The sequence below is a fragment of the Haematobia irritans genome, chromosome 4, assembly GCF_050003625.1.
Source record: "Haematobia irritans isolate KBUSLIRL chromosome 4, ASM5000362v1, whole genome shotgun sequence".
NCBI lineage: Eukaryota > Metazoa > Arthropoda > Insecta > Diptera > Muscidae > Haematobia > Haematobia irritans.
The window spans coordinates 107003792-107064739 of record NC_134400.1 but is presented as its reverse complement, the minus strand read 5'-3'; the positions used below and the strand labels follow the sequence as shown (position 1 = coordinate 107064739).

Genomic DNA, 60948 nt, shown 5'->3' with positions numbered 1-60948 from the left:
CAATTATCCTTTAATTCGTTTGCACTGCTTTGACTTTTAGTGAACTTTTTCCATCAGATAGAAACTTAGTGCTACAAATGAAAACTATTTACTCGTTTTCACTAGGGAAATTAAACTTAGTACCGACATTTAGAGCTGAGACATTTCACACATTCCCTTATCGTCCGCAATTACGATTGCAGGATTATACTGCCGTCCGACAATCTGATTTCCATAACGTTTGTACTCTGTCAGGTACTCTCTCCTAATTTCGATCCGTCCCTATAATAATTATTTGAAGTCATATACCATGCCTATAACACTCTCTGCACTTCTACAGAGCCTGTTGGGATCCTTCCCGTGGAATAGTGTAAATTTTTGTACAGATGGATTATTCTATACCATATATAAAGACAATCCTTGCATACTGCCAGGATATTGTTAAGTATGCGAGCGCTTCTTATGCAAAAAACTTTATTATTATTATTTATATTTATTGTAAAAATAACCAAGCCTTTAGGCCAATATAAAATGTCGGTTTTTGCGATTTACATATATTGACAAATTACATTTAATGTAAATAATTATATTCATAAAACATAAAAAATGTGTTTTGTTTCATTAAAAATCAATAAACCCTGATGCCTGACTTGGGTCAACCCGATCGCATACAATTGAGGTAGCCTGAAGAGTTATGAATATAATTATATATAATTAGTCAAGGAATTCTGATTATTAGAAACGAAATTACCTTCAACTCATAAACACAAAAGTTTGGACTAGAGGCATCACATGTAGTGTTCAGGGGACAATTACCAGTAACATCAGATGGTGTAGTGGCTCCATAGCAAAATGAAAATGTTGTCCGTGATGTACAAGCAAAAACTTGATTGGAATTACATATATCACAACTGGATGTATCTCCACAACTAGCTGGCAAAGTATTCCGTTGAAAACATATTGTCGGTAAATTGGTACAAACAAGGCCCTCGGGACATGTAAACAATTGGCTTGTATTTGGTATGCTCTCTATTGTTTAAGAAGACATTAGTTTCAATATTTAATGTAGAAAAACATATATCTTACCTCCAAAACACATGTAGTAAGAAGTTTGATTCACACAGGCCACATGGTTCTCCTGACATTCATTGCATACTGCTCCCGCAAATTTTAGTAAGCATATTTCTGTAATACTAATGACGACTATCTGAGGCAAAATGTTTATGATGGGATTATTTTAAAGATAATAGGGCGTTATTATTTACCAATAGTCCAAATTTAAATTTTAAGGCCATTGTGTAGTTGTCACCCTAATTATTATTAGTGTTATTTCAATCGCTATCATTGATGAACTAACCAAGTTGGCAGACAAATTATTAGTGATTTTTATCTTTTTTTAACATATATTTTAGGTTGTATGGCCACCAGGGCACTGTAAACTGCCCAACCCATAAAGATTGTATATCTAATTCATTTTATCTTTGATTGATAATTGATATCATTGATTAGAAAAACATACCAATTACTATAGGTACGCCAGCGTGTCGGACCCTTATGAAATGTGGAGTACTAGAACACTACACTCAAAAGAAGAAGTAAGTAATAATAGCAAGACATTTATGTTATGGTAATAAATGCCTTTAGAAAAAAAAAAAAAACTGAAAAACAAAAGCAACAAAACAATGTTTACGTCTTTAATTATAATATTAATTACCCTAATTAACATTTTAATTAAATAAAACAAACATGTATATTTTTATTTAAAAGAGTAATTGATAAATTTACTCGAAAATAATTAGTTTATATATCCAATTATATTCATTGGTTCATTATATGTGTACTCCAAGGAAACAACTACAACTATTTATTTATTTATTTCAAAAATTACGTAATACAAAGCCTTTAAGGCCAATTCCAGTACGTGCAATTCTCACCAGAAACGATCTAGAAAATATAGTTCTTCTGATCCGAGGTATAAATATCTGTATGTTCCGTGTCGATCGTGAGAACGTTAATTCAAGTCGTAGAGGTAAAGGTCTGGATTCCCTAATCACATTGTAGAATAGACAGATGCTCCGATAGTCAACAAATCTCCTAATTGAGCAGCAAAGAAAACGTTCAACATAGCATACATAGATACAGAAGGTTCTGACACAACACGAGTCTTGGGAATTGGTAAAACCGTGCACATTTCCAAGTGATAGGAAAAAACGAAGTAGTTAAAATGCAGTTAATTACGTCCAGGATAAAATTCGAAATATAAGGGAAAATTTGCTTAATAAATCGAATCGGAATACCATCTACTTCAATAGACTTTGAAGTAACTTTATTCATGGCTTCAATAACCTCTGATTCATTCACGCAACGAAATGAAAAATATGCATCAGCATCTGGGAAAGCATCAAGATCAAGATCACTGCCGTCGGAAACAGACCCATCCGCAAAATATGAATTTACAATATCAACATCTAAATCCATGTTCATGCAATCATCTCAAACAAATCCAAAACCCCGGAGAACATCCCACAACCCTGAAGAGGCCATGACACGAAACAAATTCGAATAATACCTTCTTTTCGCCTTACGAATTACATTCTTCGCCTTATTGCGATATTTGCAATAAGTCTTCCAATTGTCCTGCGAACGGTCGGACTGGAAATCAGAAAAAGATAAATCACTAAGCGATCTGGCAAGTTTTATTTCTCTGGATTCAATCCAGTTATCAGATTTGTGAATTCTCATAGAAATAGTAGGTACATAAGAAAACAAATCGACTAGAGAGAAGATAAATTAAGGCACTTAGTATCAACATCAGTTGCACAAAGGATAAAATCAAAAAAATATGACAGTGCTAAATCATATCCACTTTTTAATTGAATCTATTGAAAAAGGAGATGAACTTCAATTGAATAATTGAGTTTCAATTAAAAAAAATTATCTGTGTGTAGGCGATAGCTTGCAAATCATACACCTGCCTTTGCACAATCTAACTCGCTCCAAAATTATTTTGGTTATGCCCTGAGAGATGATATAAAGGGTGATTCTTTTGAGGTTAGGATTTTCATGCATTAGTATTTGACAGATCACGTGGGATTTCAGACATGGTGTCAAAGAGAAAGATGCTCAGTATGCTTTGACATTTCATCATGAATAGACTTACGATCTGCCACAACGTCGAATTTTCAGTGAATGGGCCCTAGAAAAGTTGGCAGAAAATCCGCTTTTTTATCGACAAATTTTGTTCAGCGATGAGGCTCATTTCTGGTTGAATGGCTACGTAAATAAGCAAAATTGCCGCATTTGGAGTGAAGAGCAACCAGAAGCCGTTCAAGAACTGCCCATGCATCCCGAAAAATGCACTGTTTGGTGTGGTTTGTACGCTGGTGGAATCATTGGACCGTATTTTTTCAAAGATGCTGTTGGACGCAACGTTACGGTGAATGGCGATCGCTATCGTTCGATGCTAACAAACTTTTTGTTGCCAAAAATGGAAGAACTGAACTTGGTTGACATGTGGTTTCAACAAGATGGCGCTACATGCCACACAGCTCGCGATTCTATGGCCATTTTGAGGGAAAACTTCGGAGAACAATTCATCTCAAGAAATGGACCGGTAAGTTGGCCACCAAGATCATGCGATTTGACGCCTTTAGACTATTTTTTGTGGGGCTACGTCAAGTCTAAAGTCTACAGAAATAAGCCAGCAACTATTCCAGCTTTGGAAGACAACATTTCCGAAGAAATTCGGGCTATTCCGGCCGAAATGCTCGAAAAAGTTGCCCAAAATTGGACTTTCCGAATGGACCACCTAAGACGCAGCCGCGGTCAACATTTAAATGAAATTATCTTCAAAAAGTAAATGTCATGGACCAATCTAACGTTTCAAATAAAGAACCGATGAAATTTTGCAAATTTTATGCGTTTTTTTTTTAAAAAAAAAAGTTATCAAGCTCTTAACAAATCACCCTTTACTTCTGCTCTGGTTCAATCATGCTGGTCGGAAGCTACGGGAAAATAGACGTAAACCATTCAAAGCATTTTTTGTATTTTGTTCACATAACCATATTTATTCATTTTTGTAATACATCAACTTATATATGTAAATGCGACATATAATGTCCATACAAGTCTAAAAGAATCTATTTTTGTTAAAGAAATAAATTATTTTTTAAATGACTATATTTAAACCACAAACACACCATTTGAGAGAACTTTTAAATATGAAATTGCTTGACTTAGTTGAATATAATATGGATTGTCCTATTATAATATAAATTTATGAATGAGAAAAATGTGGAAAGCATAGTTGAGTGGGAAGGATAGCTATAGAAAGAAATATTTTTACAAAGACATCTCTTATGTTCAATAGCCTTACAAGATAAATGGGAATATGGCACGTCTTTGTTTGGGATAATCTTTGAATTCCTTCCTGTAATTGCGATGTTTGCCCAAGGCCCATACAGTCATTTGGAAAGCTCCTGCAAAAGCGAAGAGTAATGCTGGCAAACATGATGTCATTATGGAGAACGATACCCAAGCTGCAATTTCGTAAGTATAGTTGGGACAGGAAACCAAGCTGTAAATAAATGTATGAGAACATTTATTAGTTTTGTTTTTAATATAAATCTATTCAGTATAGACAACTTACTGGAATAAATTGGTCAAAGGATTGCCATCGGGAATTGGAATTTTGCGAACCTTAGTACCGGGTGGACGCAAATTACGCAAAGCAATATGTACGGAAAAGTTACCCAATTCACAGAACTGAAAGTACAAAAGGAAATTAATATAGATTGAACCATTTCTTAATATACATAGGGGTTTAATGAAGATAAATTTGATAACACAGTCTGTACTCGTATTTGGCAGTTACATTAGGGATAAGAGGAACATTTAAAATATGTTTCGACAAAAACCTTCGTAAAAGTTTCCATTTACGACATTAAAAGTTTAAATCTGTCTAAATCGACTTGCCTTCACAAATTTGTACGAACATATCATTTTTCCTTTGTCAAAGTCAAATCACCGATTTTAGTGCATTTGGATGAATCCTCAAAATCCGGGATTTATCGATATAAGGCACATGTAACTTTAAACTCCGATCCGCATTTATAAAATTCAGGACAATTCATTATTAAAACTGCAGATTAATTAAACTATATAGAGAGTCGGCAGCCTAGTAAAATTTCTTTATACCTCATTCACATTAGGCTCGAAATCAACTAAAAGTGGATTTGAAATCCCATTTTTAAAAGGCAAATGACAGTTGAAATCTAGTTAAAGTGGATTTTGGAAATTTAATGTGAATGAAGTATTAGAGTAAGTGCATCGAATGTGCTATATGAAGGTAATGTAGTATGGTACCTTTATTCGTTACCTTTCAACATACCAACTACAGAAACAAGCAAAATATATTTTGCTGTTGTCATTGAAGTAAGGGATGATCAGTTTAAAAATATAAGTTTTTGTGAAGAAGGTACCCTACGGGAAATTTGTGCATATCACAGGACTGGCATTTTATGAATTCCAATACAACTTGATAATAAAATCTTACGAGGATTGTATTTTATATTTTGGTATTTGGTTGCAATCTGCCAACTGACAACTTCATCGTAAAAAGCTTCACATTTTTTGATACTCAGACGTTTTTGTATATATTTTGACATACGAGCGAATTTTGTATTGTTTACAGTAACTTAAACATTTAAGATTAATCTAGCCAAAAAATAGAATTAAATCATGAATATTTTCGTGTCATTATTTTTTACAACTTTCGACGTGAAGTAACATAACAACAGTGCGTCAATGAACATGATTCAATTTTTGAGGATTAAGCTCCGTCAAGGAGCAATGTTTATCGATGGTATGGTGAATTCAACCGCTGAAGGCGGATCATGAAGGTCAACACAATTACATGTTGTTGGGTTGTTATCGCAGTAAGCATCCAAATCACTATCTTGTGGATAGGCAACCACCACCCAGGAATGTAAGGATTGATATTCACCTTCTAGAGCGCGTTACAAAAGAGAGTCTCTAGATCACAGAGCATACCATAAAGGTCTGAACGTGATTCATGAGGATACTGCGAGAAGCAACAAGGTTAATCCTCTTCTAGGAGGTCGACCACTGCCTATAGCACCGAAGGAAAGAGACTTACCGCGGAAGATAGGGTAGTTTTGGCCCTACTCAGGCAAGTAGAGCCACTTCAGGAATTGAGAGATCTATGAGTGATTAATAGCAGTCGCATCTGAAAACAAGGAGCACATGACATGCGTCACCTATTCTTGACCAGCTAAACCTATACGACTGACCACCATATCACTCTGGACATATCTTATCCTAGTTGCAGAATTCCTTGATCTGAATACAAAAATTAATGAAATCACAAAAACCTTACGTTATATCAACTCACCATTCACCACTGTGGTATCACAATGGACTGAATAGTCTAAGTGAGCCTGCTACATCGGGCTGCCACATAGCCTAACCTAACTTACATCAACTCAAAATTTAACCGCGATTGAGAATATATAAAAAAAAAGAATTAACCCATGTCATTCTCTCACCGCTTGGGGAAAGGTAAACAAAATAGAAAATTTGTAAATCTCTACAATGTAAAAGTGTACTATTAAAAAAAAAAGTGTCAGCAAATTTTTAAACTCCCTAAATGATGATGCACTAATCGCTAAATGTAAATATTTACAAAACAAAATAAATATTTTCTACTTACCGCAAACATGGCTAATGCAACCCAGACCTGACACATGCATGGAGATGTAAAGAACGGATGATTAACATGATATGAAACATAAGCAGTAAATCCCCAATAGTAAGAGCAATTTTTGAAAAGGTTACGCAAGGGCATGGTGGAGTGAGAGAAACGATGGACAAAAATCGTTTCCAATAATCGTTTCACATAATGGACAGTGTAACATGCAGCAGCAATACTGAAAGAAAAAAAAACAACAAAAATTAGGTGAGACACAGATACACAGACATATTCCAATTAATATGTTAAAATTAAAACTACGAAATAATGTTATCACACTCTCCAAGAGGGTTAATTATGCAAAAATTATACGAATTCAAGTTCGAAGCACCAACAAAACTTGAATGTAAAGCCCGTTGTAGCGCATATTCGAATGCAAACAAAACCAAAAACACAGACAGTTGCTAGCGCTAGCTGGGGTCAATTTAGGTTAAGCATTTCTTCATTTCAGCGTTTGTCGATCACCTAGCTAGCTATCGAATATTTGTGTGTATGGGTATGAAGGTATTGTTGCGCTTTCAACCAAGGCAAGCTTAGTTTTTTTTCTCTTTCTAAATGTTATAAGTGCATGCTGAAGGGAAAGTTTTCAACTCTACAACTACTAACCAATCTAATCTTCATAATTATTGTTATCAAAACTGATAGTGCTTTTCCATATATAGAATGAATCTTCACTTACTGTGTGGTCAGCGAAATAGGCACGGACGCATCTTTACCATAGACCAATTCTGGCCGAGTGTAGAAAAGTAAGTAAACCACCAAAGGACCTGCGTATTCAGCCAAAAATACAGTCTTCCATCCGATTTGTGGTCCCAAATCTTTAACGTACACTCGATCACCCGTTCTCAGTTTTAATCCTTGTAAAGTGTCTGTATCTTTCAAAGCTTTGCCTTTGGGTTCCAAACGTAAAGATTGTCTATCGGCAGAGGGAACTTGTTTGTTAAATTTGTTGCTTATGAGATGTCTGAGATAAGCAATGTCTGTTTCGGGTGCTGCAGAAATTTTTCCACAGGTTTTGGAAGTTTTGATATTGACAATTTCAAGCTGTACAAAAGAAAATTCGATGAAAAAGGTTTCTTCCAAATTATGAATTTTATATTACCTCCATTCTAGATTAATTAGTTATTCAAAATTGAATAGCACTGGGAACGAATGACAAGATACAACACCTTACTTCCCAATTTGTACTCTGTCACTTCGTGATGGTGGTTGGTTGTTGAATGATGGCACTCGGATTTCTCGCTCAATAACCTACCTGTCAATATGAAAACGCAATTTTAATACAAAGGTGTGACCGAATCGCAACAGTATTCGGTCCAACGCTTTTTGATGCAAAACCGAACATTTTCTAATGGGCATTCACATTTGGTTGGTTTTCTTCCGGTTTACTTCTATGCGCCGTTCAGTTTATCCAGACTGGGCAATTGATCGCCGACAGTGTCGAACATATCCCATATATTGTGCACATTATACGTTAAGTCCGAAGGCATAATCGATACTGCTGCATGTTTATGGGATCGATAAGGCATTACCGTCATCGCCGACAAGTCGTGTCGATCCGACACACTGTAAGATTCTTTACAAACACCGACATTCCGTCCGGAATAACTGATAGTCTGTAAAGCGCATTACAGATTATTAGTTATTCCGGACGACAGTGCTCGTGTCGAACATATCCCATATATTGTGCACATTATAAGTCCGAAGGCATAATCGATACTCAGGGTACACTTAAAAGGTAGAATCAGTAGCCAGCTGATTGCAATTTTTTTATTTTGACAGAACATTCCTGTCAGTTGTGTTTTTGTGTTTTTGTTGTTGTAATTTCTATTGAATTCATTTGTGTAACAAAGATTGGATAAAATAAAAGAAAATATATTCATACAAGCAACGAATTCTGGTTTGTTTTATTTTGTGTGAAAGAGAGAAAGATTTAAAAAGAAAAAAATGTGGAAATGTCGTATTTGTGGCAAAAGAGACGATGGGGCAAGTGGATCGTTTTTTAAAGTGCCCATTGACGAGCAAAGGCGGTCTAGCTGGAGCCAAGCCTGTTCCATTTCTCTGAATTCGTCGCAATTTATATGCGAGGAACATTTTTTAGCAGGAGACATAATAAGAAGTGGTGGTAAATATAGCTCATTGCTCCCAAGAGCTCTACCATTAATATTATCAAAACATAGCAAAATCACGTCTCCAAATAAATGGTAAGATCAGTGTATGTGTTGTAAGATCTTTTAGCTTCTTTTGCCGTTTACTTTAATACATCTTTTGTCATTGAGCTTAATATGGAATCGGGCAGCACTCAGTGATAAGAGAGAAGTTCACCACTGTGGTATTACAATGGACTGAATAGTCTAAGTGAGCCTGATACATCGGGCTGCCACATAATCTAACCTAACCTAACCCAACCTAACCTAATATATCCTTCTCAGGATTAATCTCCACCATCCCTGCCAACATTTTTTGAATTTGGGGACTCTTTTGAGAATCCCCACTACGTCGAAAACAATCATATACGACATCAAAAACTCGTCGGAAAAGCGCCGTCACTATTGAGAAGTTGTACCACGCCAAGTTACTACAAAAATGTTTCGCATGAGTGCAATTATTAGGTGCCTTTATAGATCAATTTAGAACGACGCCAATAAGGGACCCTCCAAACAATCAGAAAAAGTGCATTTTAAGATAGTTGTAAAAGAATCATTGTGGTCGAGTAAAACACGTTTGTTTAGATATTTATTAATTTGATTAAACATTTACAAATTCTTAAAAATATAACATTTATACCACTATCACATTACATTTAACATAATTTTTGGCATTAATGATGATGTTGAGTTACAAGTAGCGAGTTACATGTTGCTGCGTCTATCAACCAGTGTTTTTATTCCATGGAGGCAGCGTGTCTGTAAAATATCTGAAAAACAATCACTTTATTCCATTTGGAAAATCACCAAATTGTTCACCAATATACCTTTCACATTTTTAAGCGTATAATCTATGTTTTCAGAACTTTATTTTCGTTTTTATTTAATTAAAATATAACAAGCTGGTTGCGCTTGGCGTTTCACAAAAAAATGGCTTTTTTTGACAGTAGGGATGGCAAATTACTTGCATGTACTTTTTGATGTACCTTTTCATGATGGTTGAAGTGACATTTACGAGTCTGTGGTAACGATGAGGTTGAAATGGAACTTTGAAATGCTGGCAGGGATGAGATATCGCAACAAGAATCGAAGAATGATGAAATGGAGATTTCATTTTGTCTTGGTGACGATTTAAAACAAAGTGAATCAGACTACAGGTAAGACATAATTTGGTGGTTTACGGTATCACTGTATTTGAAAAACAAGGTTAACAAGATTCGATATAAACGAAGTTTCAAATATTTAAAGTATTAACATAAATAGGTGCAAAACGATGGTTGATGTTCAAACGCAGACGAATTGGAGTTTCGGAAATAAAGAAACGCAGACTGAGTATGCTAATATTTAGTTTTTAAGTTCAATCATTTTAATTCCTATTATATATTTAGATCTATTGAATTTTTTTCTAAAATGTATAAAAAACAATTAGAAAGCCAGAAACTAATTAAAAAACTATCTATTGAAAATTCTGATTTGCGAATCCAATTAAAAGAGACAAGCACAGTTATGGAGACTGTACGAAAAATTTTCTCTGAAGGCCAGATAAGGAGGATAATATCACCATCGACTATACATTGGGATTGGGACGACATTGCTAATGCACTATGCCTGCACGCAGCAGGCCCAAGGGCATACAATCATTTGTATAGCAAAGGATTTCCTCTGCCTAGTGTATCTACCCTTCAGAGATGGTGTCGAAAGATTCCGATAACCGAGGGTATAATGGCGCCTGCCATAGATTTCATGAAGCATGCCACAGGAATGTCGGACATCGATAAAATATGTGTAATAGATTTCGATGAAATGAAAATAATGCAAACATATGAGCACGATGCCATGGAAGACCTCGTTAGAAAACCCTCAAACTACGTACAAGTAGTTATGGTTCGCGGTCTCATAGGGAAGTCGTGGAAGCAACCTATATTTTTTGACTTTGACTGCAAAATGACTAAGGAACTTTTATTCTCAATAATAAGTACCCTTGGTGAATCCGGTTACCCCGTCGTTGGAATCGTATCTGATATGGGCGGAGCTAATAGAGGTCTTTGGGCCAGTTTGGGCATATCTGAAGGTACTTTTTTCTTTTGCTATACTTAATCTGTAGAAACCCGTATGCAACATAAATAAAACATAATATTTTAACTAAACCAATATATTATTAAACCCCTTTTTGGATAAATCATGGTTTTCAAATCCTATTAACGCCAATGAAAAAGTTTTTGTGTTTGCCGATGTTCCTCACCTTTTGAAGCTTATACGGAATCACTTTGTAGATACCGGTTTGGTCATCAACGGAAATATTCTTGGTACAAGAACAATTGACAATTTATTGGAGGTGACGTCAACAAGCGATTTATCTATAACACACAAAATAACGAACGAGCACATTACCCTTGTCGGACCAGGTAATGATTATTGTAACGACATTTCAACAAAATTAACTCTCAACTGAATTTTTATAGCACGACAGAAAGTTAAATTAGCTTCACAACTTTTTTCGAATACCACTGCAAATGCCATCCGACGCTGTCATTCCTTAGGCTTCAGTGTATATCAAGCGGAAGAAACTGCTGACTTTATACAACTCGTTAACGACTGGTTTGACGTGATGAATTCATCCATTACAACATTCAATTACCCCGGAAAGGTACGTTTTAAATATTAAAGATTAAAAACATATTTTGTAATATTAATCCTACGTACTAAGTTCGAGTTTAGCCGCTAAAATGAAAAATAAATATATAAACCAGAAACAAAATACATATTTTTTGCTAATATTGTTATAACTTGAGAGGTAATGATCCCAAGCAATATTTGAAAAAGTCTTTTCTCCCTTAAAATGGTTATTGAAGAAAAATAAACGTTAAAATGACCGTTTTAGCGCGGTGAAGAGATCTTAATACCGGATTGTATCCAAAAAATGTTATCCTACATTGACAAATTAAATATAATATCTTTATATTTAATTAAATAATCAAATTAAATATAATATTCAATATAATATCTTTACTTTTTTCAATGTGGGTCATACACTTTAATTTAAAGGAACCATTTGGGCTTAAACTTGATGTCCAAATGGAAACACTTAATCGTGTAAGCGCTTTGATGTCAAAGCCTATTATTCCCAACAAAAAATCTATTGAACATTTTCAAAAAGGAATTTTAATTTCGAACGCATCATTGATAATGCTGTATAATTACCTGCAGCAGAAATTTGAAATAAAATACATCCTCACCAATAGACTAAATCAGGATATACTGGAGCATCTTTTTGGAGCTTTACGGAGCAAAGTGGCCTCAATGACCATCCTTCTCCCAAACAATTCAAATACAGATTGCGGAAATATCTCTTAGGTATCGTATATAAAGAAATATATAAAGGGTGATTTGTTAAGAGCTTGATAACTTTTTTTAAAAAAAAACGCATAAAATTTGCAAAATCTCATCGGTTCTTTATTTGAAACGTTAGATTGGTCCATGACATTTACTTTTTGAAGATAATTTCATTTAAATGTTGACCGCGGCTGCGTCTTAGGTGGTCCATTCGGAAAGTCCAATTTTGGGCAACTTTTTCGAGCATTTCGGCCGGAATAGCCCGAATTTCTTCGGAAATGTTGTCTTCCAAAGCTGGAATAGTTGCTGGCTTATTTCTGTAGACTTTAGACTTGACGTAGCCCCACAAAAAATAGTCTAAAGGCGTCAAATCGCATGATCTTGGTGGCCAACTTACCGGTCCATTTCTTGAGATGAATTGTTCTCCTTAGTTTTCCCTCAAAATGGCCATAGAATCGCGAGCTGTGTGGCATGTAGCGCCATCTTGTTGAAACCACATGTCAACCAAGTTCAGTTCTTCCATTTTTGGCAACAAAAAGTTTGTTAGCATCGAACGATAGCGATCGCCATTCACCGTAACGTTGCGTCCAACAGCATCTTTGAAAAAATACGGTCCAATGATTCCACCAGCGTACAAACCACACCAAACAGTGCATTTTTCGGGATGCATGGGCAGTTCTTGAACGGCTTCTGGTTGCTCTTCACTCCAAATGCGGCAATTTTGCTTATTTACGTAGCCATTCAACCAGAAATGAGCCTCATCGCTGAACAAAATTTGTCGATAAAAAGCGGATTTTCTGCCAACTTTTCTAGGGCCCATTCACTGAAAATTCGACGTTGTGGCTCGTTAGTAAGTCTATTCATGATGAAATGTCAAAGCATACTGAGCATCTTTCTCTTTGACACCATGTCTGAAATCCCACGTGATCTGTCAAATACTAATGCATGAAAATCCTAACCTCAAAAGAATCACCCTTTATATATTTTTTTTAAATTTTTATTGTCAGCGAGAAATACAGAGCACTTGAGCGCAACAGGAAATGTTGAACCGGACAATACCGAATGGTTAAAGTCAGTTCATCAGACTCTAAGTGTACACTGATCGATACTGCTGCATGTTTATGGGATCGATAACACATTTACCGATTTCATCGCCGACAAGTCGTATCGATCCGACACACTGTAAAGCGGACCTTAGACGGTCGGATAAACACTCCGACAGAGGTTCGTCTATTTGTTGTGAGTTCGTTCAAGTTCTGCCCTTACACTGCACGAACAAATGTGATGACAACATAAAAAAATAAGAAGCATAAATAAATAATAAAGTTGTACGAAGATTTATGGGTGAAACCATTTTTTACTGAAAAAATGGAAGAAAATAATAAAAAAAATCCTTGTATATGTGTCAAAACAAAGATTCCTGAAGTAATCCACATTTAATATATTAATATATTACAAATTACTTGATGAATTTCAAAATACTTGCCGCCTGGTTTCCCATTGATTGGAAGTGGAATTTTTCCACGTTTTTGCCACAATACTGGTTTAGATTTATATATTTCTTTAATTTTTAACCAGAATTGGTGATCCATCATTAATTTCATTGCAGAAATGCCTGTTTTTAATGTAAAAATAAATTTGTCTTTGATAATGTTTGCGAACATCCCCTTACACTCAATGATTTGTACCACCCAACCAGAAAAAATCAAAGTTGTTTTGATTTTATGCCAACACATTCCCGCGACAGCCGAACACGACCTTATACTATCGGATTTGTCGCCGCAACGTGTTGTGTCGCAGGGTTTATCCGACCGTATAAGGTGCCCTTAAGATTCTTTACAAACACCGACATTCCGTCCGAAATAACCAATAAAGTCACGAGCAAACGTGTGTACACCCCATGATATTTAGAATGTCAAACTAAAATGACAGGTTACTTAAGTTGACATTTTGTGTATGTGTAGTGTTGTTGTATTGTAACACAGCAGTATCGATTATGCCTTCGGACTTAAAGGTAGGTACTATGTTCGGTTTCCGAAGCGAAATCCCATACAAAACCAAAAATGCGAAAAACTACCGAAATATTTTTTCATTTGTGGTACTTTGTTTTTTTTCGAGTTGAAAAACTGACATAAAGTGCATAGTCCCTAATTAGGTCGGCTTTAAATCCTTCCATATGTTGAGATTAGTTAGTTTCAAAACATGGCGCCATTTGTAATGTGAATTAAGAAATAATTGATTTATTCAAATGATTTGTGTTAAATTAGAATACAAAAGTGGTCCGCGTTGTTATTTAAAAATGCAATTAGATTGACGAAATAAAAATAACGGAGTGCTATATGTATATAACATATATAACAGCATCTGGTTCTGTAGCCGTTTCTGCCACAGTAGCATCTGCCCTCACATCCCTGACACCCACAATTGCAGCCACTACATCAGCTACAGTGAACAACTCCAACATAGCACCCTCAACACCTGCCACGACCACAGTGGCTGTGACCGCAAATATTGTATTGCAACAACCAAATACAACGGCCGCCCAAGTGTGAGTGGTCCCATTGGGGTGGCAGCAAATACTACTCCAACATTAGCCACTATTACTAATTCTTCAAATGCAATATCGACTGTTGCTGCCGTTAGTAATACAAATGCAATACTAATGCAATGGTGGTTTCACAATCATCCACAATAGTATCACCAGCAGCTGGATCGAATGTTGTTGTTCCCACCACTACAATGGCTTTAGCAGGAGCTACCGTGGGACTTAAGTCTGGTCCAGATATTACAATGACATTGAACCGTATAAATACGGCAGAGAATGAAGTTGATGTGGAGGAATGTTTACCAGGTGATGTTGTTAAATTGGATTTTGCTGGCGAAGAAGTGGCCGGGTGAAATTTTACCCCTAAGGAATGTCTTCTAGGAGTTTCCAATCGGCGACCGGTGCCCGTTGGAAACTCCGCCTATTACAACAGTACCATCATCGCTTCAGCCATCAGCAACAATAGCATTCCATCAGTGTCATATTGTAGAGATACAACCAGGCCACCATTTATCATCATCCCCTGCTAATTTAGAATTGACTAATGTTATGCTACATAATGTTTGCACAGAACACGAAGAAGTAGAAGAAGCTAATTGTCATAATACTGCAGATGTAATCGATGAAGATTTCTTTTTTAAAATATGCTTAAAAACGATTTCGTCTTATCTCTGTAAACCCAGTGCTTCTACATTCAACACCCATTTTTTACAAAGAAATGAATTGTATTTTTTTTTATTATTTTACCGCTCCTCGTAATTGCTCCCTTTTCTATTTGTTAAGCGAGCTCGTTTTTTGTGTGTGAGAGGCGTAAATGAATGAGAACTGAACAAAAGAAATGTTAATGCAATTTTAATTTTTAATGGAAACAACATGAAAGCTAAATATGAGAAATGATAATTAAAAAGTTTTAAATATAACAATATTAATGAAAGAAAGCTGATAATCCAGAAAAGAAAACATTGTGTTCTAGGGTCTTTAATTAGTGTATAAATGTACAAATTAATAAAAAATCATAATAAAATTATAATCGAACTTGTTTTATTTTTATATACCGGGGTATAAGTAATTGGGTGGTCTTATACGTTTTATACTTTTTAATATAAAATTAGTAAATTTTTCTGAACAAAGTTATATCCAAAATAAATGTTTATAGCAAATAATTAAATAATTTTTATTTAAATAGCAAAATAATTTTCTTGTATTCATCATTTGTCCAAAATGATTGCGATAGGCTGGAATGAAACGATTTAATTTCGTTGTGGCTTTTAAATTTCAGTTAGCGGCATTCTTGCATTTTATCAATTCAAAACACTGGTTGAATTTCATAACGTGACTGAAATAGTTATTGGAACTTATACATTGGGAGAGTATAACATCCTTCAGTAAACCAGCCAATTGCTTCTCAATGTATTAATTTCAGTCAACGAAGAGTCTGGTATAGAACACTAACATCCCTTTGTGACGAAATATAAGTCGGGAACAGTGACTTTGGCTTAGGGACTACCCTTGAACTTGAGTTATGGGCTTAAGTTGGTTGTTCCCCCCGATGTAACAACATTGGCAAATGAAATGGCGTTATTATCCTTTGTGGGAACCGTGGTGGTGACCACTGGATTTGAAATTGCTAGTGAGGCGGCAACAGCATGGTATTGCAATGCGATTGTGTAGATATTGTGGACACCAACGAATTAAGTTTGTTGATGAATGAGTCCATTGCTGCTCATGATGTAAAAGTTAGCATAACACCGGAATTATATGTTTTTTTGATGTGCGTTACAAATTGACGGTATCCATTTGGAAAAGCTGAAGAAGACAATGTACCACATGTTGTAAAAGCTGTTGCAGAATGTGGTAAGACACCAGGAGTAGAGCGGCTGGAGCTTTATTCTTAACAATTATTAGTGTCCAGTGCTGTATGAGATTTTTTTGCAAAACAATCCAAAAACTGGTAGAAAAACACTTTTCAAAACAATTATCATGAATGCGTGTATGTAAACAATCAGCTGCTGCGTATGTATAAGTAAAAATAGTATGACATTTGGCGATGTTGTCAATTAAATTGCGGAGAAATAAACGCGGAATAGCTCCAAAATAGCTGTTTTCTTCGTTCGAAATGTATTGTCAACACTCTCATTTTTCAACGCGAAAGAATGGTTAAGTGAAGTTTTTTTCGTGCCAACAAACATAGTACCCACCTTAACTTATAATGTGCACAATATATGGGATATGTTCGACACGAGCACTGTCGTCCGGAATAACTGATAGTCTGTAAAGCGCATAAGAAATGCATTGCTATTTATGCTAACGAAATTTTCGGTAGCGTTCAATTTCGTAAGCTGGTACACACCTCTAATGAAAATAACAGGGTTGTCAAAAGCATATTTTGACAGCAAACATTTAATTTATTACAATCATTGTGTGCGTAAAAGTTTTAAAAGGTCTGTAAATAATAAACAATTTATTTGGGGAATATTTGGAACATATATTAAAAACTTTTAAAAGCGATTAGCTGGTTTAAAATTTGTGTACACAGCCCTGTTTTTTTGTTGTAGACTTAAGGCCGGTACTATGTTCATTCTTGCGAAAAAAATTTATAGAAACCATTATTTCGCACATAGAAAGCGGTGTTTATTTATGTAAATTGGAGCGCTATTTTACAGGAAACGATATTGAATTAAGTTGGTGGTTGCTGCTTGCTATTACAAAATTAACATTTTATTTTCCTTGGGCAATTGATCTGCTACTTCTACTTCTTCCTTTGTATAGTTTCGGAGCAAAAATATAATCCGTGTTTGTGTTATAAACCCACACAAATAGTTTTAATAAATAAATTATTTCTTATTTCACATTGCAAATGGCGCCATGCTATAAACGTCAGTTTTTCAACTCGAAAAAAACAAAGTACCACAAATGGAAAAATTTCGCTAGTTTTTCGCATTTTTTAATTTTGTATGGAGTTTCAACGCGAAAACCGAACAGAGTACCGGCCTTTAAATAAATTTTTGCTACCGAAAATTTCGCTAGAGGTGCATACCGGCCTTAAGCCGTGAAGGACTAAAAGAAAACAGAGTACTCGTTTATCCAGGACATCTCCAAAAATATGCAACACTGTCATCAGCAATCACAGAAAAGAAGTGAAATCTTGCATTTTTAATGTATGAAATGCTCCAATTAGTAATAAATATTTACTGCTGCGATTATTTATGAAACTATACCATTTTGAATTTCATGTTTTTCGATAAATTAGTCACAATAAAGTGCTATTGTGAATCGATTAAGCGTCACTTTATCAAAACACAATCTGGCAAGATCGGCGCGACTTGCACTGATGAGATGTTCTGGATAGAACACCAGTGCAACGATGTTCTGGATAGCCCATACAAATGTTGTATCCAGTGCAAAAAGAAAACAGCCCTATAATTGTTGATGACAAAATATTCAGTAAATAGGACTGTTCGCGTACTTTTCCAGTAAAAAATATCCAGTAAAAACTAGCAAGAGCGTAATGCGCTTTACAGACTATCAGTTATTCCGGACGACAGTGCTCGTGTCGAACATATCCCATATATTGTGCACATTATAAGTTAAGTCCGAAGGCATAATCGATACTGCTGCATGTTTATGGGATTGATAACACATTTACCGATTATTTAGTCATCGCCGGCAAGTCGTATCGATCCGACACACTGTAAGATTCGTTACAAACACCGACATTCTGTCCGGAATAACTGATAGTCTGTAAAGCGCATAAGAGTGTATTTTATCCCATAAACATGCTGCGGTATCGATTATGCCTTCGGACTTAACTTATAATGTGGCCAATATATGGGATATGTTCGTCATGTCCACTGTGGTCCGGATAAACTTATAGTCTGCAAAGCGCATTAATGGGATCATAACGCATTTATCGATATTTTACTTTATTTTACTTACCTCCCATAATTGTCGGCGACGATGGTCACAATGTAAGAATCTTTACAAACACAGACATTTCGTCCGGATAAACTTATGCGCTTTACAGACTATCAGTTATTCCGGACGGAATGTCGGTGTTTGTAAGGAATCTTACAGTGTGTCGGATCGATGCGACTTGTCGGCGATGACTAAATAATCGGTAAATGTGTTATCGATCCCATAAACATGCAGCAGTATCGATTATGCCTTCGGACTTAATTATAATGTGCACAATATATGGGGTATATTCGACACGAGCACTGTCGTCCGGAATAACTGATAGTCTGTAAAGCGCATTATGTAATGAACGGCGCAATATATGCACTTCAGACGCAAACATTTTGTATAAATAAACGTATAGTGCGTACGGCTCATTATTATTGGTATATTGAACTGTCAAACATAATTGTTATTGTATTGACATCATTATTACCTTAATGGATCATCGCTCTTTTTTATATTACCATTCAACAAATTTAAAAATATCATGCCTATTTAAGCAAAATAAAAAATTAACAAATAATTCAACATCTACTTCGTTTTTATAAAAACTATCAACGAATATTACTACTATTGAACTTTGAATTTTGGTAAAGTAGTGAGAGAGTGAGAGAGCGGACGCCTCTTTCCGTTACAAATCTCTGTTGTCAGACAATTAGACGTAAACATTTACTTTGCGACCAATTATTCTGGAAACAATTGGAAGAAACGAACCAGGTGCAGAAATTGATATTCATATAATGTAATACCAATTCCTGAAACAAAAATGGAAAGTGGAGTTGAGGTTAGTAAACATGTTGTATAAAATAAAGAATACTTCGCACTAATTGAGTACTTACTCATTTTAGATTGAGCCGTGTCAAAGTGTTGAGCCACATGAAGTGGAGGAAACTGTCAAGTCGAAAGCTGTGGTTAAATTTTCCCAGGTACAATCACCAGTAAAGTTCAATAGACTGGAATGTAACACGAACCTTAACCTACCTCCATCAAATTGGTTAACCAGTGCCGATAGCAACTATGGTCTACAACAGGCTTTGTATCATAATCCCGGCTTTGCGAGTTTTCGCATGGCCCATATGTTTCCGGATTGTGTAGGTGAGGTGGATGTTGTAGCAGATGCTGAGAATATAAAGAAGTTACTTAAGCTTCCCTATGCTTCTAAGGGAGCGGTAAGCATGACGGTACACAAAGTGGGAAATACCTTGCTATTGGACGAGTTTGATATACAAAAATACCTGTTGCGAAAGGCTGACGATGACTGGACATGGTTGAGAACATTTATTATGGAACAGATATTGGCATATGGGGAAGGTGGGCACAATTTTTGCTTGAAAGACAAATCGCGTGAGGCAATACAGACCAAAAACTTGCTCTCCAAGTTCTTGTACTACTCTCTGAAACAATCTAACAACTGTGAGACTAATGCATCGACTACGAACGATAAAGAAAAGCACTCAGCATTACCACTTACTGGTCCACTTTTACCAGAACCAAAAGTTGAAGAAAACGTGCCAGATCCAAATTCGTCGCATGTTTTCCAACGAAATGTGGTATGGACATTTGAGGATATACGCATGTTAATTGGGACGGACATGCCCATATTTGGTGGACCAAATAGGCCATGTATTAGTCTGAGACTTCGTGACATGGCCAAGCCGATTAATGTCCTTACCGGGATTGACTATTGGTTGGACAATCTTATGTGTAATGTACCAGAGGTGGTAATGTGTTATCATTTAGACGGCATAGTTCAAAAATACGAAATAATAAAAACCGAAGATTTGCCATATCTGGAAGATTCACAGTTCTCTCCGCAGGTGGTGAAAAATGTTGCACAAAATATACTCTCTTTCCTTAAAGCCAATGCCACCAAAGAGGGTCACACATACTGGCTCTTCAAGGGGCGTAATGATGATGTAGTTAAACTGTACGATCTTACAACGTTGTGCAAGAATCAGCAAGGGTCTTCAGACGATGAGTGTGATGAGACACAGGAAAATCCATTTACAGTGCCTGTTGCGATGCTTCTGTACACCGTGGCACGTAATATGAAAAATCGCACACCACAGATTTCATCAAAGACTGCTGGGAATATAAGGGCTCTATTGGATAACTGCATTAAATTGTTGCCCAAAGAGAAATACCCACAAATTGTTACCTCATCTCATTATATCCTCTCTGATTTACATATTCCCGCGGGAATAGATCCAAAAGATCCCAAGTTTGATATATATGAAACGGATTCTGATACACAATCAGTATATGAAGAGGAGGAGGAGGAGGTCGAAGAATACGATTTTGAATACGATGAGGTTGAAGCGTGCGAAATGAAAGCAGATCATAATGTGGCAGTGCAGAATATTTGTGATACGCTCAAAGATTTCACTTACGATAGTCAACCTAAATCAAAATTGGACAAGAAACGGCCTTCGCCGCTTATTGCCACAGTAGAGGAGAGATGCCTGATATCTTTGAGTCATATTAATCAGGGTCTCTCCTGTTTGCAGTTCTTCAATAAAAATGAAGAGACATTTATTAAAGAGTCCGAAGCAAGAGCTAAAGATGAGGAGAAACAACGAATATTGCATGAAGAACAAAATCCCAATATGGCAAAACCATTCAAACCCATTCCGCTGCCCTACGAAAAACTAAGTTCCCCAACAAAGTTGGAACCATCTCCTGAACAGCCCTTGATCAAGCCGATGGTGGAAAATAAATCGAAAAAGTCTAAGTTGAAAAAATCTCATAGTAAAGATTTGAAGCCAATGCTAGCCTCGCAAACATCCGAGAACAGCAGCACGGCACACCACCAAATAGCCGTTAGCTTTAACTCCCAACTTTTTGGTTCATGGAATATACACTTGAAATTGTTATTACTTGAAAAGGCATGCTTGACTTATGCAACTTTAGCTGAACACAAATACATGGAGAGCAAATATGGCTTAAGTCTACGCTACATATATATGTCCTGTAAATGTCAACATGTGGTCCTAAAATATGTCTCCACAATGGTTTCACAAAAAAGGTGCTTGCTAGGAAGGGCTGGGGATTGCCTGTTTCAAATGGCTAAAAATTGGGAAAATATTGATGCAAATGTAAAAGATTTCCATAGAATACACGATGACGAGAAATACATAGAAAAAGAGCTAGAAAAGGAGTTAGGTAAGTGCATACATGGGTGTAGAAGGGTAAGCATTTTGCATAATTGTAAACATTTTAGACTCAGACGATTGCTCGGACCTAATAATACCTCAAGAAAACGTTGAGCATCTTATGGTTTCAAGCTGCGCTTGTTACGAAAATGCTTTGGATGACGTTATAAGTGCACATAGTAAAGATAATTCAGATGAGGATGCTCGCCATGAACTGTTACGTCGTTTAGGAAATGTTCGCAATGAATTAGGAGTTAAGTACATGTTTTGGTCCCAAGAACAATATACCAAATACATGGAGGAAAATTCAGCCGAGTCTGCTACCGAAAATAAAGAAGACGATGTTGAGACCGATGTAAAATCCCCACAGGAAGAACCATTGTTCTTGAAGTTGGCCATGAAGTCCTATGACTGCCTAACAAGGGGCATCAAGGCATTTAGTATGGTGCAAGACAATGTTAATATGGCTTTTTTGTACTGTAATATGGGTAGATTTATGAGATTCCGGGCTCATCTCATTATAAATAACAACAGGTGAGTATATGCAGTGAGCGTGAAAATAAACTGTACAAAGGGTTTGTTTTAATTAAGAGTAATTAAGAGCGTTGAGTTTTTAATTTTCGATTTTTAAGTTTAAACAGAGACTTAAATACTCTTTAGCTAATATGGTTAATAAAATCGTAGATATAAAGGCTGAAATAAAAAGTTGTCTGAAACAAATTCGTACAGTACAGTTTATTTTGGCGCTCACTGTAGATCTTGTATCTCAAATTGTGTCATACAACTAAGCATCTTGTATCTTTAGTATCGATCTGGTGCAGCAGCAGAAAAGGTTTTATAATGAGGCATTCTCATACTATGAAAAGGCCCAAGATGTACTAGGATCCCGAAAATCTAACCCTGAACTCTGGGACTTGGTCAATTGGGAGTTGTCTACGGCAACATTTACATTGGCCAAACAACTGCAGGATGGTAGCAGAGCCGATGAGGTGCGTGTGTGTGAATGCGGATCTCTTCTTAATTATAAAATTTGATTAATTTCATACATTTTTCTTTTTTAGACCTGTCGAAGTGATTTGGAAAAGGAAGTTTTGGATCTCTTACAAAAATCATTGAAACTCTGTGATATTGAACATCCAGGTTCACGACAAATTATATACACTTATCGGTCTGGGTTAATTCATCAAAGGTTAGTATAAATCTGTTTTTTTTATTAATAACTATAATAACTATTTGAACCCTGCCATGCAATTCGGTTACAGAATTTAGCTTCTGCTTTATGAAAATACGAAAAAGTAAAAGTTTTTTGGTTTTAAAGAATTTGCTAGCACCTTTTTTTTATATTTTATATTTTTATTTATTTAATCAAACTGAGCCCCCATGGGCCATATGTTGATAGATATATAAAGTAGAGCAATCATGAGATTTAAAATATTAATTACATACACATAAGCGTAGGAAGGCCTCTGGGGAGGGGGCTTAGACCCCCCCAGAAAAATTTTAGCCCCCCCCAGAATTTGAAAACCTATTTACGATTTTCCATTTTTATAAAAAATAAACAAGCCCAACCAAAAAAGCGTCGACAAAAATGTAATGAAAATTATCTTTTTGGATCCGGAAGTGGTGCACAATTGGCGAAGAAGGGATGAATTTAATATGGGCTTGTCATAGGACGGAAGTCCTCCATTTCAACAGCCGTTGCACTGAATTTGCATCACTTCTTTAGGTGTGATCCGAATTCAATGTTTTCAATGTAAATTAAAAAATTCTGTTATATTTTGTCAAATAAATAATTTTTATAATTTTTAATGGATTCTAATGCTTGTCGGAAACGTCTGACCTCAAATATTTTTAAAAATTCACAAGTTTTTCAGATTGGATTTAGAATTTTTTTTTTTTGACAAAATTCAAATTATTTGTACCATATTATGAATTCTTACTTCGTTTTTAAGGTATTTGAAACAAAAAAGTTAAAATTTCCCATTAAAAGTATGAAAAAACCCAGTTATAAAAAATTTAATTTAAAGAACTTCCTGAGTAGTTAAAATAAAGTACATCATTGGGAGTACATCTTCTGGAAGTGCTTTTAAAGTTGTGTCTTTGGAAGAACTTCCAAATTTTTTTCCTGGGAAATGCTTTATTATAAATTAATTTTCGAGTTATTTTGATGTCTAATTTTTTTTTTATTAATTTTTATGAAATAAAACATTAATTGAAATATAAATAAATGAAATATAAATTTTTAGCTAGGGGGGCTACAGCCCCCCCTAGGAAAATTGTCTAGCTACGCTAATGTACATACATCAAAAATTGCTAAGGCACTAACACGAAAAATTCTAAAACTATAAAAAAAAACTTAAAAATCTAAAAATCTAGCAAAATCCTCAATGCACATTTCTAAAAAAATAATGAATAAGTGTGAGACAGAGATTGTCAATGACTAAACTGCTAAGCTTCGTGAGAAAAATGGGATATTAATTTTTTTTTGAAAACATGAACACTATTCGATAATTGCTTTATGTTTTGAGGTAAGGAGTTCCACAGTCTGGTAACTCGAATTGCAAACGAGCGCTCCAGAATATTATGGTTGAAATGTTCAATGCGTATTTGAGTGGTCCTTGTTGTACTCAAGAACCGGAAATAAGATATAAGATATGCTGGTTTACCTGATTTCAAAACACCATGAAGAAAACAAAGACATCGAATATCAAGATAACGCTCAAACGAGCATCCCAGAAATTCATTAGCAAAGCGTGAATAGTTGTGTCTACAGTTTTTACCGAATACAAAACGAAGCAGAGAATGGAAACATGAAGTAAGTTTAGACAAACTTGATCTACTTGACCCCATATAAACCTCTACACCGTATAAAATATGTGGCATAAGTAGTGAATGCGCCAGCATTCGTTTCACAGGAAGCGGGAGAATAACGTTCAAACTATATAGTTTCTTCAGAACGAAGTTAACTTTTGAACATATCTTGGCTATATGGAAATCGAATTTAAGTCTATGGTCAATGTGAAACCCAAGAGAAATAATGGAGTCACTAAAACTAATTAAATTGTCTTGGATCACAATATCTCTCAGTGTGATCGGCTGGCGGGGATTTTCAAAAGCCATGATCTTTGTTTTACTGACATTAATGGACAAGTTATTTCTGCTAGCCCAGTTATAAATATGACCGATGTCATGATCCAAATTCAATAGAGCATCTTGCGTCGTGCCAGATGCGCAGGTACTAAATAATTGAATATCATCGGCATATATAGCCATATCAACATGTTGAACACAATGTACAATGTCATTAATATATAACATAAACAGTATAGGACCAAGGATAGATCCCTGTGGAACACCTGAAGAAATTGGATTTACACATGAACTACGGCCATCACTATGTACAAATTGGAAACGGTTCGATAAAAAGGACGAAATAAGTCTACAGGAAAAAACCGACAGATCAAATTGCCGGTAGAGTTTATGTATTAATAAGTTGTGATCCACGGAATCAAAAGCCTTGCTTAAATCAAGAGCAGCAAGAATTCCGGGATCTCTCTTGTCAATTACACGTCTGATATCATCTGTAAGCTTTACCATAAGCGACGTCGTGCTATGGCGACTTCTAAAGCCTGATTGACATGGATCAATTAAAGAAAAATTATCCAGATACGCAATTAGCTGATCCTTTATCAAGATTTCAAAGCATTTCGACAGCGCTGGAAGAATGGAAATAGGCCTGAAATCACTGCAATTTGAACCCGAAGTGCCCTTATTCTTGAGAGGCGTAACTCTTCCTAGCTTCCATGAAGCCGGAAAACAACTAGTCATAAGTATTGTGTTAAATACATGTAATATGTGATGACAAATGTACGGAAATACTATCTTAATGAAGCGAATGGGAATACCGTCAGTTCCTAAGGCATTGGACTTAATTCTAAATATTGCACTGTGTAACTCGTCCAGATATACATTCCTAAAATTAAAGTTATCACGCAAAACATCATAATTAATACTAGATTGCACATAGTTAGATTGTGAGGATGTATAATAATTATTCAACAGGTCAAGATCTATATCACAGTTATTATCACAGGCGTTGTCAGAATCAAGTGCCCCAGTGGAACTAATCCGAGACCAGAGTTCCTTGGCATTGGACGTACCCTGAAACATGCGAAGACCATACGCTCGTTTAGCACGTCTTATTGCCCTCCGAGCTATTGATCTGTATCTTTTGTATGTGTCTCTATTACTAATACACTGATTATCAATATAAGCACGGTACGCTAAGTCACGATGCCAAACTGCTTGCCTAATATCATCATTGTCATACCAGCGTGGTCTGATGCTATTAATTGCCCTTGTCCGCTCAGGTACATTTCTCCCAAGTAACTCATTCAAAATGCAATTCAGAAGAGTTATCTGAGAATCGGTATCATTTGTGAGATAAAGAGGCGTAAAATCTGCACTTTCTATATCACATAGCAAATTGTCCATATTTATGGAAGTATAATCAAGGTAAGAATAAAACAAGTTCTGATCCTGGTTTGGAACTAAATATTGCACAAGACAGAAAGCATGCTTCGAATTCAGCGCTGGGAAATTAAATTGACTGCTGCGGATAACCGCAGAAGTGTTGCTAACTAGAGCATAGTCAATAATAGAAGCGGACATACGGTTCAAATCAAAATGAGTGGGCATATTGTTGTGTAGAACAGACAAATTACAACGTGTCAACATTAACTTAAGATTAGCATACTTTCTAGAAACAGAAATATCACAGTTAAAATCACCAATGATTATAATATCGGAAAAGCTAACAGACATATCAGAGATGAGATCTTCAAGAGAATCAAGATTACCCGTAGGCAAATATACGACACCAACCACGAACTCAAATGATCCAGATGTTATCTTTAAAAATAAAGCTTCGCAAGAATTCGGATCCGATGCAGTAGCGAGCGGCCGAACCCTTAATTTCTCAGAAACATATAAGCCCACACCTCCACCACGCATGCCACTACGATCGTTACGGAAGAATTTATATCCTGGAATATTAACGGCTTTGTTAGGCACATAAGATTTAAGCCACGTTTCAGTTACGCCAACAATATTAAGGTGGCAACTTTTTAGCATGTTGAAAACCTCGTCGAATTTAGTCGAATTCAAATTCTAATATAAGTCAAACAATTCTTTGAAATGTTTATATGTATTTGGAAGATTAATACTTGAACATTTCAAATACGAATCATACAAAACAAAAAATATTATGTTTTAATAATATATTATCACGCTTCAAACTGAGTTTAAGGCGGCATATATTATATTCAATCTGACCCACATTCCCATCCTGATATTTCATTATATCCTATAGCGGTATTTTGTGTACCACTAAACAGCAATGCTGAAAATATTTTATTTAGCCTCTCTATAGACGGATTCCCTACGTGTGTATCGAGAAATCGAAATTTCATAGGGTTCCCTAAATATTTGATATTTTTTATATCAGAGCTTCCCAACCCAATTTGCTTCGCGCCCCCAAAAAATGTATTAATTTCGTTGCGCCCCCCAACCCAAACAAACAAAAATAAATATTAACTAAAGCTGAAAATATGATTAACAATAATAAATTAAATAGTTAAAAATAAAAATGTTTATGAATATTAATATAAAAGAGTTTATCAATTAGTGGGAAATTTGGCAATTTTTCCTTTCATTAGCTAGATCTTTAATATTTGGTACTATTACTGATAAAGTACGCCTTAAATCAGTTTCAACATGAAGGCAAGACAGATATTTTGACTTTATGTCTAAAAGTGACGAAAATGATTTCAAAATTTTTAAAATGTGTGAATACAAAAGTGCCTAGCAAAAAAAAAATTGGAAGTTCTTCTAAAGGCACAGCAAAAAACGCTTCCACAGATGTTCTTTATTTTAACTGCACAGGAAGTTCATTTGAGTCAATTTTTTATAACTCGCTTTTTTCACATTTTTAATGGGAAATTTAAAGTTTTATTATGGTTAATGGGTTAAAAACAGATTAAAAATTAATAAAATAGTGCAAATTATTTAAATTTTGCCGAAAAAAAGCAAAATCCTTTCTAGAAAAATTTCGAATTTTTGAAAATATTTGATGTCATACGTTTCAGACAAGCGTTATAATGCATTAAAAATAATAAAAAATTTTAGAAATTATTTATTCGTCAAAATATCAAAAAAAAAAACTTAATTCACATCCAAATCACTGGATTCGCATCACACCTTAAGAAGTGATGCAAATTCAGTGCAACGGCTGTTGAAATGAGGGACATCCGTCCTATGAAAAACCCATGTTAAAATCATCGCTTCTGCGCCAATTTTGCACCACTTCCGGATCCAAAAAGAACATTTTCACTACTTTTTTGGCGACGCTTTTTTTGCTGGGTGGGTACTGGTTCGGATATTTTAGCAAGAAATATAGCCGTTGCAAATATAGTGAACGACTAATAATGGGAAACCTACAACAAATTATAGAATTGCATGTAACTTCTATTCTTTTCTCACTGTAGTTATAAATGAACATATCGAAATGTGAACATATGCTCTTTTGTAGTATATTATTGATGTTTTATTGAACTTAACAATTAGTGTTGTTTTAACAAATTTAATGATACAAAACCTGTTCAACCAAAAATGACGCTGCGCCCCCCTAGGGGGGGCGCCCCCCCCATTTGGGAAGCTCTATCCTCAAATATTCATATATGTTTCTATGTCACTGCCTAAATCTTATGTCACTTTCTAAATCTCAACAAATCCTTGAATTGTTGTGCTAAAGGCATTATCGTTTTATACTGGTATATGTTCTTGAGCAATTTTAACCCCCTTAGTCTGAAATTTCGAACTGATACCACCGTTGTCACTCTAGTCAAAAATAAGTTACCAACATTTAAAGAAAATTTTACTAAATTTTAAAAATATCGTATCGTAACGTTTTTGATCAAATTTTGCTGGTTGGTAAGAACAGAAACTTTCTTCCAAACACTTTATTATTCTATTTCATTACTGCAAATAAAAATAAAATCCCATGGTAGCGAACAGCGTTAGCTAGAGAAAATTTGTTATGCATACTTTTGGGCGGTAAAAGTATACACTGATAATAGTATGGTTAAGAAATTGAAAAATTGCTCACAAATATTGGGCTAGTGAAGTCGGTATGTTAACAATCCAATCATATCTGTAACCTTAACGCTATTTACGATCGAAATGTGTAAAATATTCCAATGACAAGCCCATATTAAATGCATTGCTTCAGCGCCAATTTTGCAACACTTCCAGATCCAAAAAGAACATTTTCACTACTTTTTTGACGACGTTTTTATACCTTCCACCATAGGATGGGGGGTATATTAACTTTGTCATTCCGTTTGTAACACATCGAAATATTGCTCTAAGACCCCATAAAGTATATATATTCTGAGTCGTGGTGAAATTCTGAGCCGATCTAAGCATGTCCGTCCGTCCGTCTGTTGAAATCACGCTAACTTCCGAACGAAACAATCTATCAACTTGAAACTTGGCACAATTAGTTGTTATTGACGCAGGTCGGATGGTATGCAAATGGGCCATATCGGTCCATTTTTACTTATAGCCCCCATACAAAGCACGTATACCTTGCCATCGGCAAGCGTTACCGCAGCTTAAGTAATTCGATTGAGGATGGCAGTGTTTAGAAGAAGTTTCCATGGTGGAGGGTACATAAGCTTCGGCCTGGCCGAACTTACGGCCGTATGTACTTGTTTTTTGTTGGGATATTACTGTATAAATTAATGTAACTAAAAAGTGGCACAGTATGACAAAAAAGTAAAGTAAAATCGTAAAAAGTAGCACAAGCAAAAGTTTGCACAAAAGTATATCACTGCTCGAAAAAAAATGGTAAATTTATCACTAAAGTTGTACAAAGGTAACACTGGTAGCGAACCCAATTGACTCCATTGGTGCCCTCCATTTTTATAGTCTTGGCACTGTGTGGTCATGATCTAATTACCGCGATTTGCATGAATATGTGTCTACCCTAAATATAGTTCCTAGCTAATTTCGTCATATCTATCACTATATTTTGCATTTGGATAAGGGATACAGAATTCGAATCGACTTATTTCGGGTGATAGAGGTAACAATTTCATACAATCAATATTGAAGGTATAAAGATGAACGTTTATCCATTTGGAAAAATTTATTCTAAATTTCTTAACCGATAGGCTTCAACTATAAAACGTGTATTTCAAGGTATTCGACTTGAGGACCTTGTTTCTACCGCGGAGCTTGTTACAAATTGCAGTGGATGGGCAGACGACTTAAAAAGGCCGTCGAATGTGACCCCGAGTATCTTGGGGTAGTTCACTGTCGGAATTGTTTCGCCTTCGACTCTAACATTCAACTGCCTACGTACTTTCGCCGTCCATGTAGTGAACAGTGTGGCTGAGGATTTGGTGGCGGATATCCTCAAATTTCTAGCAGTGAAATAACTGGTAAGATCAAGAATGTAGACGTTTAAACAATCGCATATGTCATCAACAATGGGCCCGGATGCTAGGATTGTACAGTCGTCCGCATATGATAAAATCTCGACGCCGTCAGGAGGGGGTGGAATTGAGGACAGGTTGAGATTAAACAGTGCCGGAGATATTTAACCCAATCCTGGGGAACTCCCTGTTTAACTCTACGGGGTTTTGCCGGTAGGGACGTATTCTCGATGTCCTCGGGCGCCACGAGGGCCGTCCTGTGACACGGCTTGGGCTGATTGAGTCCCATATAATTATGTACTGAAATGGCAACAAGGCTGTCGTCGTACTATGAACCTTGCGGAATCCATGTTGATGGTGGACGTCTGGGAAAATTCTCCACAAGGCTGGGGAGGAGTAGTACCTCAATTGTCTTGGCTACTGGCGGGAGAAGGGATATCGGTCTGTACGATTCACCCTTGTTCGAGTCTTTGCCTGGTTTCAGTAGTAGAATCACTCTACCCATTTTCTAGACATCGGGTATAATGAGAGATTCTAAGGACAAGTTGAAGAGTGTGGTGAAGTACTCAACTCCCAGTATTCCCAGTTGCTTCAGCATTAGCATTGAAATTCCGTCGGGGCTCAGCGCCTTGGATGGTTTCGCGCTGTTGATGACATTGGTAACTTCAGCTGTGGTAAATTGTGGTGTGTCATCGGCTCGGACACCACGTATGCGACGAGTGGCTCTCCTTTTCGCTCTATCACTCTCGGGATGCTCGACAAATTGTTGGTTGATGTATTTATTTAGCGCATCTCTTCGGACCAGTGACGGTCACGTCGCCAAAGGCGACTAAAATCCCATCATCCCCCGTAGCGGGGTTCGAGAGGGCTCTCACTGTTGACCACAATTTACCTGTTCCTGTGCCTAGGTTACATTGCTTCAGGTGCTCTAAACATGTGTTCTGCTTGTGCTCGTCGACTATCTTACTAATCTATAGATTCAGTTCCCTGATTCTAGCGTCAGCAGGGTTAGCGCGACGGCGTTCATCACGCCCGTCTGCCAGTCCCGCCGCTTCAGCTGCGGTACTGCGCACTTTGTTATTGATGTTAATGCTTGACAGATATTTGATAGCTAACCTACTTGAGAGACTGTATAATGAAGAACCTCAATTGTATTTTGAGATTCTTTAACAATTATGAGTAAAACAGGAACCACTGGCCAATAATTAGTTTCCATGGAGGTAATACATTTACCTATTGGTATTACACTTTATTATGAACAAAATTAATCTAATTGCATTTAATTTAGGCCTTTGAATTTCAAATCAGCTACTAAGGCTACATGATCCGATGGGAAAACCACGGAAGGGATGGCTGTGTTTGCTTTTAACTCTTCATTCGTTGGCAAGGGTGCGAATTGTTCTACCTCTAAACGATCGCATTGATAGAATATATAATCCAAACATGCAGCAAACAGATGTGTGTAATTTGTATACTCGGGAGTACCACAAGCTGATTTGATAGCAAAGGGTTGACTCAAAGAAACACCTTTTACAGCTTCTTCCGCGTCTGTAAAAAAGTAGGCGTAAATATCAATGTGTTCACATTTAAGACTACACCCGATGACACTTACTACTACTCCAATCGATGAAATCCTTATCGACATATCGTTCAGTCATCAAACGATAAATACCACATTCTGGAACACTATTGAAATCGCCACAAAAGATAATAGCCAACTGATTTTCATTTTCCAAATTGTAGTTCTTCAAAGACTTTTTATATATATCCTCAAGGTAAAGCATGGAGAACCCAAATTGTAGAAGCCTTATATGATCTGCATCTGGATGAAAATATAGATGCGTATTTGCCACAATGATATATCGCCCATTTTGCATTTTCAATATATTGAGTTGTAATGTTGTACTGCGATCAATGATACGTTCAACAAGTTTCTCAATATTTTGAATTTTTTGCCATAATTGGCGAAAAGCTTCCAGAGTTCTTATCTGTTCACCTAAATTTATGCTATAGCTTTCAATCAATTCAAAACGATCGGTACGAAAGAATGTGGCTATACCCTCGCCACAAGTTCCCTTCTGGGCTATTATACCCTTAAATGCTTGAGTTTCATCTTCTAAAACTGGTCTTAAATCGTAGTCAAATATTTTCATATCGACCTCTTGCAGACATATAATGTCAGCATTATAGCCCAATAGCTCTTTAAGGTATAATTGCTTGCGATAATCCACTTTTAGGGCATAGGGTGGACAATATGGAAATAGATAGGAGCGGGAATAATCACTGTCGGCATACAAATCGGCCAGAATGTTATACGATACAACTCGAAGAGAATCTCCTTGTAAACGATTTTGGGTAAAGTAGTGTCTAGTCTCAAAAGGACATTGTCCAGGCCCAGCTTGTACCTCATTCTTGCTTATTTGCTCTACACATGGGCCAAAATTACCCTGTGTGTTTCCTGGAGTCAAAACAAACTTAAGTAAATGACCAACATCGTCGTTTGAAGTTTCATAGAAAAAACCCTCGCCACATTTTGTCCAATTCGAATGTTGTATATTCCCTGAAGGAGGCTGGAAGATAAATGTTTCTTGGTACTAAGTCCATTTTCATAATAATGGAATATTTACCATTTTAGATCTGAACCATTCTGCTTTGGAAGAAACTTTATCGGCATACTTCATATCCAATTTGCTCGGGTATACTAGGAATCCAGCCATTATACACGTCGGTAAAACAACATTCACAACCCATGGCTGATTTAGGACCACTTCAAATGTTTTATCCAATATATGCAGTGTGAGATTGGACGAGGGTGTGTCCCGTAAGACTTCGGCGAATGTAATATCCTCAAGCTTGGCATTGTCTTTTCGAAACTCAACTGTTATCTATGGGGGAGAAAATAAAACGTGGTAGTTTTTTAAGTACAATTTCTCCATACTGCATACCTCTCCACCATTCGCATCTGGAATTGGTTCTTGAACTTCCGCTGTGGATTTCTTTTTTCCCTTTTTCAACTTTTTGTTGAATTGTTTTTCAATATTTCCTCGTATTCTGGTTAGAGCTCCTTCTAGTTTTTCATCCAGTTTACGGCAAAAATTAAAATCTCTGTCAATATTCAGCTCTTCATTGGTATAACGAAAGTTGATATGTAGATCTTGTTCACAAGGGTCATTGCGTAGGTAAACTTTATCGACAGTCATCACAACTTTACGTTGAGTATAAGAGGCAGCAGTTCTTGCCTGTTTTGGAATCAGCTCAAAGCGAGTGAACTTCAGAAAACACCTTAGCATAACGATGTTGGTACATTGCTGGTTGGTTCTTGTGTGTTAGGGATGCCATATCGTGATTTGTATTGTGCCAATGGCATGGGCTTATATCTGCTATAGAAAAAGTTGTCCGATTGGTCCACGTTTTTGCCAGAGCATAGATTTTTGAATTGAATATGTCGGTTTTTGTCGGAAAGGGTTATATTCGGATTTAGACATCCCGAATGTTTTCATAACTCTTTATATTAGATTTGATATCCATCGCTCATAATCTACCTAAGAGAAATTTCTGTTTTTAAAACCCAATTGAAACAGTATCTCTTTGAGAGAATTGAAACGTTACTTAAAAAAAAAAACATATAATTTTTTGTCTTTATATTTAAATGAATAATTTTAAAATATTTATGAATTGAAACTTGCCAACTAGTCTCTACTAAAGCCTTTATGGCGCAGAGACGAACATTTCTTTGTAAATATTGAATTATTGAAATAAATAAATAAAAAATATAAATGGTATCCAAATAATTGGTAATAAAGTCTATATTAAGAATTCATATAAAAAACTTCCTAACTATGAACTCGAAGAGGTCCCGGATACTTCGAAATTTTGATTTTCCACTTTCTTCAATGTACAAAAAAGAAAATGGAAAATTATTCAAAACAATCGTGCCATTTAAAACAAAAACCGAATTTGTACTATCTTTTCCAAAAACCAAAAAAACAAATCTTGTTGTGTTACCTCTTTAATGACTTACAAAGTATAAAACTTTCTTCGTTGAATTCGCAATTTACTCGAAATTATGATATTATATATAATGTGCTTTAATATGATTTTTGATTATACACCAACATACTTTGATAATACACACAAAAAATGTTTCAATTTCAATGTCTTCACGAAAATGATACTATCAATCACAGTTTTAATTGATTAAAAAGTTAATTGATTTCATTAGCAAATTTCAATTTTTTAATTGATTCAATTAAAAATTTAATTGATGTTGATTGCAGAACTCAATCAATTTTTCATTGAAAACGTAACTATTTCCAATTATTTTCTTAACTCGCTTAGTGTTTTTAATTTAATTAAAAAATTGATTTTTTGAAAAAAAATTTAGTTAAAAATTAAAAAAAGATTTCCGTCACTTTTTTTAAATGACTTAGTCTTTCGAGTGTGATTAAAAATTAATTGTATCAATTAATTACTTAATTAAAAATTTTCAATTATTGACTTAATGTCTCCATCTTGATTAAAAATTTAATTGTATCAATTAATTTATTAATTGAAAAAAATTTTCAACTTCAATTAACTTTTTAATTGGAAATATTTTGGGGATATTTATTTCTGTGTAGTCAAACATTTCTTTAATTTATATAAAAATGTAGCCATAGTGGTCAAAACAATCTGAGGTCGATATCTCTTTCGATAAAATTTGTACTTAATATTTTCTCTTTAAAATATACTATTTTTACCAAATAGGCAAAATTTCTGTTTTATAAAAAATTGCAACCAGTCAACAAAAATATAAAGGAAAATATCGATTTTAAGGCGTTAATATCTCTAAAACTAGGCTACCCCGACAAATTTTTTATTATACATTATCCACATTACATTCCCATCGTGTTCAATGATTAGCATTCCAGGGTCGTGGGTTCAACCCCAGTTTCCAAAAAAAAAGTTTTTCTCGGTGGATTATTCCTCTCAGGAGTTCTGGTGACATAGAATCGGATATTTGAACAACTTATGGTAAATTAGATTTCCCCCATTTTGGTACGCGTCATTCCACTTTCAATAATATCTCAATCCATGACCGAAGGCCTCTGCGTTAATTCAAAATTGAAAAATGCAAATTTTCAGGGGTGTATATATTGAAATCTAGGCTTTTCCGACAGCATTTTTAAAAACAAAATGTTCTTAAAAGAGTTTAGTCATACCTAATGCTTAGTACTAAGTTCGTTTCTGTGAAAAACGAATATCTTCATCTATCTCTGTAAATAGGGTCTCAAACCCAGGGATGTTAACTTATTTATGCGAAATAATATGCCTGTCTATTTCGTGCGAAAAATCCAGGGTTGTATAAATATGTATTTGTAAATACTCAAAACAAAGATTTTGCATTTATTCCGCGCTAACGTTTTTTATATGGAGTATATCAGTTTTTCGTGCGAAACGTGATCTTAGCACTAATATGCTTTTTTTTTGAATTTAATAAAACAAATTTTGCCATTGTTGCCAAAAATTAAGGATATAAGCCAATTTTTAGGGCTCGATATTTTGGAAAGGCCTATTTTTAAATTAAGTTTTTCTCTTTCAACTTGAAAACTCGTATTTTCCAAATTCTCAAAAAGTCGAAAACTCTACAAATTAAAATTAAAAGGTCGAATAGTCGTTTTTTTGTTCATTCTGATTATTATCCCTAATGTATTTCGTTGTATTTGAAGTTGACTACAGGTGATGTTATCCCGTTAAATGAATCTAAATTCCCAAACTAATTAACAACGTCATCCCTAGTGAACACATGTTACCTCTTTGACATTTCATTATTGTCAGCTGTTTGAAAAGACGTTGCCAACCACCTAACATGTTGGAAAGAGTTTCCATGTTGCAGTTATAAAAAGTTATAGTAGAGATTTCGCACAATTGATTTTCAAATAATGGAGAAGAAGAATATATCACCAAAATATTTCTAATTAAAAAGTTAATTAAAGTTGAAAACGTAATCAATTAAAACATTAATTGATAGATTAACTTTTTAATCAAATTAAAAATAAAATCAATTAAGAAAACTAGTGAAAAGTTTTACATTTTCAATTAAAAAATATTAATTATCCCAATTAAATGTTTTAATTAAAACAAAATATCCAATTAAAAATATAATGAAACATTTCGTCGGGAATAATTAGTTTCATAGTATTATCTGGTCCATTCAATTTTGACTATAATCTAAAGAAAAATTCAACTATAACTAAAGGGTGATTCTTTTGAGGTTAGGATTTTCATGCATTAGTATTTGACAGATCACGTGGGATTTCAGACATGGTGTCAAAGAGAAAGATGCTCAGTATGCTTTGACATTTCATCATGAATAGACTTACGATCTGCCACAACGTCGAATTTTCAGTGAATGGGCCCTAGAAAAGTTGGCAGAAAATCCGCTTTTTTATCGACAAATTTTGTTCAGCGATGAGGCTCATTTCTGGTTGAATGGCTACGTAAATAAGCAAAATTGCCGCATTTGGAGTGAAGAGCAACCAGAAGCCGTTCAAGAACTGCCCATGCATCCCGAAAAATGCACTGTTTGGTGTGGTTTGTACGCTGGTGGAATCATTGGACCGTATTTTTTCAAAGATGCTGTTGGACGCAACGTTACGGTGAATGGCGATCGCTATCGTTCGATGCTAACAAACTTTTTGTTGCCAAAAATGGAAGAACTGAACTTGGTTGACATGTGGTTTCAACAAGATGGCGCTACATGCCACACAGCTCGCGATTCTATGGCCATTTTGAGGGAAAACTTCGGAGAACAATTCATCTCAAGAAATGGACCGGTAAGTTGGCCACCAAGATCATGCGATTTGACGCCTTTAGACTATTTTTTGTGGGGCTACGTCAGGTCTAAAGTCTACAGAAATAAGCCAGCAACTATTCCAGCTTTGGAAGACAACATTTCCGAAGAAATTCGGGCTATTCCGGCCGAAATGCTCGAAAAAGTTGCCCAAAATTGGACTTTCCGAATGGACCACCTAAGACGCAGCCGCGGTCAACATTTAAATGAAATTATCTTCAAAAAGTAAATGTCATGGACCAATCTAACGTTTCAAATAAAGAACCGATGAGATTTTGCAAATTTTATGCGTTTTTTTTTTTTTTAAAAGTTATCAAGCTCTTAACAAATCACCCTTTATAATCGGAAAATTCATAAGAAAGTGTAAACTCATGCAAAATTACAAGAAAATTATTTCATCTAAAGGATAAATAATTATAAATAAATAAACAACAACTCAATAAATAACACAGGGAAACAATATTGAACTTTTTGAATCGGTTCAGATTTAGATATAGCTCCCATATATATATATATGTATCGCCCGATTTTCCCAAATTTGGCCATAAAAACCTTATTTATTAAGCGATCTACCTAAAACTTGGCTTACTCTAATCTTCTATAACACTAACTTTATGTGCAACAAATCATCGAAATCGGTTTTGAATCGGTTCAGATTTAGATATAGCTCCCATATATATATGTATCGCCCGATTTTCCCAAATTTGGCCATAAAAACCTTATTTATCAACCGATCGTACCCAAAGTTGGCTAAATGTAATCTTCTATAACACTAACTGTATCGAAATTTCATCGAAATTGGTTCAAATTTAGATATAGCTCCCATATATGTATCGTCCGATTTTGAAAAATTTGCCCCTAATAGCCTTATTTTTGACCAAAGAGGCCTCATTTATTTACTGATCTTTCTCAAATTTTACACAAGGTAACCTTCTGTGGTATCAATCATACCTGCAAAATATTATACAAATTGGTTCAGATTTAGATTTAGGACCCATATATATGCATCGCTCGATTTTGCCATATTTGGCCATAATACTCTTATTTATTAACCAATGTTATTCAAATTTCAAATTTTGATGTACTAGCTGATCGTATTTAGATTACATGTAGCTCTTACATAATAATATTGACCGATTTTTACAAAATTTGGATTTATTACCCACAACTAATCGACCTATTTCCTCCTTTTTAATAATGGACTCAATATTAGTGGCATACTAACTCTTTAGGTGCAAAATAATCTATAGCTCCTAATATTAGACATTTCTGCTCAGATTGTGACAAGACTCCCATAAACATGTACCCAGCCTTTATGTTCTTAAATATGGAAATCTCAAAAACCTATACCAATGATACCCCAAAACCTATACCAATGATAGCCCACAAATGTCTATGTTTACCAATTAAGTAGAGGTGGTTTAGGGTATGATATAGCCCGCCCGACTTTCTACTTTACTCACTTGTTTTAGTTTTGAAAAACAAAAAATAAAATTTTTAACAAAAAATAGTTTTTTGTTTTTTTTTTTTGTTCTTAAAAATTTTAAAAATAAACATGGGACAAATATCACAGTCTTTGTCCAGAAACTGTTAGTTAAACATATTTCGAATAAAATGAGCTTTATATCATTACAATCGGTCCACAACTTTTTGGCACGCATAGCAACAATGCTAATTCTTCTCCCTGTGCAAAATTTCAACTAGATCGAAGTTAAAAATTGGCCTCTATGGTCATATGAGTGTAAATCGGCCGAAAGCTATATATGGGAGATATATCTAAATCTGAACCGATTTCAACCAAATTTGGCACGTATAGCTACAATGCTAATTCTACTCCCTGTGCAAAATTTCAACTAAATCGGAGCAAAAAATTGGCCTCAGTGGTCATATGAGTGTAAATCGGCCGAAAGCTATATATTGGAGCTATATCTAAATCTGAACCGATTTCAACCAAATTTGGCACGCATAGCTACAATGCTAATCCTACTCCCTGTGCAAAATTTCAACTAAATCGGAGCAAAAAATTGGCCTCTGTGGTCATATAAGTGTAAATCGGCCGAAAGCTATATATTGGAGCTATATCTAAGTCTGAACCGATTTCAACCAAATTCGGCACACATAGCTACAATGCTAATTCTACTCCCTGTGCAAAATTTCAACCAAATTGGGGTAAAACTCTGGCTTCTGGGACCGCATTAGTCCATATCGGGCGAAAGATATATATGGGAGCTATATCTAAATTTGAACCGATTTCAATCAAATTTGGCACACTTGACTATAGTACTAATTGTTCTTCTTGTGCAAAATTTTAAGCAAATTAGAGTAAAACTTTGGCTTCTGGGGCCATATAAGTTCATATCGGGCGAAATATATATATGGGAGCTATATCTAAATCTGAACCGATTTCTTCCAAAATCAATAGGGATCTATTCTGAGCCAAAACACATACTTGTGCCAAATTTGAAGTCGATTGGACTAAAACTGCGACCTAGACTTTGATTACAGACGGACATGGCAATATCGACTCAGCAGCCCACCCTGAGCATTTTTGCCAAAGACACCATGTGTCTATCTCGTCTCCTTCTGGGTATTGCAAACATATTAACTTATAATACCCTGTTCCACAGTGTGGCGCAGGGTACAAAAATTAAGTAATAAAAACAGATTATTTTATTTTTATGGTTGCGGTAGCAAACTCATAACACCTATAAATTTTATTGGTCCTCTATGAAAACAACTTACTTCCATTCCTTTCCGAAGACGACGAATTTGTTTATTGTTCAGATGTTCCTGGTTAAGTAACAGCGATGGAATTAGAGGAGTGTGATCCAAATGACGATATCTCTAAAATGACTTGGAACATTTAAACACAATGTAAGCGCGGCCTAAAGAGAATATTGTTTGGGATTTTCGGATTTTTTTTTTTTAATTTAATATGGTGAACCGTTTTCAAGTTATTCCAATATATGTACACAGAAAAAATTTCACGAAAATTTTTCCAATTAAAATTTTAATTGAGTTTTAAAAAATATTCAATTAAAATTTTAATTCATTCAACAAATTTTTTAATTGAAACAAAAATCAATCACAAAAATTAATAGTATAAATTAATTTTGTAATTGAAGACATTTCAATTAAAAAATTAATTTGATCAATTAATTTCGTGATTGAACCAAAAAAAAAAAAAAATTGTGTGTAGCGAAGGAGCCTTAATTTTGAACATAACGGTATATCTCGAAAAATCGAGCTGATAGAAAAAAAAACAAGTGCAGATTTGGATTCAGCGTCCCAAATAACATAAATGATATAAACGATATATAATTCTTAATCAACAGAACCATTGTTCCCTTGTGTAATTGATTGCCGCATTTAAAAAATTAATTGAGTTTTTCGACCAAAATAAACTAAATTTTTAATTGTACCAACTACTTTTTTAATAAAATATATTTTTTGTTTCTAATTAATTCTGTAATTGATATGATCATTTTCGTGATTGGTCAATTAATTTCGTGATTGACTCTGAAAATGTTTTTTTTTTATGTATGGACCAATTTGTGCATGATTGTTGGACCAGATATATATACTAAAATTGCGGGGTTCGATATGGCCGATTTGCTATACAAACCGATCTATGTTAGTAATAACTAATTGTGACAAGTTTATTTACGGCCATTTTCATGTAGCTCAGTTAGGCTTTAACTGCCAGTTAACAGAAAGAAAAATGGAAATATCTTTTCTCCGGTTAACTTTAACTCCGGTTAACTTTAACTTTTCAGCAGTTAAGTTTCTAACTGGCATATGGAATATATACGCAAGATGACAGATATGTAGATATCACGGTTTAAAAGTTCGTTAGCTAACGTAGCACTAACGGAGCTTCATGAAAATGGGGGTTAATAACTTAGTTTGTAAACCTGTGAGTTTAGCACCTATTTTGTTCTATTTATTTTCATTATTTATTATGATTGTGCATAAATCAATTAATAAATTTCTTTATATTATTGTTTTTTTTTTTTTTTTTTTGCAGGATTGCATCCTTCCATCATAGTCAACTACGAAATAACTATAGCGATTCGACTACTTTACCGAAAGCTATTCTTCAGTTGTGCAAATACCATTACGAAAAGGCGGCCAGTATTTTAGATAGCCTAAGAGAAGCAGCCGATTATATAGTGGTGCAGCTGGAACGTATATCATTGCAAGAGTTTTTGGCTGAAAGTAAGTAAAATGATAACGCACGAATGTATCTCTATAAGAGCAAGTCAAAAGCAAATGGTTTGAATGATCGTTTAAATTCTATTGATTTATATTCTATACCACTCTTATGAATTTCGACTCTAATATATGTTTCTATTTTATTTGCAGACTCAGTTCATAATATGCAAAAAATTAAACATTTTTCCCAAGTACTAGAATTGTGTCTTAATTCGAAACCACTCTTCGAATACGCTTTAAGCAATTGGAATTCTTCGACTGATAACCAGCCAACAACAGCTGCCAACAATTCTGCTACAGCAACGACTGCGGCTGGCGGAGGTAATAGTGAAGCTGAATTTCAAAAACATATACTCTTATTTGAGAGTCGGTTACAAAATGCCCTAAAGAACCTCATAAAATTGTGGCTTAACGCAAAGGATGATGCTAAACACAAAGCAGATCTATATAAAAAGATGTATATGGAAACCTTGAATATTAGAAAAATAACAGGGTCTCAGAACGGGCAGACAAGTGTGACTGTCTTGGCACAACAGTTAGCCAATCTATTGGAGAAACTGACTCAGTGGGAGCGAATACATGCAAACAATTTAAACAATAACACCAACAATGGAACTAATAATACAAACTAATAGCTGCCAAGCAGTTGCACATGCTAACCATTTGGTTCTTCTTTTTTTATTCTTATTGTTGTGTGGTCTTCACTCCTAAATCTTTAGTATACAATTCGTCGCCTCTAGTTTTTTTTTTGGTAAAAAACAAAAACGAAAACCGATATATATTTGATCTTTTAACCAAAAAATGGCCATGTATGACCGAAATCGTTTTGTTTTTTTGTAGTTGTTAAAGTTCCTGCAATCTATATAATTGTAATTCTTGTTTTATAACAATACGTTACGTTTTTTTACTACATTACATTTTCCATCCTTGATTATAAGGATGGCGTAGTATCATGCTACTATAATTCTATTTATATTACAACATATAGAAATAAATAATTTCGATTCTTTCAAAAATACCCTCTTTTTATATTTTGCACCATAGGGCCATATATAGAATAGGGCATTACTCATTAGGTCTACAGTCGACTTTTTGAGAAACCGTCTTTTTGTCACAAACAAATAATCCTACAAACGCAGGATGAGCATTTTCCATATGTAAATTCATGTTAATTTGAACTCGATCACCATCATAAATTAAATTGAACTTGCAAATTGCTTGCCTTCAACACATTCTCTAATACGTTTGAAACATAGAAATTAATTGCGACTTGAGAAATTGTTTATAATGTATTGAGAAGTTGTTGCTAATGTACAGAATTTTACTATTCCTTTCGCTTTCAAATATATTTATACCCACCACCATAGAATGGTGACAATTAGACGTGTGCGCGTGACTGAAATTTCACTCACACTCACGCACATTCACGAAGCAAAATATTTATTCACGCACGCTCACACACGATACGTGTGGTAGCCAATCCCACTCACGCACATTCACGAAATGAAAACCCGTACTCACACGCACGAACTACTTTTAAAGACTCGCTCTCATGCACGATTCACGACAATTCACGTGATTCACGAGACAAATTCACGATTTTCCAAAGGGAAATCAGCAGAGGTAACCAAATTCAAAAATAGAATATAGTTCGAGAGCTAAATTAATTTCAGTTAACATACGAGTATGAATTAGAGGTGTGCACGTGGCACGAAATTGTCGTGACTCACGAAAATTTTCGTGATTCGTACGTGAGTCACGCTCATGACAACAGCGTGAGTGTGCGTGAGCGTGATTAACAAACGAAAATGTCGTGCGTGAGCGTGAGTCACGAAAATAATATCTTCGTGAGTGTGCGTGAGTAACGTATTAAACTCACGAAAATATTCCCGCTCACCAACATAAAACGCTTAAGAGTTAAATTCAATTGCAATTTTAGTGACACCTAGGATGTTAAGAGTTTAATAACACTTGCGATTTTAATAATGCTCATGTTTTCAGACACTTCGGTAAGGTAAATTAATCATAAAATTATTCGTGAGTCACGTTATTTTTCGTAGTCACGATATTTTTCGTGAGTCACGGTATTTTCCGTGAGTCACGACGTTTTCGTGCGTGAGTGTGCGTGAGTACAAATTTTATTTTCGTGAGTGTGCGTGAGTCCTACCACAAAATATCGTGCGTGAGTGTGCGTGAGTATGCGTGAGTATGATTGTTCAGTCGTGAGTGTGCGTGAGTAAACTATTACTCACGTGCACACCTCTAGAATTAAATCTTGATTTTTTCGTGAGCATGATTTTGCAGAAATTTTATTCACGCACATTCACGAACCGATTTTATTTCTCACGCACGATATATTTATTTTAGTCCCATTCACGCACATTCACGAGAGTTGCTTTGGACTTTGTTCACGACTCACGTGATTCACGCGTGAATCACGTGTGTCACTAGAATTTCGTGTTACGCGCACACGTATAGTGACAATATAAAGGATATATAATCTTGAACAGTGAGAAATTTTAAGACGATCTAACTATATTTTTATACCCTCCACCATAGGATGGGGGGTATATTAACTTTGTCATTCCGTTTCTAACACATCGAAATATTGCTCTAAGACCCCATAAAGTATATATATTCTGGGTCGTGGTGAAATTCTGAGTCGATCTAAGCATGTCCGTCCGTCCGTCTGTTGAAATCACGATAACTTCCGAACGAAACAAGCTATCGACTTGAAACTTGGCACAAGTAGTTGTTATTGATGTAGGTCGGATGGTATTGCAAATGGGCCATATCGGTCAACTTTTACGTATAGCCCCCATATAAACGGATCCCCAAATTTGGCTTGCGAATCCTCTAAGAGGAGCAAATTTCATCCTATCCGGCTGAAATTTGGTACATGGTGTTAGTATATGGACTCTAACAACCATGCAAAAATTGGTCCACATCGGTCCACTTTTACGTATAGCCCCCATATAAACGGACCCCCAAATTTGGCTTGCGAATCCTCTAAGAGAAGGAAATTTCATCCGATCCGGCTGAAATTTGGTACATGGTGTTAGTATATGGTCTCTAACAACCATGCAAAAATTGGTCCACCTCGGTCCATAATTATATATATCCCCCATATAAACCGATCACCAGATTTGACCTCCGGAGTCTCTTGGAAGACCAAAATTCATCTGATTCAGTTGAAATTTGGTACGTGGTGTTAATATATGGCCTCAAACACACATGCGAAAATTGGTCGAAATCGGTCCATAATTATATATAGGCCTTATATAAACCGATCCCCAGATTTTACCTCCGGAGCCTCTTGGAAGAGAAAAATTCATCCGATTCGGTTGAAATTTGGTACTTGAAGTTAGTATATGGTATCCAACAACAATGCAGGAATTGGTTCATATCAGTCCATAATTATATATAGCCCCCATATAAACCGATCCCCAGATTTGACCTCCGGTGCCTTTTGGAGAAGCAAAATTCATCCGATGTGGTTGAAATTTGGTACGTGGTGGTAGTATATGATATTTAACAACCATGCCAAAAGTGGTCCATATCAGTCCATAGTCATATATAACACCCATATAAACCGATCCCGAGATTTGGTTTTGGAGCCTCTTGGAGGAGCAAATTTCATCCGAGTCAGTTGAAATTTGGTACATTGTGCTAGTATATGGCCGTTAACAACCATCCCTAACTAGGTCCATATCGGTCTATAGTTATATATAGCCCTCAGATAAATCGATCCCCAATCACACAAAAATTGGTCCATATCAAGTTCATAATTGTATATAGCCCCCATATAAGCGACCCACATATTTCAATTCTGGCTCTCTACGTATTGTCTAATACATACCACGTGTGGACTAACTTACAATTTAGAAAACGATGTTAAGAAGTTTTAAGATACCACAACCCAAGTAATTCGATTGTCGATGACAGTCTTTCGTGGAAGTTTCTACGCAATCCATGGTGGAGGGTACATAAGATTCGGCCTGGTCGAACTTACGGCCGTATATACTTGTTTATAATTATTTTTTCAGCAATTTTCTCCAAAATTTTCCATATTTTTTATACCCCCCTCCATAGAATGGTGATAAGCGTATAAAAAGTTTGTCATTCCGTTTGTCATACATCGAAATATCGATTTCCGACTAAGACGATATAACGATGTCCGTCTCCCAGCAAAAACTGGGTAAACGCTAGTGATTCTTCCAGTAATACCGGTAATCAAAAACTTACTACTTGTGGTAATACCTGGGATTTAAAAATAATAACTTACCTGTGTAGACTAAAAGTGATTCTTTTTATTAATACCAGTAAATAAAATCATATATTGAGGTCCGTTTTCGAATCCTCCTGAGACTCTATTTTTAAATTTATTTTTTTTGTTTTTTTATTCGTATTAAATATTAATTAATTATATTTATTCAAACAATATATACAATAAATTAACCTCTACAGCGATTGTGGGCACCGTTAATAGTAGCGAAAATTAACATACATTTAGAAAAAAATTGCAACATTTTTTGAATTTGACGGCGCTTCTGAGAATCCCCACCACGTCGAAAACAATCGTATACGACATCAAAAATTCGTCGTCACTATTGAGAAGTTGTACCACGCCAAGTTACAACAAAAAAGTATCGCATGAATGCAATTATTAGGTGCCTTTTTTAATAAATTTAGAACGACACCAATAAGAGCCCCTCAAACAATCAGAAAAAAGTGAATTTTAAGATAGTTGTATAAGAATCATTGTGTTCAAATCTGAAGTCGACTAAAAGAACAAGCAACAAAAGGATATCGCAGATTACCAATATTATTAAAAACAAAATTCGATTTTCGAAGTAAAGCAAACATTAAATTGAACCAAGATATATGATTTTTTTTCGTAATATTTGTTCTACACCGAAAAATATTAATTTTCAGTGTTCTGAAAACACTGCAAAGGATGAACTTCTCTCATTTATAGCATCAACTTCCCCTCCCCGTTCAAATATTAAAACATCAGGTACCCTATATTAAATTCATAACTTCCTCCATGTCCTTTGCAAATTTCAAGTAAATCCGAGAAGTTTTGTTTTTGTTATTGTTTGTTTCTTTCGCTGCTCGAAAATTACAAAATACAAAATACATGGTTTTCGCGACAATTACATGCCGTAGGTTAGGTTAGGTGGCAGCCCGATGTATCAGGCTCACTTAGACTATTCAGTCCATTGTGATACCACATTGGTGAATTTCTCTCATATCACCGAGTGCTGCCCGGCAAGGGACCTCCTTTTTATAGCCGAGTCCGAACGGCGTTCCACATTGCAGTGAAACTACTTAGAGAAGCTTTGAAACCCTCAGAAATGTCACCAGCATTACTGCGGTGATCCACCGCTGAAAAACTTTTTGGAGCTTGGTCGAAGCAGGAATCGGAACCACGAACTTGTGTATGCAAGGCGGGCATGCTAACCATTGCACCACGGTGGCTTCCATTACATGCCCTAGATAAGCATTAAAAGAATGCGGCAACAATGTCCAAACATGTTTTTTCTGTGCGTGTAGTTAACATAAGGAACCACCCTCAACAATTCCAGAACATTTCAAGAAAATCAGAAAACTTTAAATTTTCAAAAGAATCACGTAGCCTTTATTCATTTACTCACCTTCTTCCACGTTCCCTGTAAATTCAAGTAAATCGGGTATTTTAGATTTTAAAAACAGGACCTCCCATTCCTCGATCCAATATTGAAAAAACTTAGGAGACACTAAACTTCCCTGAAATTAAAAAAAAAAAAAAACAAGTATATACGGCCGTAAGTTCGGCCAGGCCGAAGCTTATGTACCCTCCACCATGGATTGCGTAGAAACATCTACTGAAGACTGTCATCCACAATCGAATTACTTGGGTTGTGGTAACACTTGCCGATGGCAAGGTATCTTAAAACTTCCTAACACCGTAATATATACCACATAGTCCATACGTGGTATATATTAAACTAAAAAGGCCGATTAAATACGTATATAATTAAGTTTAAAGTTTCTATAGAAATATAATTTTGACAAAATAAAATTTTGACAACATTTTCTATAGAAGTAAAATTTAGAAAAAAATTTCTATAGAAATAAATTTTGGAAAAATTTTTCTATAGAAATAAAATTTTGACAAAATTTTCTATAGAAATAAAATTTTGACAAAATTTTCTATAGAAATAAAATTTTGACAAAATTTTCTATAGAAATAATATTTTGACAATGTTTTCTATAACAATAAAATTTTGGTATATTATTCTTGGCTCGAGTGGCAACCATGATTATGAACCGATATGGACCAATTGTTGTGTGATTGGGGATCGGCTATATATAACTATAGACCGATACGGACCAATTTTGGCATGGTTATTAGCGGCCTTATACTTACACCACGTTGCAAATTTCAACCGGATTGGATGAATTTTGCTCCTCCAAGAGGCTCCGGAGATCAAATCTGGGGAACGGTTTATATGGGGGCTATATATAATTATGGACCGATATGTACCAAGTCTTGCGTGTTTCTTAGAGACCACATTCTAACACCATGTTCCAAATTTCTACCGGAACGGATGAATTTTGCTCCTCCAAGAGGCTCCGGAGGTCAAATCTGGGGATCGGTTTATATGGGGGCTATATATAATTATGGACCGATATGGACCAATTCTTGCATGGTTATTAGAGACCAATACTAACACCACGTACAAAATTTCAACCGGATCGGATGAATTTTTCTCCTCTAAGAGGCTCCGGAGGTCAAATAGGGGGATCGGTTTATATGGGGGCTATATATAATTATGGACCGATATGGACTAATTTTGGCATGGTTGTTAGAGACAATATACTAACACCACGTACCAAATTTCAATCGGATCGGATGACTTTTGCTCCTCTAAGAGGCTCCGGAGGTCAAATAGGGGGATCGGTTTATATGGGGGCTATATATAATTATGGACCGATGTGGACCAATTTTTGCATGGTTGTTAGAGACCATATACTAACACCATGCACCAAATTTCAGCCGGATCGGATGAAATTTGGTTCTCCTAGAGGCTCCGCAAGCCAAATCTGGGGATCGGTTTATATGGGGGCTATATGTAATTATGGACCGATATGGACCAATTTCTGCATGGTTGGTAGAGACCATATACTAACACCATGTACCAAATTTCAGCCGGATCGGACGAAATTTGCTTCTCTTAGAGCAATCGCAAGCCAAATTTGGGGGTCCGTTTATATGGGGGCTATACGTAAAAGTGGACCGATATGGACCATTTGCAATACCATCCGACCTACATCAATAACAACTACTTGTGCCAAGTTCCAAGTCGATAGCTTGGAAGTTAGCGTGATTTCAACAGACGTATGGACGGACTGACGGACGGACGGACATGCTCAGATCGACTCAGAATTCCACCACGACCCAGAATATATATACTTTATGGGGTCTTAGAGCAATATTTCGATGTGTTACAAACGGAATGACAAAGTTAATATACCCCCATCCTATGGTGGAGGGTATAAAAAACAAGTATAAACGGCCGTAAGTTCGGCCAGGCCGAATCTTATGTACCCTCCACCATGGATTGCGTAGAAACTTCTACGAAAGACTGTCATCCACAATCGAATTACTTGGGTTGTGGTATCTTAAATCGTTTTCTAAATTGTGAGTTAGTCCATACGTGGTATACATTAGACAAAAAAGTATGTGTAGGTAAATCTACAAATAATTACGAATCGATATGGACTTTTGCACGGTACGTACGGAGCCAGAATTGAAATATGGGGGTCGCTTACATGGGGGCTATATACAATTATTGATATGGACCAATTTTTGTGTGATTGGGGATCGATTTATCTGAGGGCTATATATAACTATAGACCGATATGGACCTAGTTAGGGATGGTTGTTAACGGCCATATACTAGCACAATGTACCAAATTTCAACTGACTCGGATGAAATTTGCTCCTCCAAGAGGCTCCAAAACCAAATCTCGGGATCGGTTTATATGGGGGTTATATATGACTATGGACTGATATGGACCACTTTTGGCATGGTTGTTAAATATCATATACTAACACCACGTACAAAATTTCAACCAGATCGGATGAATTTTGCTTCTCCATAAGGCACCGGAGGTCAAATCTGGGGATCGGTTTATATGGGTTCTATATATAATTATGGACTGATGTGAACCAATTCCTGCATGGTTGTTGGATACCATATACTAACATCACGTACCAAATTTCAACCGAATCGGATGAATTTTGCTCTTTCAAGGGGCTCCGGAGGTCAAATCTGGGGATCGGTTTATATGGGGGCTATATATAATTATGGACCGATTTCGACCAATTTTTGCATGGGAGTTTGAGGCCATATATTAACACCACGTACCAAATTTCAACTGAATCAGATGAATTTTGGTCTTCCAAGAGGCTCCGGAGGTAAAATCTGGTGATCGGTTTATATAGGGGGGCTATATATAATTATGGACCGATATGGACCAATTTTCGCATGATTGTTAGAGACCATATACTAACACCATGTACCACATTTCAGCCGGATCGGATGAAATTTGCTTCTCTTAGAGGCTCCGCAAGCCAATTCGGGGGATCGGTTTATATGGGGGCTATATATAATTATGGACCGATATGGACCAATTTTTGCATGGTTATTAGAGACCATATACTAACGCCATGTACCAAATTTCAGCCGGATCGGATGAAAATTGTTGCTCTTAGAGGGTCTGCAAGCCAAATCGGGGGATCGGTTTATATGGGGGCTATATATAATTATGGACCGATGTGGACCAATTTTTGCATGGTTGTTAAAGACCATATCGGTCCACTTTTACGTATAGCCCCCATATAAACGGACCCCCAAATTTGGCTTGCGATTGCTCTAAGAGAAGCAAATTTCGTCCCATCCGGCTGAAATTTGGTACATGGTGTTAGTATATGGTCTCTACCAACCATGCAAAAATTGGTCCATATCGGTCCATAATTACATATAGCCCCCATATAAACCGATCCCCATATTTGGCTTGCGGAGCCTCTAGGAGAACCAAATTTCATCCGATCCGGCTGAAAAATGGGGCATGGTGTTAGTATATGGTCTCTAACAACCATGCAAAAATTGGTCCACATCGGTCCATAATTATATATAGCCCCCTTATAAACCGATCCCCCTATTTGAACTCCGGAGCCTTTTAGAGGAGCAAAAGTCATCCGATCCGATTGAAATTTGGTACGTGGTGTTAGTATATTGTCTCTAACAACCATGCCAAAATTAGTCCATATCGGTCCATAATTATATATAGCCCCCATATAAACCGATCCCCAGATTTGACCTCCGGAGCCTCTTAGAGGAGAAAAATTCATCCGATCCGGTTGAAATGTTGTACGTGGTGTTAGTATATGGTCTCTAATAACCATGCAAGAATTGGTCCATATCGGTCCATAATTATATATAGCCCCCATATAAACCGATCCCCAGATTTGACCTCCGGAGTCTCTTGGAGGAGCAAAATTCATCCGTTCCGGTAGAAATTTGGAACATGGTGTTAGAATGTGGTCTCTAAGAAACACGCAAGACTTGGTACATATCGGTCCATAATTATATATAGCCCCCATATAAACCGTTCCCCAGATTTGATCTCCGGAGCCTCTTGGAGGAGCAAAATTCATCCAATCCGGTTGAAATTTGCAACGTGGTGTAAGTATAAGGCCGCTAATAACCATGCCAAAATTGGTCCGTATCGATCTATAGTTATATATAGCCGATCCCCAATCACACAACAATTGGTCCATATCGGTTCATAATCATGGTTGCCACTCGAGCCAAAAATAATCTACCAAAATTTTATTTCTATAGAAAATTTTGTCAAAATTTTATTTCTATAGAAAATTTTTTCCAAAATTTATTTCTATAGAAACTTTAAACTTAATTATATACGTATTTAATCGGCCTTTTTAGTTTAATATATACCACGTATGGACTATGTGGTATATATTACGGTGTTAGGAAGTTTTAAGATACCTTGCCATCGGCAAGTGTTACCGCAACCCAAGTAATTCGATTGTGGATGACAGTCTTCAGTAGATGTTTCTACGCAATCCATGGTGGAGGGTACATAAGATTCGGCCTGGCCGAACTTACGGCCGTAGTGGCATACTAGCTCCGTAGGCGCAATATCAACACAGCCAGTGTTGCTAGAAGTAGGGGAAATTCCCTATATGTAGGGTTTTTCTAATATTTAGCGTCTTGTAGGGACGTAGGGCCACAATGTAGGACATTTTCATTCAACACAATTTGTAATAATTTTTACATTTTGGTGGCTGTAGAGGAGGAAATTAGACGACGGCAAGGCTTGATCTTTAACAATGTGTGGTAAACTTTATTCCTGTAGAAAATTTTGTCAACATTTTATTTCTATAGAACATTTTGTCAAAATTGTATTTCTATAGAATTTTTTTTCAAAATATTGTTTCTATAAAAAATTTTCTCAAAATTTTATTTCTGTGGAATTTTTTTTCAAAATTTTATTTCTATAGAATTTATTGTCAAAATTTTATTTCTATAGAAAAATTTCTCACAAAAATTTGTTTATAGAAACTTTTTCCAAAATGTTATTTTTATAGAGATTTAACAAAAAAGATTACTAATTTGGGTACAATTCTACCAACTGTGGCAACCGGGGTGGTAATACAAATTTATATTCTAAGTTATATACGTTGCATATTCATGTTTTAAGATAATAAAGTACTTAGAACCATTTTTGTTTTGTAAAATTTTTTAAATTTAACGAAAAATATAGTAGGGAAAATTGTTTGGGAATGTATGGGAAAGTAGGGAACTTTTTTTGTCCTTGTAGGGTAAACCGAACATTTTCGCTGGCAACATTGACTATGAGCTATAGTCAGATTGACACAAAGCACCCATAGACATGTACCCCTTAATTTTCTTAAATATGCAACTGCGGTTTATCTCCCAGACCTATGTGTTACCCCACAACTGCTTATGATTACTAATTCTGTAATGGTGGTTTAGGGTATGATATAGTCGGCCCCGCCCGACTTTCTACTTTACTTACTTGTTTAGTGTATAAATACAATTTTTCTTCCGTGCACCAATTAAAACAAATTATAGCAAAGCTGAAAGGTCTCAGAAATCTTGCCAGTATTAATGAAGTCTAAGATTTATTGTTTTTGTTTTCTTTTTTAAATTCAAGCTCGAGGTCAAAGTTTAATTTTATTTTCTTTTTATTTTTTTTTATTATAATTCGATATTTCGAGCTACTTCGGAAATCGACGGGAATAAAATAAATAAAGTTACAACCTATGTCACTGGTGTTGTCCTGTCATTTCTGTGTCTGCTGCTCAGTGTAGTGATTTCCGAAGGAGATCGAAATGTCGAATTATAATAAATAAAACAAGTATATACGGCCGTAAGTTCGGCCAGGCCGAATCTTATGTACCCTCCACCATGGATTGCGTAGAAACTTCTACGAAAGACTGTCATCCACAAATTTCAACTCACATGGTTGTTAAATATCATATACTACCACCACGTACCAAATTTCAACCAGATCGGATGAATTTTGCTTCTCCTAAAGGCACCGGAGGTCAAATCTGGGGATCGGTTTATATGGGAGCTATATATTATTGTGGACTGAGAGGAACCAATTCTTGCATGGTTGTTGGATACCCTATACTAACATTACGTACCAAATTTCAACCGAATGGGAAGAATTTTGCTCTTCCAAGGTGCTTCGGAGGTCAACTCTGGGTATCGGTTTATATGGGGCCTATATATAATTATGGACCGATATCGACCAATTTTTGCATGAGTGTTTGAGGCCATATATTAACATCACGTACCAAATTTCAACTGAATCAGATGAATTTTGGTCTTCCAAGAGGCTCCTGAGGTCAAATCTGGTGATCGGTTTATATGGGGGCTATATATAATTATGGACCGATATGGACCAATTTTTGCATGATTGTTAGAGACCATATACTAACACCATGTACCAAATTTCAGCCGGATCGGATGAAAATTGTTGCTCTTACAGGGTCTGCAAGCCAAATCGGGGGATCGGTTTATATGGGGGCTATATATAATTATGGACTGATATAGACCAATTTGTGCATGTTTGTTAGAGACCTTATACTAACGCCATGTACCAAATTTCAGCCGCATCGGATGAAAATTGTTGCTCTTAGAGGGTCTGCAAGTCAAATCGGGGGATCGGTTTATATGGGGGCTATATATAATTATAGACCGATATCGACCAATTTTTGCATGGTTGTTAGAGACCATATACTTACGTCATGTACCAAATTTCAGCCGGATCGGATGAAAATTGTTGCTCTTACAGGGTCTGCAAGCCAAATCGGGGGATTGGTTTATATGGGGGCTATATATAATTATGGACCGATGTGGACCAATTTTTGCACGGTTGTTAGAGACCATATACTAACACCATGTACCAAATTTCAGCCGGATCGGATGAAATTTGCTTCTCTTAGAGGGTCTGAAAGCCAAATTTGGGGGTCCGTTTATATGGGGGCTATACGTAAAAGTGGACCGATATGGCTCATTTTCAATGCCATCCGACCTACATCAATAACAACTACTTGTGCCAAGTTTCAAGTCGATAGCTTGTTTCGTTCGGAAGTTAGCGTGATTTCAACAGACGGACGGAGGGACGGACGGACGGACGGACATACTCAGATCGACTCAGAATTTCACCACGACCCAGAATATATATACTTTATGGGGTCTTAGATCAATATTTCGATGTGTTACAAACGGAATGACAAAGTTAATATACCCCCCATTCTATGGTGGAGGGTATAACAAGTATATACAGCAGTAGGTTAGGTTAGGTGGCAGCCCGATGTATCAGGCTCACTTAGACTATTCAGTCCATTGTGATACCACATTGGTGAACTTCTCTCTTATCACTGAGTGCTGCCCGATTCCATGTTAAGCTCAATGACAAGGGACCTCCTTTTTATAGCCGAGTCCGAACGGCGTTCCACATTGCAGTGAAACCACTTAGAGAAGTTTTGAAACCCTCAGAAATGTCACCAGCATTACTGAGGCGGGATAATCCACCGCTGAAAAACTTTTTGGTGTTCGGTCGAAGCAGGAATCGAACCCACGACCTTGTGTATGCAAGGCGGGCATGCTAACCATTGCACCACGGTGGCTCCCATATATACAGCAGTAAGTTCGGCCGGACCGAATCTTAAATACCTACCACCATGAATCAAATATTATAGTTTCCTTTGAAATTTCAGGAGGGTTTGATGACAAATATGAAAGTTCAACCAGTACACTTCCCGAAGATAAACTTAAAGATTTTACCTATGAACTCTATAAGATTCTGGATTTATAAGAACCATTTTTGTCTGAGTTTTACAGGAATCATAAACATCTCTTGTAAGTGTGCAAGAAAGTTATGAAATAACGCCTTGATTTGAATTCTAAAGTCTGTAGATTTTCACCCCCATTATTTAAATGATTACGAGAAGTAAAATCTGGAGATTTTGCATTCAGTTTCCAGCAATTTTAATAATCAGTGAGCCTTCTATACCCTCAAGAAGTGAAATCGGTCTTTATAGGGGCCTACCAAATGGACCGATAAAAACTATATCCGATACACCTTTTTATACGCTCCACCATAGGATGGGGGTATATTAACTTTGTCATTCCGTTTGTAACACATCGAAATATTGCTTTAAGACCTCATAAAGTATATATGTATATTCTGGATCGTGGTGAAATTCTGCGTCGATCAAAGCATGTCCGTCCGTCTGTTGAAATCACGCTAACTTCCGAACGAAACAAGCTATCGACTTGAAACTTGGCACAAGTAGTTGTTATTGATGTAGGTCGGATGGTATTGCAAATGGGCCATATCGGTCCACTTTTACGTATAGCCACCATATAAAGGGACCCTCAGATTTGGCTTGTGGAGCCTCTAACAGAAGCATATTTCATCCGATCCGGCTGAAATTTGGTACATGGTGTTGGTATATGGTCTCTAACAACCGTGCCAAAATTTGTCCACATCGGTTCATAATTATATATAGCCCCCATATAAACCGATCCCCAGATTTGGCTTGCGGAGCCTCAAAGAGAAGCAAATTTCATCCGATCCGGCTGAAATTTGGTACATGATGTTGGTATATGGTCTCTAACAACCAGCGTTGCCAGAATTGTTTCACCAAAAACCGCTAGATTTGCCCAAAAAAATAGCTAAAAAAAGCTAAAAAATTCTAAAAAATAGCTAGAAAAAAAGCTAAATTGTTTTGTAACAAAAGTCACATTTTTGATTGAAATTTAACAAACTTAAAGGCATTATTTAACTTACAATGCATATTATTTTCATTTGCATTGCATATTAGCTCTGTTTGCGCATTTGATACATTTTGATCACTATCACAAATTTTTTACTGGAAGTCCTTCGTTTTGTGGGAGCTACCTTCCCAACACCTCTATTTTATTTACTTGTTATTTTAAAATATTAAATGATCTAAGCATGCTTTGGATTTGGTAAAAAAATGATTTGTCATTTTTTTAAATAAAATTTTAGTTTGGTTTTGAAATTGTGAAAAATTCGAAATACATTACTTTTATTTAAATTGTAGAAAATACCTATAGTTTACATTTCCCAGTAAAAACATTTTCCTTTTCTTCATGAGCTATCAAAGTGCTTTAAAAACGTGCTAACGCCACCTTAAATTTCCAAATTCAGACTCGACTTCAAGTACACAGAAAAAAATATCACCAAAATATTTCCAATTAAAAAGTTAATTGAAGTTGAAATTTTTTTCAATTAATAAATTAATTGGTACAATTAACTTTTTAATCAAGATAGAAACGTTAAGTTAATTAAGTCAATGATTCAAAATTTTAAAATTTTTAATTAAAAAGTTAATTGATACAATAAACTTTTAATCAAATTCGGAAGACTAAGTCAGTTAAAAAAGTGATTAACATTTTTTTAAATTTTAAATTAAATTTTTTTTTCAAACAATCAATTGTTTATCCAAATAAAAATTCTAAGCAAATTCAAAAGGTAATTGAAAATAGTTACCTTTTTTAATTAATAAAGTAATTGAGTTTTGCAATCAACATCAATTAAATTTTTAATTGAATCAATTAAAAAATTAATTGAAATTTGGTAATGACATCAATTAATTTTTTAATCAAGATTTTTTTCTATGCCCAATAAAAACTGTGGTTGATACTATCATTTTCGTGATTGAAGACATTTCAATTAAAAAATTAATTGGATCAATTAATTTCGTGATTGAATCAGAAAATTTTTTTTTGTGTGTAGAAATTATTGTATATATACGTTTTTAAAATAAAGTGTTGAAAAACATCTTCTATTTTTGAACGCTATTTTGGTTTGTGGTTAAGATGCAAAAACTCCTCACATTTAAAGACTATTTCATTAATTCTTCCTTCTTTCATGAAAACATACCCATTTTTAAGTTAAATCACTTAATTATAAGGACAAAACGACTTTATCGTCTTTTGGACAAGGAAAACAGTTTATATAAAAGAAATTCACCAATGGTATTATAACCAAAATTCGCGTTCGTATTTTAAGGAGACGACAATATTTTTTCAGTGCACAAAGCTATTCACATCTACTATTTTAATTTAGTAATATCGTAATAACTTTAGAATATTATAATAACATAAAAAGGATAAACGAGTCAAATGATAATATTCCCAATAATTTACTGACAGTTTATCTAACAAATTTGTATGGTAATAGTAGATTTAAAGTTTACGATAACTTTTATGTATATAATGAAAAAACTTTACAACAAGGTGTATTTGCTACAAAAATGCCCGCATAATGGCTGGACTCATTATTAATGTTTCAACTGAGCTTTGAAATATGTGGAAACCCTTATACTTGCAGCAAGGCTTAGATAAAAACGCCGATTTATCCATATTTCAATAGAAACATGTCGAAAATAAAAAAAGCCAGAAAAAAGGCTAAAAGCTAAATGCATTTTTTCCCGCTAAATGTCTTCAAAAAAAGCCAAATCTAGCGGGAAAAAAGCTAAATTGGCAACGCTGCTAACAACCGTGCCAAAATTTGTCCACATCGGTCCATAATTATATATAGCCCCCATATAAACCGATCCCCAGATTTGACCTCCGGAGCATCTTGGAGGAGCAAAATTCATCCGGTCCGGTTCAAATTTGAAACGTGGTGTTAGTATATGGCCGCGAACAACCATACCAAAATTGGTCCATATCGGTCTATAATTATTTATAGCCGATCTCCAATCACACAAAAATTGGTGCATATCGGTTCATAATCATGGTTGCCACTCGAGCCAAAAATAATCTACCAAAATTTTATTTCTATAGAAAATTTTGTCAAAATTTTATTTCTATAGAAAATTTTGTTAAAATTTTATTTCTATAGAAAATTTTTGTTACAATTTTATTTCTGTAGAAAATTTTGTCAAAATTTTATTTCTAAAGAAAATTTTGTCAAAATGTTATTTCTATAAAAATTTTTTTTGAAAATTTTACTTCTATAGAAAACTTTGTTAAAATTTTATTTCTATAGAAAATTTTGTCAAAATTTTATGTCTATAGAAAATTTTGTCAAACTGAATTATATACGTATTTGATCGATCTTTTTTGATTTAATATATATGGACTTACATACAATTTAGAAGACGGTGTTAGGAGGTTTTAAGATACCTTGCCATCGGCAAGCGTTACCGCAACTTAAGTAATTCGATTGTGGATGGCAGTGTTTAGAAGAAGTTTCTACGCAATCCATGGTGGAGGGTACAAAAGCTTCGGCCTGGCCGAACTTACGGCCGTATATACTTGTTTGAGTATAAAATACCAGTATACGTACAATTTCATGCAAATCGCAGAAAAACTACGGTTTCTAGAAACCTAAAGAGTTAAATCGGGAGATCGGTATATATGGGAGCTATACCAAAACATGGACCGATACTCACCATTTGTGGCACAACTCTTTGTGGTCCTAAAATACCTCTAGATTTACAATTTCAGGCAAATTGAATTAAAACTACGGATTCTATAAGCTCAAGAAGTAAAATCAGGAGATCGGCCTATATGGTAGCTATACAAAAACATGGACCGATACTCACCATTTTTGACACAACTCTTTATGGTTCTAAAATACATATAGATTTCCGATTTCAGGCAAATTGGATTAAATATACGCATTGTAGAAGTTCAAGGAGTAAAATCGGGAGATCGGTCTATACGGAGGCTATATCAAAATATGGACCGATACTCACCACGCACCTCTTTATGATCCTAAAATATCTCCAGATTTAAAATTTAAGGCAAATTGGATAAAAATTACGGATTCTAGAAGCCCAAGAAGTAAAATCGGAGGCTATACCAAAGCATGGACCGATACTCACCATTTTTGGCACAACTCTTTATGGTCCTAAAATACCTCTAGATTTCAAATTTCAGGCAAATTGGATAAAAACTACGGTTTCTATAAGCCCAAGACCCCAAATCGGGAGGTCGGTTTATATGGAGACTATATCAAAACCTGGACCGATATAGCCCATCTTCGAACTTGACCTGCCTGCAGACAATAGACGAGTCTGAGCAAAATTTCAGCACGATTGCTTCATTATTGAAGACTGTAGCGTGATTACAACAGACAGACGGACATATATATACTTTATATAGTGGGAAATCGATATTTAGATGTGTTACAAATGGAGTGACAAACTTATTATACCCACGTCACCATTCTATGGTGGTGGGTATACAAATAAAAAAGAAAATAAAATTAAACTTTGACCTCGAGCTTGAATTTAAAAAGAAAATAAAGTATTAATGAAGTTCGCCTGTCGCAAACTGTGACTTTTGCGATATACGTTTACGTCGGTATAATACGTATGTCGCAAAAGCCGTAAACCTAGTGTAGGAAACATAATTTTGAATTAAAGAAGTTGTGAATAAAATTCTTTAAAGGAAAAAAGATCGAATAAGAAACAAATAAATGAAGATATGAATATATTTTAATTTATCCCCGATAAAAGGTATGCAGAAAATGTTTTATATTGTAAAGGGTGATTTGTTAAGAGCTTGATAACTTTTTTTTTAAAAAAAACGCATAAAATTTGCAAAATCTCATCGGTTCTTTATTTGAAACATTAGATTGGTCCATGACATTTACTTTTTGAAGATAATTTCATTTAAATGTTGACCGCGGCTGCGTCTTAGGTGGTCCATTCGGAAAGTCCAATTTTGGGCAACTTTTTCGAGCATTTCGGCCGGAATAGCCCGAATTTCTTCGGAAATGTTGTCTTCCAAAGCTGGAATAGTGGCTGGCTTATTTCTGTAGACTTTAGACTTGACGTAGCCCCACAAAAAATAGTCTAAAGGCGTCAAATCGCATGATCTTGGTGGCCAACTTACCGGTCCATTTCTTGAGATGAATTGTTCTCCGAAGTTTTCCCTCAAAATGGCCATAGAATCGCGAGCTGTGTGGCATGTAGCGCCATCTTGTTGAAACCACATGTCAACCAAGTTCAGTTCTTCCATTTTTGGCAACAAAAAGTTTGTTAGCATCGAACGATAGCGATCGCCATTCACCGTAACGTTGCGTCCAACAGCATCTTTGAAAAAATACGGTCCAATGATTCCACCAGCGTACAAACCACACCAAACAGTGCATTTTTCGGGATGCATGGGCAGTTCTTGAACGGCTTCTGGTTGCTCTTCACTCCAAATGCGGCAATTTTGCTTATTTACGTAGCCATTCAACCAGAAATGAGCCTCATCGCTGAACAAAATTTGTCGATAAAAAAGCGGATTTTCTGCCAACTTTTCTAGGGCCCATTCACTGAAAATTCGACGTTGTGGCAGATCGTTCGGCTTCAGTTCTTGCACGAGCTGTATTTTATACGGTTTTACACCAAGATCTTTGCGTAAAATCTTCCATGTGGTCGATTAACACAAACCCAATTGCTGCGAACGGCGACGAATCGACATTTCACGGTCTTCAGCAACACTCTCAGAAACAGACGCAATATTCTCTTCTGTACGCACTGTACGCATTCGTGTGGTTGGTTTAATGTCCAATAAAGTAAACTGAGTGCGAAACTTGGTCACAATCGCATTAATTGTTTGCTCACTTGGTCGATTATGTAGATCATAAATCGGACGTAAAGCGCGAAACACATTTCGAACCGAACACTGATTTTGGTAATAAAATTCAATGATTTGCAAGCGTTGCTCGTTAGTAAGTCTATTCATGATGAAATGTCAAAGCATACTGAGCATCTTTCTCTTTGACGCCATGTCTGAAATCCCACGTGATCTGTCAAATACTAATGCATGAAAATCCTAACCTCAAAAGAATCACCCTTTATATATTCAAAACTCTACTAGATTTACATCTCTCATTCATAACTTCAAACTATTCTTGGTTTTCGTGTTCCAT

The 60948-nt window shown here is 35.6% G+C and overlaps 4 protein-coding genes and 1 long non-coding RNA gene across 5 annotated transcripts; 1 reads left to right on the top strand and 4 right to left on the bottom strand.

Annotated features, from left to right (window-relative positions):
• Positions 1–436: 436 nt before the first annotated feature.
• LOC142233439 (uncharacterized) lies at positions 437–1424 on the bottom strand. Its single transcript, XM_075304364.1, has 4 exons — positions 1245–1424; positions 1066–1186; positions 731–1008; positions 437–663 (listed from the first exon to the last, which is right to left on the bottom strand). The coding sequence occupies exons 1-4, from the start codon at positions 1272–1274 to the stop codon at positions 601–603; spliced, it is 492 nt and encodes a 163-aa protein (XP_075160479.1). The 5' UTR covers positions 1275–1424; the 3' UTR covers positions 437–600.
• A 2592-nt stretch (positions 1425–4016) lies between these two features.
• On the bottom strand, positions 4017–8009 carry Sc2 (trans-2,3-enoyl-CoA reductase Sc2). The gene is made up of 5 exons (XM_075304363.1): positions 7851–8009; positions 7428–7792; positions 6710–6926; positions 4628–4743; positions 4017–4555 (listed from the first exon to the last, which is right to left on the bottom strand). The coding sequence occupies exons 1-5, from the start codon at positions 7854–7856 to the stop codon at positions 4351–4353; spliced, it is 909 nt and encodes a 302-aa protein (XP_075160478.1). The 5' UTR covers positions 7857–8009; the 3' UTR covers positions 4017–4350.
• Positions 8010–9451: 1442 nt separating this feature from the next.
• LOC142236837 (uncharacterized) lies at positions 9452–9937 on the bottom strand. The gene is made up of 2 exons (XR_012722223.1): positions 9723–9937; positions 9452–9665 (listed from the first exon to the last, which is right to left on the bottom strand). It is a non-coding gene; the product is annotated as an uncharacterized LOC142236837 (long non-coding RNA).
• Positions 9938–19170: 9233 nt separating this feature from the next.
• Positions 19171–42443, top strand: LOC142236892 (erythroid differentiation-related factor 1). Its single transcript, XM_075308174.1, has 7 exons — positions 19171–19514; positions 19579–21892; positions 21951–22416; positions 22688–22871; positions 22944–23071; positions 41240–41430; positions 41578–42443. The coding sequence occupies exons 1-7, from the start codon at positions 19497–19499 to the stop codon at positions 42057–42059; spliced, it is 3783 nt and encodes a 1260-aa protein (XP_075164289.1). The 5' UTR covers positions 19171–19496; the 3' UTR covers positions 42060–42443.
• Positions 31586–33716, bottom strand: LOC142236893 (2',5'-phosphodiesterase 12). The gene is made up of 4 exons (XM_075308175.1): positions 33326–33716; positions 33008–33265; positions 31993–32950; positions 31586–31928 (listed from the first exon to the last, which is right to left on the bottom strand). Exons 1-4 carry the CDS (start codon positions 33668–33670, stop codon positions 31660–31662), a joined length of 1830 nt encoding a protein of 609 aa, XP_075164290.1. The 5' UTR covers positions 33671–33716; the 3' UTR covers positions 31586–31659.
• Positions 42444–60948: the final 18505 nt, after the last annotated feature.

What these genes read in the sequence shown, in the direction of transcription:
- Sc2 (XM_075304363.1), bottom strand. An exon ending in CCTATTTCGCTGACCACACA is followed by an intron (nt 6,927 to 7,427) that starts GTAAGTGAAGAT and finishes TTTTTCTTTCAG; the next exon opens with TATTGCTGCTGCATGTTACA. An exon ending in CCTTTGACCAATTTATTCCA is followed by an intron (nt 4,556 to 4,627) that starts GTAAGTTGTCTA and finishes ATTTATTTACAG; the next exon opens with CTTGGTTTCCTGTCCCAACT.
- LOC142236893 (XM_075308175.1), bottom strand. Translation starts at nt 33,670, where the DNA reads ATGCTAAGGTGTTTTCTGAAGTTCACTCGCTTTGAGCTGATTCCAAAA. An exon ending in AATGGTTCAGATCTAAAATG is followed by an intron (nt 32,951 to 33,007) that starts GTAAATATTCCA and finishes TTTATCTTCCAG; the next exon opens with CCTCCTTCAGGGAATATACA. An exon ending in TTTCATCGATTGGAGTAGTA is followed by an intron (nt 31,929 to 31,992) that starts GTAAGTGTCATC and finishes ACTTTTTTACAG; the next exon opens with ACGCGGAAGAAGCTGTAAAA.
- LOC142233439 (XM_075304364.1), bottom strand. Translation starts at nt 1,274, where the DNA reads ATGGCCTTAAAATTTAAATTTGGACTATTG. An exon ending in TTACTACATGTGTTTTGGAG is followed by an intron (nt 1,009 to 1,065) that starts GTAAGATATATG and finishes CTTAAACAATAG; the next exon opens with AGAGCATACCAAATACAAGC. An exon ending in TTTGTGTTTATGAGTTGAAG is followed by an intron (nt 664 to 730) that starts GTAATTTCGTTT and finishes ATAACTCTTCAG; the next exon opens with GCTACCTCAATTGTATGCGA.
- LOC142236892 (XM_075308174.1), top strand. An exon ending in AGAGCTAGAAAAGGAGTTAG is followed by an intron (nt 21,893 to 21,950) that starts GTAAGTGCATAC and finishes TAAACATTTTAG; the next exon opens with ACTCAGACGATTGCTCGGAC. An exon ending in GCAAGAGTTTTTGGCTGAAA is followed by an intron (nt 41,431 to 41,577) that starts GTAAGTAAAATG and finishes TTTTATTTGCAG; the next exon opens with ACTCAGTTCATAATATGCAA.